Source organism: Gossypium hirsutum, chromosome A10 (genome assembly GCF_007990345.1).
Source record: "Gossypium hirsutum isolate 1008001.06 chromosome A10, Gossypium_hirsutum_v2.1, whole genome shotgun sequence".
NCBI lineage: Eukaryota > Viridiplantae > Streptophyta > Magnoliopsida > Malvales > Malvaceae > Gossypium > Gossypium hirsutum.
This window is the reverse complement of record NC_053433.1, coordinates 44,211,834-44,283,922: the sequence shown is the minus strand read 5'-3', so window position 1 is coordinate 44,283,922 and position 72,089 is coordinate 44,211,834. Positions and strand designations below refer to the sequence as shown.

The window sequence follows — 72,089 nt, the reverse complement described above, 5'->3', positions numbered from 1 at the left end:
GATTATGTAAGCACTAAGTGTGCGAGTTTGATTATATAACACTAAGTGTGCGGACTTACTATATGTTTTTGAAGCACTATTGACACTAAGTGTGCGACCTTATTGAGTTGGTCACGGACAGCGGACGAGTAAGTGTCTTGAGTTCGTGGCTAATAGACGTTATGTTTATATTTGGAATTCTTGCTTGATAAGTTTTGAACCTATGTGATAATTATACTTGAAGTGACGTACATGAGATTCATCGTGGAATAGAGGGAATGTTATTTAGTTGCATGAATGTAACGAGAATGAAAGCATCCATGGAAAATGCCTCAAATACCATGTTGAGTAGCATATGAAAAATTGATGTAGTACTTTGTATGATATTGAGCCGAAAGGTCTAAGGAACCATGGCATAGTTGGTATGGGTGGAGAGAATTAACCCCTTTTCACTTGTTTTCTCATGTGATAATTTATTAATGGATGATTATGTAATGCTTATGACTTACTGAGTTATATACTCACTCGGTGTTTTCTTGTCACCTACTTTAGGTTTCTTGGACTCGTGTTTTTTGCGTGCTTGGGACCGTCATCTAAGTCATCACACCAGCTAGCAAGTTTTGGTACTTTCTTCTTAGTCGGTCTAAGAGAACATTTCGGCATGTATAGGCTATTATGTTGTGTTTGAACTTTGGTATGTAAACTTTCAGCCATGCGAAAATGGCATAAATGTTAATTTGGACTTTGGGTCCTATGATATTTAGTTATAAATCTTAGTAAATGGGTTTTATAATGTGGTCATGACTGATATTGGGCCAATTCGGTTTTGGTTGAATAATAGTTGAGGCCTATTCGATTTTTATGCCATATGCCATGGTTGATTATTTTTGGTGCTAAAATTCATGATATGGCAATAGTGTAGTAGGGAGATGTTTGACAATGATTAGCCTTTGGCATGGCTAGTCATGATCATAATTTGTGATATGTATGATGAATTATTAGTTAGATCAAGGAGAAATCACGAAATAGGCATAGTTGCTTTAGTAACAGATGCTGGTAGCAACAGTGATGTGAGATTGAAAAATCACTAAAAATAGTAGGAATGGAATTAAATAATGAATAAATTATGTAATCGAAGCTAGATGAGTCTATTTTCATATGGAAGAAACGAAATGACCATATGAGCTGTATGTTAGGAGATAATTAAACTCTTGTGAAACAGGGCCAGAGCAATTTCTGGATCCCCTGTTCCAACTTTAGAAATTCACCATAAATTAATCAGAGATAATTAGAAGTCATTCCTTATATGTATAGATTCTATTTTGAGTCTAGTCTCATTAGAAACAAACGGCATAAGTATTGAAGCTCTGTAAAGGGAGATATCTAAGTCGTATAGCACAAAGGTCAGAGTAGTCGAACCCAGGAACAGGGACGACTTTAACTAATAAACTGTACCAATTGGCCTGACCAAAAATTCTACAAAAATTCTACCATATAGATATATGAGTCTAGTTCCGGGGAAAATTTACGGAACTGGATTTTTAGTTTTATAACTCAAGATATGATTTTTAAAGTGACTAGTACGCAGATTGGCAGCTTGTCTGGGAAATTTTTAATAAGTGGTTTGAAGTCTGTTAACACCTCGTGTTCAACTCCGGCGACGGTCTCGGGTTCGGGGTGTTACAATGACAACATGTCTACTTCTTTTGCCGACTATCAATATGACATTTCCTTAACCAATATACATACACATTCTTAAAACTATATAAGCCATATTACACAACTTAAAAACCACTTACATATGCGGCATTAGTAATAGCCAATATGAACTTATATGCTTTGCACATTAATGCAAATTAAAATATCCATACGGCAATAGTCATACATTTTCATATACTTCATTTAAAACGATTCATCATTAAAGACTAAACATACCTATTTTTAATCATTTGATCATACGCATAAGACTAAACATACCTATTTTTAAACCATTCTAAGTACAAACACAAAAAAGTACACTCATTTCTTATGCTAATTAATATGCCTAAAATTACATACTCATTAACCAACAAATAGTCAACATTTGGTCATTCAAAACAACTTCAATATGACTTTTAAAAATATTGTTCACTTATTGCCATTCATGACCGAACTTAAATAGCAAATTCATGGTAAACATGTTTTAAGCATACAACCATATTTTGACTAGGTTTAGCCGTATAATCATGCATTAAACGATATTCCATGAAAACATATTTTCAGTATAATCTAAAACATAACTGAATTGACACTATAATTGACATTATTTACAAACCACAACTCAAAAACATCCATTTTCCATTTAACAAGCTTACTTAAAGCTATTTATAATTTATTCATGTCATTAACCAAATATAGATATATATCCAAAACACAAATCTTATATACCATATAATAAGCATATCAAAATATATTCCTACCATGTTCGAACATAACCAAATATCCTTTAATGCCAATTCTCATAATAACACATTAATCAAACATAACAACCAAATTAACATATACTTTTATCAATGCATAAACCATAGTCGAATCAATCACATATACATCCAAAATCACCAACCATTTCCAAAGCATATAACACACATAAGCTTGACTAAAATTTCATATACTCATATAACATATTAGCCATTTTTGCATGGCTTAATATATACATACTTCAAACTTAACCAAATATAATCTAGTCTATACATGCCATAATTTCAAGTTCAAACTTATAAAATACCAAAAATAGTTGATAGTGTGATGGACTTTGCTGACGATCCCCGAGCTCGTAACTAATCTCCAAAATCTATAAAATAGAGGCAAACATAAACACACACAGTAATCTATCTTAGCTTAGTAAGTCATAAGCAAATAAATAACTCAATGGCATAATCAACTTACTTAAACCAAACCAAATTATACTATCATAATCAGATTATATCTCAAGCTTACAATTTCATGTATAACATATACTTTCACATATAAACCTATTCATGGCTAAATGCACACATATATATATTAACAAAGCATCTTTCAATCTCAAGGCCCAAATGTCATTATATAACCAAGTACGTTTACACTATATACATATACTCGTGAATCAAAATATAACAACACATACATATTCATAGCATATAGCCGAATATACTACACAAATGCACATATGTTTACATTAGCAACTTGTATAATTTGCATCACATATCAAATAGCCAACTCACCTTATTTTCAAATAAGTAATCAATTAACTCATACATGATCGTTTTAGCTCGTTTTACACATTCGATCACAACTTATCATTGCCCGTTGAACCATTCAGAATTGAATAGGTTACTCGGATAATGACATATATCATACAATGCCAACGTCCCAGATGTGGTCTTACATGCTATCTCATATCGATGCCACTGTCCCAAACAGGGTCTTATACAAATCAAATATGATGCCAATGTCCCAGACATGGTCTTACACGTAACCACATATATCGATGCCAACGTCCCAGACGTGGTCTTACACGAGAACACATATTAGAAATCCTATGTCATTACATATGTATCCGAACTATTCCTAAGGTACTCAGTCGAATCGAACTCATAAACATAGTTCCAAAGTATATACACATTCGACTATCATATATACAAGCTCATAAAATTTAAATCAACATTTTACAATCACATATATTCAAAATTTATAGCATTTATTTACTTATAAACTTACCTCGGACAACGGTAATCGGAATGGGACGGCTAATCGACAACTTTGGTTTTCCCCCGATCCAAATCCGATTTCTTTGGTTCTTGATCTAAACATATTCAAATTAAACTCATTCAAACATATTTTCACTCATTTTAGTCCAAAAACACATAAATGGGAAAATTACCATTTTACCCCCGAAATTTCACACTTTTTACAATTTAGTCCAAATTGCACAAAACACAAAACATGCAAAATTTGCACACAGCATGCTTAGGCCAAATGTCCCTTGTGTTCATACAAGTCCATACATTTCATTTATTTCACATTTTAGTCCCTTAATTTATTATTTTTGCAATTTAGTTCTAATTACTCAAAATCATAAAAAATTCCAATACAAAACATGTTAATCCAAAACATATATTTCATATTTCTTCAAGTAACATCACAAAGCTCAGATATTCATCAATGGAATAACTCAAAATATTCATCAAAATGAAAAATTCAAGCATGGGCTTTATATATTACACTGCAACGATCTCAAAAACGTAAAAATTATCAAAAACCGAGCTAGTTACATACCTTGATTGAGCTTAACAAAGGGCCAAACATCAAACTCTTTATTTTTCTTTCTTATTTTGATGTTTTGGTCAACATAAAAAGATGAACACAATAACTTTAATTTTTATGTTTTATGTTATTATATCTTATTAAGTATTTTACATAAATAACCTTTATTATAAAATATAAAACCATTATAAATCATGGTCATTACCGTTTACTCATTTAATTATGGCCTAATAGCATTATAAGTGCTTCATATTATAAAGACAACAACAATTAGGCACTTTCACATTTAACCTTCAAATTTTCATTTTACGCTATTAAGCCCTTTTAATTAAATCGACACTCAAATGGCAACATTAAAACACGAAAATTTTACAGATATAAATTTATCACATAATAAACACAGAAAATAATTTTAAAATATTTTTCTAACTCAAATCCGTGGTCTCAAAACCACCATTCCGAATAGGTTCTAAATCGGGTTGTTCAATAACCCATATCCGTCGCCGGACTAGGTTTAAAGGCATTACCGGACAAATCTAAACATTTAGCATTCATTACACAATCATTATAACACCATAGATCATACATCAATATCAAGTCCCTTATATTAGGTCAACGAGACCTAAACCATGCTTTAAAAAGGGGTCAGGACTGAACCGAGCACATACAATTTTTCTCAGAAACTTAACAAAATTTTCAAAGTTTCACAGGTCACACGCCTGTGTGAACAGGCTGTGAACCTCACATGGCTTTAGACACGCCCGTGTGTCTAAACCATGGCAAAACAAGGCATATATACTGATTTAACCAGATGGCCATAAGACACGCCCGTGTGCCTTGGCCGTGGTCAAAACTAACTTGGGTCACACGGCCAACCACACGCCCGTGTGTCTAGCCCATGTTCCCTTTGAAATGGCCACACACGCCTATGTACTAAGGCTTTGTGCCTCGCACGGCCACCAGACACGCCCATGTGTCTAGGTCATGCTCCAGACTGACTTGAATAGCTAAATCACAATAGGCACATGGTCGAGACACACACCCGTGTGCTCAACCATGTGGGGTGAAATTAGGCTTGGTTTAAGCCACATTTTCCACCTATCTCAATCACACCACAACCACAACTTTTTTGCATCATTTATAGGCAACCAAATCAACAATTTCATACATATTGCATAACATCCAAATACCATCCAATTCACTACTCAATTCCACAACCTAAATATACCAAAATGACACTAGCCTATACATGTCATATACTATATATACAACTCTCAAAATGGTACCAAAATAGATGTTCGATAGTATGAATGAGTCGCTGACGATCCCCGGATCCGGCTAGCTTTATAACACTGTAAAATAGAGAACATTTCACAAAGTAAGCTTTGAAGCTTAGTAAGTTAGTACTAAATATAATAAAAAATTTATATAATACAAAACATCATCCAATAAACACTTAGTAGCTCTCAAATCATCCATCAATTCTATTCCATCACAATTAACATGTTCATACTAATTCATCAAGCTATGTACACACAGTATCTTTTACCACATAGGTTTTGTACATACTTGAACTTCCCCGTATTTATTCACTTTCATTCTCACCTTCTGTTCAAATATATATTTTCTTTCCGAAGTCTTTCCATGCTTTAAGAATTCGCACACTTAGTGCTTTAATGGTTAGCCGAAGCTAGAACAATCCCGCACACTTAGTTGCATCTCAAATAACCGAAGCTATCTTGGTATCGCACACTTAGTGCCTCATATAGCCGAAGCTATTCCATTTTGCACACTTAGTGTCGAACATAGTCGATTTATCATCTTACTCAAACCACAGTTAAATATATATACAATTTATGCATAAGCATTAAAACATACTTGTAACATCATTTATCACGTACGAACTTACCTCGTACTCGGGATTGACGATTTGAATTTTTTAGTCGATAATCCTTGATTTTCCTCGATCTAAATATGAATTCCTTTTTTCTTGATCTATATGTATTCAAAATTAATCCTTTTATTCAAAAAATCATTCAATTCAACCCATATACACAAATTTAGGACATTTTACAAATTAGTCCTCACATTTTCACATTTTGACAATTTAGTCCCTAATTCACAAAACCACAAAATACACAAAATCTCCTTTTACACATGTTAGGCCGAATGTTTATAGAGTTCATATAAGCCCACATATTTCATTTATTTCTCTTTTTAGTCACTCAATTTACAAATTTCACAATTTTGCCCATTTTACTCAAATTCATCAAAAATTCAAAGACAAAACATGTTAACCCAATACATATCTTTCATTTACTAACATCAAACTTCATAAAACTCATAATTTCATCAATGGCTCAACTCAAAATCATCAACAATTTTAGAAATTCAAACATGGGCTAGGTAGAACACTTAACAACGATCACAAAAACGTAAAAATAATCAAAAACCAAACAAAACTCATACCTTAATTGATGCTTGAACTAGCCAAACCCTAACTATCTCTTTTTCCTTGTATTTTTGGGAATATGAGATGATAATGGCTTTATTTCATGTTTTTTTTAATTTAATTAACATTAATAAGCCATTTACATTTTTAACCTTTTTATTTTCATTATAATTCCACTATCTCATGTCCATCTATGTCATTTAATCATAACAATGGTCTATTTGCATCGTAAGGACCTCTCATTTTAAGAGACATAGCAATTAAGCACTTTAACAAATAGAACACATCTTTTACATTTTACGCGATTAAGTCATTTTTCAAAATTTTATACAAAACTTTCACACATGCTTAACCACATACTGAAAACATAGAAAATAATATTTAAATATTTTTTTAACTCGAATTTATGGTCCCAAAACTACTATTCTGATTAGGGTCTAAACCGGGCTGTTATGGATAAAATTGACAAGTGAGAAATATCCTGATTGAACCTTAGGAATAGTTAGGATACGAATTTCATGACATTAGGGTTATTAGAGTTTACGTGTAAGACCATATCTGGGATATGGCATCGGTATGAGATTTCGTGTAAGGCCACAAATGGGCTATTGGCATCGATATGAGATCTCATGTAAGACCATATCTAGGATATGGCATTGGTATATTACTATGTGTGTGAGATATCCCGAGTATCCTTTAGTATTCCAAGTTACAAGTTGGTATATGCTTGATGAGTTTGATATGTGATGAATCCCTCGGTAAGGTTATGTTTGTGCAAGTATGGTGTTAAATTTTTATATAATATCCATGTCATGATTGAATTGTGAAATTTACAATGACATTTATGATAATTTACCTCATGTTAAAATTAAATATATATGTTATAATGTGTTTATGATGCCTATTATTTGCATAGGAACTTACTAAGCTTTTTAAAGCTTACTCCCCTTTTTTTTCCCTTGTTTTATAGTGTCACCAAACCAGCTCGGGGATCGAATCAGAAGTCCATTCACACTATCAAATTATCATTTTGCGTACTTATGATTCCATTATTTTGAGTTATGGCATGTATAGGGACTTGGTTTTTTTTGTGATATGTGTCATTATTAATTTGGCCAAATGTGTTGGCTTGTAATGGTAATTGATTCATTTTGTAAATGGCCATTTGGTATTGGCTAATATTGGTTAAGTATATATACATATGATGATGCCTTTCATGGATGTTGTTTTTGCATGATTTGTGATGATAAGTATGAGATATTGTATGTGATAGAAAATAGCATGTAGTAGATATGTGTATGTATTTGTTGTGGCTAAATTGGTTGTGTGTGTACATGCTTGGATTAGTGAGGTTTGATGTTGTTTAGGTTGGTGTAAGTAAGGGTGGCAACAAGTGTCCATACGGGTAGTGTAATATCCTGAATTAGGGCTTAATCAGAATAGTGGTTTCGTGACCACAAATCTGAGATAGAAATAATTATTTTACAATGATTTTTATGTTTATGATATGATTGCATGATTGTGTGAAAATTTCATGATGAAATTCTATGCCTAAAGTGCTTAAATTGAAAGTAGGGACTAAATCGAATAAGTTGCAAAACTTGCATTCTAGAAGTTTTTAGTATGAAATTGTTTTGGAATATTAATGAGGAGGTCTTAAATAACAATTTGACCAATTTTAAGTTCATGGACAAAATTAGGACATGGAAGGAATTTTTGGAAAGTTTAGTAGTAAGGGTATTTTGGTCATTTAGTTATTAAAATGAATTAAAAACAAAATTAAAAGCCAATTTTTGTCCATCTTCTTCATTAGGCCAAAATTTCAAGGGTTCTCCATAGCTAGGGTTTGTTTCAAGCTTCCAAGCTCCATAGTAAGTGATTCCAAGCCCCGTTTTTAATGTTCTTTACGTTTTTGGAATCCCAGAAGCTCGATTAAGCTTATGCTAGCAATAATTCAACCTAGGGTTTATATTTGGAAAAATACCCATAGGTGAAATTTGTGTATTTTGATGTTTTATGATAGAATATGGGGTTTTAAATTATGTTAGACAACTTGTGCTACTCGGTTTTTAGTGAAAACGAGTAAAAGGGCTTAATCGGCAAAAATACCTAATAGTCACAAGTATATGTTAGAGAGAGAATTTGATGTTGCCATAGAAGGGAAAAGTGATCAGCATGTTATAAAACATAAGAATAAGGAATAAAGTTTAATTCCGAGCCTAGGGGAAAAAGTGTAATTATGCAAAAGTTTAGGGGCAAAAGTGTAATTTTTTTAAAGTTCGTATTAAATGCTATTTTGATGAATGTATGTATTAAATAAGATTAATTTGGTATTATAGATCAAGAAAAACGAGATTCAAGTCGTGATCGAGGAAAAGAAAAGATTGTGGACTAAATTGCAAAATCTTTATATTTTGGTACCAAGGTAAGTTCATGTGTAAATAATGTAGCATAATTGTTATTTTTAAGTTATTAATGTTAATTATATGATATGCTGATTTTTAATAGTAAAATATTATGCTTTGTGGTTAATGTTGAGTAATATGCAAATTATGTTTACTACTTGATAAATATGAATTGCTACCGAGTATCGGTTCCGATATTCCATGGAAGACGGCAACGTGAGATCGAGGAAAAAAGCCTGTTTGAACCTTAGGAATAGATTAGGATACAAGTGACATGTCACTAGGATGGTCGAGCATCCGAACTCGTTTCGTTGAGTTGAGTCCGAGTTCACTTATGGATGCAAATGTCCGAACTCGTTGAGTTGAGTCCGAGTTCGTGAGATGTAACTAGGCATCCAAACTCGTTGAGTTGAGTCCGAGTTCATTTATGGATGCGAACGCTCGAGCTCGTTGAGTTGAGTCCGAGTTCACTTAGGGGCGGGTTACATGATTTCTTGATTACATATGTGGCACTTACGTGCAAATTATCCATGTATCGAGTTATATTCCGATGTGTTCAACGGGTGAAATTTCTAGTTTAATGGAAGAGCACTTAAGATATAAGTGACGTTTTGGGTAAGTGTTGTGAAATGGACACTTTGGACAGGTATGTTCTTAACCCTCGGGTTGAAAATAGATACAACAACGATAAGGTGGTAAGATGATGAATGATGTTTAAAGATGTGATATATGTTTTGGTGGTACCATGCTAAAGTTGTTTGGTATATTTGTATTGTTATGTTACTTGTTATTTACATATGAACTTACTAAGCATTTATGCTTACTCCTTCCTTTTCATTCACTATGGTTTTGAACAAGCCGGCTCAGGAATCGGGACAGGTCGAAAGTTTGATCACACTATCCAAAAGACTTTTATCTTGGTAAATGGCTTGTATAACTACTTAAGTATGGCATGTATAGCAATATACCTATTTTGTGTAAATAATTTTATGATATGGCCATGTTTGGTTGAGAAAAAGTTTGATATTGATAAGACATGGTGATGGCTAATTTAGATCATGTTTGATATCATGGAAGTTTAACAGGTTATCTAGTTCATAAAAATTCATGGAAAGATGAAACTTGCCTTAAAACAGAATATTGCTGCAGCAATGACATGAATTTGAAAAATCACTAAAAATAGTATAAATATAACTAAATGATTAGTAAGTTATGAAATTGAATATTAATGAGTCTATTTTCATATGGATTGAACAAAACAGGAATATAAATTATATTTTATGAGATATTTAAACTTTTGCGAAACAGGGCCAGAGTGATTTCTGGATCCCCTGTTCTGACTTTAAAAATTCATAATAAATTTTACTAAAATAATTAGAAGTTTTTATTTATATTTACAGATTCCTTATTGAGTCTAGTTTTAATAGAAACAAACCTCATAGTCATTGAAATTTTTTATAGAGATATATCTGATTCGTAATACACAGAGGTCAGAGCAGTCGAACCCTGAAACAGGGGATACTTTAATTAATAAACTGTACTAATTAGGCCAATAAAAAATTCTAGAAAAAATTAGTAAATAGATATATGAGTCTAGATTCAGGGAAAATTTACGGATCTTGATTTCGAGCTTTGTAACTCGAGATATGATTTTTCTTGTAACTGTGATGCGAGTAACTAGAAAGCTGTGAATGTAGAAACAAATGATTTGAAGTACTTAAATTGATAAATTATGTTCGGTAACCCCTCAAGCTCGACTCCAGTGATGGTCTCGGGCGTGGGGGCATTACATTTAGTGGTATCAGAGCAGGTTTAGTCGGTTCTCAGACTACGTGTTGTATGTACGGATTTTGCTATACATGCCATATGTATGAATTGTGATAGTGTGACGACTTCTGACCTTTTTAAATGATTTTTATATAGTAAATGGATCCCGATCCAGCTGTGGCAGATGAAGTAGAGAGTAATGCGCCAACTCCAGCTGAAGGGGCAGCGCCGACTGAAAACCCACCTCCTACTATTGGTGAGGGAGGAGGAGAAAGGGATCGGGAAGCCTTTCTCCAAATGATGAGTGCATGGTACACTGAGTTCGTTCGTACGAACCCAAATGTACGACCTCCCCCACCTCCCCCAATTCCTCAACCTATGCCTCCAATGCCTCAAGGAGTGGATATGATAAAATTTCACAGAACCCCCGTTGATAGAATTCGTAAACAAGGGGCTGAAGAATTTAGAGCAAAATATTGATGATGATGCAGAGAAAGCAAAGTTCTGGCTTGAAAATTCTATCCGGGTATTTGATGAATTATCTTGTACACCTGAAGAATGTTTGAAATGTGCTACATCTTTGTTGAGAGATTCAGCCTATAATTGGTGGAAGACTTTGATTTCGGTGGTACCGAAAGAGAGGGTAACCTGGGAATTCTTTCAAGAAGAGTTTCGGAAGAAATATATTAGTGAACGATTTATTGATCAGAAATGTAAAGAGTTTCTTGAGCTGAAGCAAGGTAATATGACAGTCTTAGAATATGAAAGAGAGTTTGTTCGATTGAGTAAGTATGCCAGGGAATATGTTCCTACAGAAGCCAAGATGTGCCGACGATTTGAAGACGGGCTCAACGAAGACATTAAAGTATTTGTCGGGATCCTTGAATTGAAAGAAATGGTAGTCCTAGTTGATCGAGCTTGTAAGGCTGAAGAACTACTTAAAGAGAAGAGGAAGGTAGAGGCTGAGACACGAAATTGGAAGAAAAGGCCAATGAGTAAGGCACCTTCACAGCAACCCGGAAAGTCAAGAAATATGAATCCTCGTTCCCAAGTTTCAGCTGGGCAATCATATGGAAATTTTAAGAAGCAGAATGTGGGTCCTAAATCTCAGAATACTTCTGCAGCCAATGTAGGGAACTCGAGATTTGTTAAACCCGAGTGTCAGCGGTGTGGTAGAAATCATTTTGGTCCGTGCAGAGCAAATAAATGTTTTCAATGTGGTTCTCCGGATCATTTTATTAGAGACTGCCCAGAGAGAGCTGAGAAAGAAAAATTTCAGAGTGTAAAAGCTAGTGGTGCAAACTCAATGGGAAGGTATCCGAGAAAAGCTGGAAGTGAAACAAGCAGTAAGAATGTAGCTAGAGATGCAACAGTTAGATCTGAAGGAAGAGCTCCAGCTAGAACTTATGCTATTAAAGCGCGTGAAGATGCTTCCTCACCCGATGTGATTACCGGTACATTTTCTCTTTATGATATTAATGTTATTGCTTTGATTGATCCTAGTTCTACTCATTCATATGTATGCATTAAACTGGTGTCTAGTATGAATATACCTGTTGAGAACACAGAATTTATGATTAGAGTGTCGAACCCGTTAGGCAAATGCGTGATAGTTGATAAAGTAAGCAAGAAATGCCCTTTAATGATTCGGGGTCATTACTTTTCGGCCGACTTGATGTTGTTGCCGTTTGATGAATTTGATGTTGTTTTGGGTATGGATTGGTTGACATTGCATGATGCTATAATAAATTGCAAAGAAAAGGTTATAGAATTAAAGTGTGAAAGTGGTGAAATTCTACGGGTTGAGCCAGACAAATCAGAGGCATTATCTAGTATGATTTCTTCGATGTCGGCTCAGAGATATTTGAGAAAGGGTTATGAAGCTTATTTGGCGTATGTAATTAATACAAAAGAAGTTGAAAAGAAAGTTGAATCAGTGTTGGTTGTGTGTGAATTTGCGGTTTTCGCACCTATAGGGGTTTTCGCACGGCCGAGCACACGCCCGTGTCCAAAATCCTGGACATTTTGTTTATGATGTCATCGCTTATTTAGGGCAAACGACCAAGGCACACAGCTGTGTGCTAGGCCATGTCCTCCACATGGTTTAAGACACACGGCCATGTCTCTACCCATGTGTTTACTACCATGCATACTGACTTAGGAATTTTAGGTGCAGGGGGCACACGGCCATTCAACATGCCCATGACACACGGTCTAGACACATGCCCGTGTGTCTATTCATGTGGATCATTTAAAGGCTATTTTCCAAGCCAATAGTCATCCACAATCACCCATACATTCAAACATACTTTATAACATGCAGTATGACATATTTAGGCACTCAAATATTCCCCACTATGGCACTCTCACATCTTCATAATGTCATTCTATTTCACGTTCATTTGTTGTACCATTTAAAGGCATTCCACACAAATTTCATGCATTATTAAACTTGTTACCATAACTTCAAATTTAGCATTCATGCATGTAGTCATTTTAAGCTATTAGGTCACCCCTTATCCTTTAGCACCGAATTCGTACTTTTCCATACATTCATCGATCAATAACCTATCACATCATTATCATGCACTCACCAAGCAATAACATATCTTACCATCAAAACATTAGCGCATGCATGCATGGGTAATTAGATTACAACCCAATGATCAAATATGAGCCATATCACATGGCCAATACAAAATGAATCATCATTATCATAGGCATTCACAGTTTGGCCAAATAGCATGACACATATCACAAAATGACCAAGTTCCCTATACATGCCATACTCAAAATAATAATTTCACTATACCCAATAGTCTTTTGATAGTGTGATCGAATACTTCGACAGCTTCCGATCTTTAGCTAGCTTGGTGGAACTACAAAGGGTGGAAAGAGAGGGGAGTAAGCATTAAAGCTTAGTAAGTCCACATACAAATAATATAAAATGGTTGTAAGGAATTAACATGCAAAAACATAGCAACATATACATAAAGACTATTCATCATTCAAACCTTTTTGCTTACTCATCATACGCACATATATACTTGCTCATCATAAATCGATCTTTATTAAGGCGTTACTCATAGGTTTAGCATACATACCTGTACTCATCGTAAAGTATCCATAACCATACCTCTTTCATATTTCCTCCTCGGGACTCGCATTACATTTATTACATTACTCGTTGAACACTCAGAATAATATTGGATACGCGAAAACCTTGCACATAAGTGCCACATTTACAAATGTAGCCAAGGCTACCACATAACATGTAACACATCTATAATGAACTCAGACCTCTCAACGAGCTCAGATATTACATGACTAGCATCCATTATGAACTCGGACCTCTCAACGAGCTCGGATGCTTGCATCCACAATGAACTCGGACCTCTCAACGAGCTTGGACTTCTTAATTCCTAGTGACATGTCACTTGTATCCTAAACTATTCTTAAGGTTCAAACAGGATTTTTCCTCACTTGCATATAGTATCTCCATCGTACTTGCTCGTAACGTCGTGGATAACGACCATAATAACATTCATGCTTTCATAACAATCGACAAACATATAACTCATAATTACAATAGTACATTTGTTACAATATATTAAAGCATTAAAACATACTACAACATCACATTATTTGCATATGTACTTACCTCGGTACAAAATGATGATAATCGAGCCTAATTGTCGTATACTTTATTCTTTCCTCGATCAAGTTCCGATTTCATATTTTTCTTGATCTATAATGCCAAATTTAACTTATTTATTATTCACATTGTTCAAATGGGTCCATAAATCATACTTTTGAAATTTTATATTTTGATCCCTAAACTTTCACATATTTGTGCTTTGGTCCCTAGACTCTTGAAATGAAATGCATGCATTTTCTTGGTTACCCAAGCCTAGTCGAGCCTTTACTAAGCTTATATCAGCCCATATTTTCTCTTATTTCACGTTATTCATATTCTCGTTTACACTTTTACAAACAAGTCCCTTGTTTAGGTGTTTTCACTAAAAATCACCTAGTAAAAGATGTTTATCATGCATCAAACATTCATATTCCTCCATTAATCATCAAAATACATGCATGTTACACATGGTTCAAATTTTATACATTAACCTTAGCTCAAAATATAGCTAGAAATGGGTAGATCATGCTTCAAGGACTTTAAAAATGCAAAGAACATTTAAAACGGGGCTAGGATGCACTTACAATCAAGCTTGAAAATGTTGAACAAACCCTAGCTATGGTGTCTTGCAAATTTGGCAATGAAGGAAGAAGATGGACACCAATTTTGACTTATTTTTCCCTTTTTATTCTTTTAATTACCAAATGACCAAAATGCCCTTAGGGTTTTTCTTTCACATTTTTCCTATGCATGTCCTCAAAAATTATATAAATTGGTCAAATTACTAATTAGGACCCTCTAATTCAATATCTAATGCGATTTCATGCTTAAAGCTTCTAGAATGCAAGTTTTGCACTTTATTCAATTTGGTCCCTAAAATGCAATTAGACATTTTATGCATAAAATTTCTTCATGAAACTTTCACACAAGCATGCATTCATAACATAAATCTAATAAGAATCATAAAATAATTATTTCTATCTCGAATTTGTGGTCTCGAAACCATTTTTTCGACTAGGCCCTAATATGGGAGTTATAATTTTTCTTCTTAAAAGATAGATTTGAACTTGCACTATAAGAACTTTGAGCATTAGCAATGGAAGATGTGAATTTCATATGAGTTGGAGATAAAGTTGTCATGGAATCAACTTATGCATTAACTCTCGCTTCAGCAACGACTTCAACGTTTTGTAACAATTACTTTTTTTGAAATGGAAATAAACTTGGAAAAGAAACAAGAAGACTATGATAAGAAAAAATGGAGGATAAACTAAAAACTAAAAACTAAAAAAAATATATTGAATTTTCACTTTTTATGTTTTATTTCACCTTCACAAGAATTGGGCAATTATTTATCTTTATTTTACGTGAGAAAAAAAATTGAAAATTGAAAAAAATCATTTTTCTAAAATTTTATATCTTTTTCCAATTTTTATTCGATTTTTATAATTATTCCTTTCTTTCTATTTTTATTTACATAAATAAGAATGTGGCATTGATAATGGTTTTTTTTTCTTTTGAGTATTTTGGTTATTGAGTCACATCATAATCCATAGCTAACTAATGATTGATTGGGAAACACACTAACTTGGGAAAACATTAATTTAAATATTATTTTTGATAAAAGAAAAGTTTAAATATTAAGATGGAAACGAGTATAAATTAAATGGAAGTTTTTACAAACCTGAACCTTATTCTAATTTAAGTTGGAATAGATAATAAATAGTATAAAACCAATAAAATAAATAAAAATATTACAACCAACTTAATTTAAAAGAAACTATTTTGTTAAAGAAATTAAAAGAGATTATGAACTATGAATGATTATGGATGGGATAATTCGTTGAAATGGGATTATTAGTTGAAAAAAGATGCGAGGAAGAGAGAGAAAGGAAGGAAGGATGGATAGAGAGAGAGAGCGCAAAAAAGGCTAAAACTAAGAAGAGAAGAAATCTTCACGCAAAAATTTCTCTCCCCCGTCCTTGATTTCTTCTTTTCTAAGTCTATATTTCACTTCAAATAACGTTCTTTCCTATTATTATTCCTGTTTGAAAGAAAAAAAAGTTTGATTCCTTTTCAAGTAGTTCGATCATAGCCATCTAAATTCTGGCCCAAATGGTATTCATTAATATTTTTTTCAAATTTTATTGAAGAATTTGAAAAAAAAAAAGAGGATTTTTTTTCAATTTTACCATGAATCTGGAGATGGGGTCAAGCAAACGCGTGACTTCTTCTCAACGAATGCACAGGTCGATAGAAGGCAAGTTTTTTTTTATTTATATTTTTTCTCCTCAAATTTTGATTTTGGTTATTGTCTTTTTCCTTTCCTTTTCTTTTTCATTGGATTTCTCTTCATATAATTTTATTTAAGAACTTGAATCATGTTGCATTTTTCCTAGATCTCATTTTGTTTATTAATTAGATATATTATGATATAATTATTGTAAAAACCAATCATTTATGTAATTGAGTCTTAAAAATTGGTCGGATGGTTTATCAAACTGAGCTGAATGTATAAGGATGATAAAAACAAATACCTTTTGGGTTTGAAGGTGCAAAAAGACAATTGTTGAATACTCTTTTAACATGAAAGTTCAAATCTTATTCGTCCTACATGACATAATTACTTCTCCATTTTCTGGTAAAGCTAAAAAATGGAACAATGAAATTGTTGGCTTTGTTTTTATAGATGTAATAATCTAAGTACAACTTGATTAGAGTTGGTGCTTGGAAATTGTTCTGCTTGGAATTTTTGTTGTCGTGTAGGTACTTAGAAAACATTTTGTTGTGTCCAGGAAAATGGTGAAAATGTGCACTCATGTGTATACAATTTCTTTAGGGGTTGATTCTCTACCATTGTCTGGTAACTGAGGGTCGACAAAATCAAATAATGAACTATTTTCTTAATGCTTTGGCTTAGCCTTTTAGCTTCTGCACAACTGTGGCATATCTTAGCCTTTCTCTATAAGATTGGTTCAAATTTCTTTTGCCTTTTGTTTGAAAGTATTCATGCTTATATTATTTATCTAAATATTATCTAACCAATTTTATGGCAATTCTGTTTTGGATAATTAAGCACCACTTTGAGTGCATTTAAAACATATTTCTTGTTCCAACCCTTTAATTCCTCCATCTACTCAAGCAATTGAAATAATAACTTATGAGCAGCGCTATCAGCTATTATCAATTAAGGTAATATAATATATTTTCTAAAAATAGGTTGGGTTATTAACGTGGAACCTCTTATTACTTCAGCAAGTAAAATGCTATCCCAAGCTTCTGCTTTTCCCCTCCACATTTTCTTTAGGTAGGAGTCTTCATGATAGAAATAGGTTAATTCTTGTTGAAATTTTTGAAATATTAGAAAAAAGGGGAATGTTTAATTTTTACTACCAAACAGTGCAATATTGTCTTTTATTCAATTTATTTTGCACACGAGATTCTATACTAAAAAAAATAGATAGCTTACATACCTTTGTGCAGGAATGCTCATTCTTTTTATGTTTTTTGGGTCATATAATACCTATTTTATCCTTTGAAAATGAATTAGACGTGGATATAGTACTTGTATGCATGCATACTCAATAATATTAGCTTTATGTGGATTTTTTGAATAAAGAGTGAATCTTGAGTCATGGAATTCTTCAAGAACCATGGCTGATGGACTTGTTAACTTTTGCAGATCTTCGTAAGAGACATAGGCAAGAATTAGAAAATTTGACATTGACAACACGGCCTTTTAAAACATTAAGGCTTTTCATTCTGGCTATCTTTGAATATTTCAAGCAATCAATATTTTATGTTTTTGCAAAGGGCGGTTGGCTTTTGCTTTTAAACACTCTAATAGCAACTCTTGGAATTTTGCTTGTGACCATTGAAGGTCCTCATGAAAAGGTAATATTTTAGGTTATCAATGTATTACATCTGTCTTTCTCATTGTTTTCTTTTGATGCACAACATACATCTGTAAGTATTTGAGGTATTTTATTTGTTTAGAGTTAATTACTTTTTTGCACTATTTTCTCCGTTGAATCATGCAATTAAAAGATGCAATTGGTACTATTAGTTTGTGTGTGGGTTGCGGTGGGGAGGGTAAGAGTGGGTGGGTTGTGCTACTTCATATTGCCTCATGATTAAATTTACATTTGGACCTTTTTACTTTTCACGGTGACTATAATGAGCTTGTGCATATTTAGTTGAAATAATTTTTGCTTCGTCCATACTTTTTTATGATAAGATTAATGGAAACAATAATTAATAGTTGCTGTCTTGATTTACATTTCTTACAGCATGTTGAGGAAGTTTCTCGGTATGTTCGGTTTGGATTATGGTGGATTGTACTTGGAGTTGCATCATCAATTGGTCTTGGTAAGAACATTGATTTCATGAATAACATTTATGGTATCTGAAGTATGCCAGATAAGTAAAGAATGATTAGGATGAATTGGCAATTTTTTGTTGTTGTTATACTATTTTGTGTATGAAAATAGGATCAAGTTACGGGGCAGTGAATCGGAAAATCATCATTTAAGTGGATGGATTTACCCTTGTTGGCATTATGTCCCTTCCTAGAGGAACTTATGGTGGAAAGGATAATTAAAGGCTCTTTAGAGGAAACCTTTAAAGCTCAAGCAAATTTTAGACAAACTTTTTTGCTTGTTTCATTTTCATTTTTGATGGTGTTTATGTAATAGGCATTAAATCATTTTAAAAGGAAAATAAATTACAAAATTATTTATAGGAAAGAAATTGATACCAAAACAATTTTAGATTTATAGACATTAGGTTAGGCCAAATTGTTTCTTTTTAATCCCTAGATCATTGTTGCCAGTTATGCATCTGATTTGGCAGATTATTTATTGTTTGTCTTCTATTGACTTTACAAACAAATGCATCCTTAACATCAGTCCCTTATTGGAGAGAAAGCTGTGGGCAAGCATTTTTGAGTTCTGAAATAATTTTCCATGTAACATCAACAATGGTCATGCCTTGCCATTGCACTAGGATTAACATGTTTGACGTTGAGATGCAATCATAAAACATCTTCATGTTGGGAAATTATTTTTCCATCCAAGAGTGTGGTTAGCCTTAAAATGTAGGTTGGGATCTCTTTTTATCCCTTTAATGAGAGACACATGAAACACATTATGGGTCTTGTTGGTAGGCAGAAGGTCCGATTGATAGGCCACAAGACCTATTAGGGATTCAGATAGTAGTGGGATAGCGGTATATCAATCACTATTTAGCAGTAGTGCCACCACCCTGCACCACTATTGAAGGAAAAACAGTTGTAAAACTGAATCATAAAATAGGAGCCGCAATAATCGGTATAATTGTGAGTATCAACAATATCAGTCTACTATTATTGCTAGTCCCATTTTTGGTTCAAACTATTTAGATATATTGTTTAATTAAAAAAATTACAACAGAAAAAAGAGCACCCAACAACCTTACAAGGCAACCAACTTCATCCCAACTCAATAAACCAAAGAAACGATAAACAATATATATAAAATGAAGTGAAGGGGAGAAGATCAGGGGTTGATTGGAGCGAAGGTTGTAAGATTGCTGAGGAAGATAAGTAATTGCTAACTTTGCCACAAAATTTTAGATGAATAGTTGTATTTCAAAATCGATTCCCTAGAACTAACAGGAATTGCTTTCAAGAGAAAGCTTGGACGATGGAATCTCTTAGAAGATGAAGGAAGACAGAGACAAAAATGAGAGAAAATAGAGATAAGGAAAGTTAATAAATTAATTTAAAAATAGAAAATTATTGTGTTTATATAAAAAATATATATAATATGCACAGTTTTAGGGTGGGAGTCTATTCCCACAATTTTGTGTCTCAAGTTCAAGAGGAAAATGGAAGGGGGAAAAAAAAGAAATAAAAAGAAATAAAAGAAAATGAAAAGGAGTTAAAGCTTTAGTTGTTTTAATGTTATGCATATTTATATCTATAAATACAAAAATAAAAAATATTTATGACGACTGTTTAAATAATATAAAATTTTAAAGTTTCATTTTATATATTTTATATTTAACATTTATGTTAATAAACTTTTCATTAAAAAATCAAGTTGCTTTTAAATTATAACTATAATATGAATAAATGATTTTAACCTATAGATAATATTTTCAAATATCATAAAACACCAAGATAAAAATATTAAATAAGATAATAAAATATAACAAAATACTTTAAAAATCATGGAAACAAAGAGATTTTATTGTTATGTTAATAATTATTAACTTTTACAATAACTTATGTGAAAATGAAAAAAAAAAATTCACAAACGTGATGAGCGCCATGCCCACTGTTAGGCTCACAATGGCGATAAATGTGACACTATTAAAAATGTGATTGTAGCCATAATTTTGATCCCTTTTTGACTCATGAAAATATTTTTTAGATATTTGATTAGGAAAACCAATATGGTCAATCCAAAATATTTTACAAGTCAATGTAAAAAGAGCGTGTTTTAATGTAAATGTTTCAAAATGGGAAAACATTTTTGTAAACTCATAATTGTTGTTTTTTTTTTTGGTAGAAGGAAACATAGGTTAAGCCTAGTTATAAGAAAATATGCTAAATACTAATTGACTCTTCAAGAATATTGGAATGAGTATCTTTTTCTAATAAGGTCTTGATTTCATGCGGTGGCTCCTCAAGAACCACAAAATGCTCAATATCACTACTAGTCATCTTGGCTAGTCGATCTGCCACATTATTATTAGTTCTTCGAATACTTCTGAATTTTACTCTCCACTCTTTGAGACACAAGTCATGAATCAGCTGAACGTCAACAACATTGCTCACCGCTGAGAGACCCGTTTGAAGAATTTCAATACACAAAGCATTATCACTCTCCAGTTCCACTTGCCTAAACCCTTTATTCCAAGCTAGTCTCAAGCCTTCGAAAACAGCTTTGGCTGCAATCTGGAAAATATCTGTGATACTTGAAATCAAACAACCAGTCACCACTTGGTCCTCGAGCCACTCCGCCAATTGCTGCTTTTGAACCGCATCTTGATAAGGATCCATCAACATTAATTTTTGGTTCATCTAATTGGTGGTTTTTGCCAACTGTTTAACGACATAGTAGTGCATGCCCAATGTCCAGTTGCACCTCCAATTTGCACGGATTTAGTCCAAGCGGTAGCGGAAGAAATAATATCTCTGGTTTTCTTGTTTGCCCTGTTAAAAATGGCATTGTTCCTACTTTTCCAAATAAACCAACAAGTAAACCCCAAAAAAACCTCCCATTGGCCACAATTAGAAGCATGGTTACTCTCGTTTAAGTTCCACATGATCCATTTTTCAAGGGGAAAGCTGAAAAAACATTTCCAAAATTCCATAGGAAGAACTACTTTCCAAATTGATTAAGCATAGGAACATTCCCTAACAACATGAAAAACAGATTCCAAAGTAGCACTGCAATGTTCACAACAGGGAAAATGACTCATACCTCTTCTAGTACGTTCCTCATTAGTCAATAGACGGCCTCTAATAAGTAACCACAAAAACATCTTGCCTCATTGAGGTGCTATAGATTTCTATATTATCTTGTCGTTTCTAAAAGATTCAGAACCAGACTCGACAAATAGATGCTTGTAAGTCTCTGCAGTAAAGAACTTCCTTGCTGATGTCCATTTCCAAGAAAGAGAATTCAATCTAGCACTGCTAGTAGGTGCTTTATGGGAAACAATATGTGTTACAACTTCACCGGGTAGAACTAAAGATAACCACCGCATGTTCCAGATTCCATCCGAAAGTGCCACATCACGTACTAGGATGGATTCATTTGGTTCTCCGGATCCAAGGTAGAATTGTCTAAGAGGACCAATTTCTCGCACCCATTCATCGTTCCAAATATTAACAAGATGACCATCCTAGATAATCCAGATTATACCTTCCTTGACCTTGCCCCAAATGTGCATTAAGGATCTCCATAAGTAAGACGGATTACTACGTCGAATATCATCAGGTATCAAACTTATGACATTATATTAGTTCCTTTGAACTTTGGCCCAAAACGCATCTGTATTAGCAATCAGATTAAAGCCAATCTTCATAAGGAACAACTTGTTTTGGACTTGCAAGCTTCTTAACCCCAGACCACCATTGTCTTTGGCTTTACAACAGACATTCCAACTTACTTGTGATGGCTTGCGATTAGAAGTAGACCCCCACAAAAAAGCCTATTGACCATTGTCGGATAAGAGATCTTCCTGCCCATTAGCTTCACTATAGCAGAACAGCCATAAGTTTTGCAATGAATTGGTGAAACTCTATCTGAAAAAATGATAGAAGGAATACCATCGAGCATTTCTTTCTTAGCATCTCCCTCGAGAAGATCTATATCCTCGTCATCTTGAAAACCTCTCCCCTTCAGATGAAGATCCCAAAATTTTATCCCTCCATGATGCCTTCTGTGGTTTATTCGAAGCCACCTTGATTCCCTTATCGTTGACAATCGGGTCAACAGGGTTCAGAGACTCCTCCGGCCTCCTTCTTACCGTTTTTGTGGCCTTTCCGTTAGACCCATCCACTGCTGCCAAACCTCCACCTTCAGAGGTCATGTTTTTAAATTCAGCACAATTGTTGACATTTTAATCCTTTTAAAACCATCTAGTTTTTATTCCTAATCGCTTTACCACAAATAAAGTATGTTTCTTCCTCATATTGTCTTCTTTCTCTCTGTTTATTCTTTTAGTATTTCCTCTCAATATATGTTATGTCGTGGATCAAATCTTTATCCTTCTATCTTTAAACAGTGAAAATATTGTCATGAATTCCATTTTAGATTTGCATGTTATGTTTAATTTGAGTGAAGGTGATATTTTATCAATGAATTCCGAGGGATTTTATGGAAAAGAGCTTTTGGGTCTATTTTGTTAAAAAAACCAAGCGTTAGCTCTAAGGAAAACATTATGAAACAGAGTTACAGAATTACACGATAAAAGCCACATAACATATTCCGAAAATATTACTAGATGATTCTTTGGAAAATATTATGAAATTCTAGTGCGAATCGATAAACTTATTGAGAATTCTAGATTTTTCACAGGTTATAAGTTCTCTTCATGGAATTTTGTGCTTGCAATAACTGATACTGAATTATAGTTTACATCTCTCTTGGCTAGGGCCACGCAGAAAGTCATCTTGCAGTAATATTCAACCTAAGAATTTAGTTGATCCAACTTCCTAGATTATCTCTTTTGAAACAATGAAGACACATTTCAATCGTGTTATTGATAGCTTCCTTCTAGCCATCTATTTGTGGGTGATAGGCAAAAGAGAAATAAGTTGAGTATCACCAAATTTGTACTATTCCTTCCAAAAAAATGCTAGGGAAATGGCGTCTTTATTACAAACAATTTATTAAGGCAAGGCATATAAAAGAAAATTTTCCTCAAAGAAAATGTGAGCAACATTAACAATACAATATGGATGGGCAACATGAATAAAATGCGCAAATTTGGAAAATATGAACACGACATATAGCATACTTAATTTCGATCAGCCATCAATGAAGTCTTTTGAGATGTTCCAAATGAGGTGAGGAACTTGTAGTGGATATAAAAGCAATTGGATGTAAATGCTCTACTTCGTTCATTTTTCAATTGAAGCAAGATGCCTCTAAAGTTTGAATATCTGTCTTTATGCCATTTCAGCAAAAGTCTTGACAAAATCATTGGAGAGTTGTTTGCACCCCTTTGTTTGTGTTGCCATAAAATGTGGACATTATAGTAGTAATAAAAGAAAGTGGGTGAGGATATATATTCCCGTTTTTACATATCAGCCTTCTCTAATGGTCCAATGCGTGTCGAAAGCCTTTTGCTCAATTCTAGTAAGTATTCGAGTTGTTTGTCTCCTCTTAAAATAATGGCATTGAAGTATTTGATACAACATATGGTTCTTCTTCATCTATACGAGATAAGGCATTAGCCACATTGTTGAGTTTTCCTACCTTGTATTCAATTTTGAAATCAAGTCCCATAAACTAGCTAAGTCAATGTTGTTGTGGGGGAAGTAGTCAATTGTTGCTCAATCGAGTATTTGAAACTCGTGATTTGCCTCGTATAAGGTGAGTATCTCTTGAAACTCCACCAGTTAAAATATTATGCCCCAAGTATGCCATTAGTTTAGCTCCAAATGTATATAGTCCTTTTCAAGAATAAGTGATGAGCACGAAAGAGTTCCAAGATTTTCATAATGTGCTAAATGTGTTCCCTCCCAAGACTTTCTATATTCAAAAATGCCATAAAATAAAACGAGAACAAATTCTATAAATAGGGTTGTTGATATGAGGGTAGTCCACATAAGTCCCAATATGATTCGAAATTGTTTCGAGCTTTAAAAGACTCAATTTGAATTGGGGTGCTCTAAAATGAACTCTAGGTTTGGGCAGCAAGCAAGAAGCTTAGAACTTGCAATATTCAACAGAGAAGATGATTAATCGAATGATAATGAACGAATGCAATAAAAACAATTGAATAAAAAAAACGAAAATTAAAGGTGGAAGATGGAATAGATAAACCGATGGAGGTGATTAGAATGACAAGTGTTTGATTGACCCTTCGAGAAAGATTTCTCAACAAACTCAACCAATGGTTGTAACAGACCCTCCTTGAACAAGCTCTTGGCAACCCGAAGTTTGAAGAACTTACTCAAAAATCTTGAATAAGATTAAGTACAAAGAATTTTTTGAATAAAAACAGGAATTGAGTCTTGCAAAATAAAATACTTCAAAGAGTACTTTTATTAATCAAATAATCAAGGTGGTCTGACATAATGAATAATGATAGTGCATTTACATAGGCTACAAATTGAATTAAAAAGAAACTCGTCATTTAATTAAACTTCTAATTGGCTAAACAAGAAGTATTTCTAGTTGAATTGAATTTTCTTGACAACTAAAAAATATAAAACTTTTAAACAACTTAAAATACTTAAAAATATAAAAGGAATAAATAAATACAAAAAATATAAAACTTAATAAATACAATATGGAGGCTTATATATAATCAAAGCTCATTCTTAAAATCAAACCTTATATGATTTAAACACGAATGAGGCTAAAAACTCATAATTCTCGTAATAATCTTGTCCAAAATTTTTTTCTCGTATAATATTCATTAATAGACATAACTTAAGCTCCCAAACTCAAAATTAGGTTATTTAAAGTGTGTTTTGAAGATAGGTATAGTGCTCCCAGTCATCTCAACCCAAAAATATATCACAAGTCAAATAATTTTTTAGACTTGAAAATTGATAATTTTAATTAATAGGATTTAATAAATTTAACCTCATCTGTACATGCAACGTTGTAGCAGTTTCATAGGTGCTTGAAAGGCTAAAAGTGCCTTGGTCAATCCACATAGCTTCACCATGACATTAAAGTGGCCCTAGTGAGTGCCAATGTTTTATTTGTTTATTTTGTTCAATTTGATGGTAACTTGATTTAAGGTCGAATTTCGCGAATAACTGGGCTCAATGTAGTTCACCTGGTAGATTTTCTACTATCAAAATTGGAAAATTATCTTTCATAGCTGGGGCATTCAATTTGTGTGGTGTATGCAGAATCTCTTTGTGCCATCTTGATTTTTATCAATAGGAATAGTGAAGAGAATGGAGATGTACTAGGTTAGATAATCCCTTGACTTTTGATTCATTGTTTTTCAGTTTCATAATTTTGCAAATATGGATATCAATAAAGGTAAACCATTATAAGGCCTGCTTGGAAGCATATGTATCTTGTGGTCACATGCCCAAATTAGGAAGTCCAATGGGAGTCTAAATTCTAGCAACATAGTCTTCTAATCCATGAGTTTTATTTTTGGCTCTCTTTAGGTGAATTGTAAGCTAGCTTCTTTATGGCGACTAATATTTGACCTAAATGTTCAAGCCATTGTAACCTTAAAACTACACCAAACCCATCTACTGAAAAAAAAAAAACTCAATAATAAAAATGTGCTATGCCACTTTGATGTTTACCGAATTACAAACACCTAAGCCATGTATTTCTGCACCATTTCCATTTAATTTCAATATCAGCTATTTTGCTGATGAGAACTAATTTCTTAGCTGGTTATTCACTTAGAAAAATTATAGGTGCTGCCTAGATTAACTAGAATTTTGAGAGGGTAGTTTTATCAACTTGTGCCGATAATTGCATGGTTTATGAATATTGAACTCCAGTGATCGTAAGAAGTGAGATTTATATGGCTTTAGCGGAGTTTGTATTATGTTCATTTGGATGACAATCTTCTACTTCTAACCAAGAACGTCTTTTACATTGATGCCTCGAAGTGTGGGATTTTGGTCCACATTGAAGTATAACCCCTTGGTATTATATATGCTTGATATCGAGGCTGATTTTTCTCTTGCTGATTTTTTTTTTTCTTTTTTGGTGAAATTCTCTTGCTAAACTTTTGGTTTTCAGTGCAAGTATGGATAGTGTGAAGAAGGCCTTTGATGATGTCTAAGTCTTGATTGGCTATGGTTTCTCCTTAGATCGAGCCAAACCCTATTTTCTTCTAAATGCATGGACTAAAATCATGGCTGTGATTAGATTTTGAGGCTCTGAAGTTCCACTTCCACTCTTAATTCATCTGGTAGGCCTGTAGAAAAAATGTCAACCTGCTAATCTGGTCAGATTGAAGTGGATCAAGATACTAGTATGCGCAACCCATGACACTAGTGCTTGGAATTTGCTCAAGTAATCATAAATGGTTGGTTTTGAAAAGGTTTAAGAATTCACCAAATGGTTTCTCCTCAATGGTGGGCCAAACCTCAAACGGCAGAATTCTTTGAACCACACTCAAGGTAGGTTTGGTTGTTCTTGTTCAAACTTGTAGAACCATATTTGGGCCTTTTTTTCATGTTGAACACTGCTACTGGAACCTTATTAATAAGCCCAATGGATCCTTAGTACCATCATAGGTGGGAAAAATCAAGTTTGGTTCACTTGAGAACGAAGGAGGTTGTTTGAACACCAGTAGCTCTGTCTTCACGGGGACAATGGTGCTGACTGCTTCATAACCTTGTGGTCACACCCTGGAGCTATTGCTACTTTGAAGTAGAATTTTTTAGATTTGATTGGATAACTCTTCTAGACAAACTCTTCTAGAGGTTAGGTCAAATCTTGTCTTTTTAATCCCTTGATACTTGTTTCCAGTTCTGCCCTTAATTTTTGCATATCTTGCCTTCTTAATCCCTTGATCCTTGCTGCCAGTTATGCCTTTGATCTTGGCAGATCTTTTGTTGTTTGTCTTCTATTGTAGCCTTTACAATGTGCATCCTAACATATACCCGTTGATCTGTAGGTTGTTTAAACCCTTCCTACTAAACAATGGTTGACATACCAGATGTCAAATGATCATTGTGGAAATAGTCAATTATTTCATCATTGAAACATGTATCTTATCTTTTAGATGTATTTCTTTCTAGTTCTTCTTGTTTTCTAATTTTTAAAGTTGCGTTATATCTCTAATCTAAATTGGGATATAGGAAGAACTTCAATGAGTATTTCAAGAATTGTTGTGCATGGAATACTCTTTTTTTTTTTCAAAATTTTAAGGTGGTGAAAGAGAGGATATCCCTTTGTCTGGTTTCTGCTATGTACACTTTAGTGCTAAAGAAAATTTCTAGAATCTGATCTGATTACACTTTAATACTGTTTTGTTATTTTTTCTTTCTATGTTTTGGGTCACCAAAATGTTCCTTTTAACTTTTCTACTCCACATTTGGTATACCAGGATCTGGTTTGCACACTTTTGTTCTTTATTTGGGTCCTCATATTGCCTTCTTTACAATAAAAGCTATGCAATGTGGACGAACAGACCTGAAAAGTGCTCCTTATGATACGATACAATTGAAGAGCGGTCCTTCATGGCTAGACAAATCTTGCGGAGAGTTTGGGCCCCCATTGTTTTCATCATCACAGGGGTCAAGGGTTCCCATCAGCAGCATATTACCACAGGTGCAAATGGAAGCTACCTTATGGGGTCTTGGGACTGCACTTGGGGAGCTTCCTCCTTACTTCATCTCAAGGGCAGGTAGGAGCATTGTCTTTATATCTTCTGTTGCCATAACAATATTTGCTAGAAGAAATTATGTTTAGTAGGCTGCAAGGGCATATTTCTTGAAGAGCTGGCCCTAATCCTTTTAGCATTGCTCCCATATGTTCCTTGACCCCCTATGTTCCAAGATATTATGAAGCTTATTGTTTTTATTTAACACTTTATGAAACATGGATTTCTCGTTTAAAGTTTCGTTTTGATTCGTAACTTCAAATATTTAAATGTTGTTTCTTGATCAAATTGGCCTAATATTGCAATGTAGTTGCCATTTTTAGCGTTTGTCTCTGCTTTGAAAAGTGATTATGATGTTGAAATTCTTTGATTTTCTGTGTTTAAATAAATGTTTGTTATCTTCTAAGGATTGTTATTTCCAATTAGATTTTCTACTAGTCTGTACTGTTAAATTATCCGTCTTACATTGATCTTATGACGTATACAGCTAGTCTATCAGGCGGTAAATTTAATGCTATGGAAGAATTGGATGCTTCCTCAAGTAAGGATAATGGAGTCATAGCTACCCGCCTGAACCAGATCAAACGTTGGTTGTTATCCCATTCCCAACACATGAACTTCTTCACCATTTTAATGCTTGCCTCGGTTAGTTATAATTCACTTTTTTCATTTCATAGCCCAATTTTTGAACAAAGCAAAATATTGATGCTTCTTTTGACGTTTTGTTTTAAGTGCATCTTAGTTTGTCTTTGTTATCCCTGTGTTTTCTTTTTTTGCATGTGCGTGAAAAAGTGCAAACCTATACCTCTGCGGTCATGCCCACACTTTTGGAATGTTTACTAAGATTTATATATTAAGAACCGTATAAACTATTAAAACCAAATAAATCAAATTATATTGTCAAGACGTAATTAATCGGTCGGTTTTTGAATTTCTATCTCTATTTTTTTTGTCATTTTTCTTTTTAAGATTTATTACTCAAAATATAGAAGAATACTATTTTAATTGATAAATTATAAAATTATAAGATTTGTCAATTATACAAATATTGATTGAATTCTTTTATTGTTTCATTATTTATTTATTTATAAAATAAATATTACACAAATAATATCAAACTTAATTCGTTTATCATTTGAAGAATAATATAAGTAGAGATTATACTAGTTATCTCCAAATTTCTGTTGAAGTACTATATATCGTTCTTAACTAGTGTACCAGAAAATAGAAACTACATAGTTAAAAGCAAAGGATTACACTTGTTTTTGGTGAGCAAAGTAAACCTTAATTTTTTATAATCGTTAAGCTAATTAATCATGTGTTAATAGATAGAAGAAATGGGAGAAAATGTGTATTATATTTTAACTGGGGACATGTTTACATAGTATAAAAGACGAAAGAAATAAAAGAAATCAAATTAGTTCGTATCCTAGAATTAAGCTTTATAGCATGCCAACTATCTTTGCCTAAGAATCTGTAGCACTGCCCCCCAAACTGACGCATAATTGTTTATATACCTAGCTTGGTACATAGGTGATTCTTATTTTGTGTCTTTGTAAATAAATCAACAAGTTGACCCCTTATTTTACATATCCAGTGAAGATTGTGTTGTCTAAAATTTTCTCATGAATGAAGTGAAAATAAACCTCAATAGGTTTGATTGTTTCGTGATAGACATGATTTGAGGCGATGTAAAGAGTAATTTGATTATTGCATCAAAGTTTTACTAGTTTATGAATGTTCCGACGTTTGTTACAAGTACTCAAGAGTTTGGGGTGTCATACTCGTATTGACATAATTGAGAGAGCGCGTTTTGCTGACAAAGAGAGAGCGCTCTTATTGAGATGGAGACAAAGAGAAGAAGAAAGACGAACAATATACAGACAAAGTTAAAAAAAAAAAACTATAAAAGAAAGAAATTAATGCTTTAAGCATTTTTAGCCCTTTCGGGACACGTAAAATAGAAAAAATATAATGAAAGTGTTTTTTTATTTTTATGTATTTATTTGTATATCTATTTTAAGGATGTTAGGGTATATATCATAATATAATATTTTTGAGGAATGTTTAAATAATTTAAATTTGGGAAAATTCAAAATTGGTCTGTTTTCATTAATAGTTGGTATTTAAAGGATTTTCTCTTGACCAATGTTTCAATGTAGGTGTAGGCATAAATTGTCTAGCAAAAGTTATGAGAAATGCAATATCTAGTTGAGTTACAATGAGTTGTTTTAATTTCCTAACTATCCTCTAATATCTCTTATAACCATAAAAAGGATCGTCATCATCTCTAAGACGCACATCAGGTACCATTTGAATACTACACGGTTTTGCTACCAACTTTCCAAATTTTTTTTAAGTAGGTCAAGAACATACTTTATCTAAAATAGAAAAAAAAAATTCCTTTTTGCTACTTGTGACTTCTACACCAAGAAGTACTACCATCCCAAATCTTTTGTGTGAAAATTGGTATGCAAGAAAAAAAATGATAGAAGAAGCTACGACTATATCTTTTGTATTGACATATCATCAACATACACCACAAGAAATAATAATCTCAACTACTAATTGTCCACAGAATAGTGAGTGGTCACATTTACATGTTTTTAGCCAAAACTCTAGAACTACTTCACTGAAATTGGTAAATCAAGCCTAGAGGCTTTGCTTCAATCCATAAAAAAAGACATCTTTTAATGATAGACATTTCTATACTCCTCTTGAGCAACAAACCCATCTAGTTATTTTATATACATTTCTTCTTGGACATTACCTTAAAAAAAGCATTTGTGATATCTAATGATGTAAATACCAATTTCGAGAAGCAATATGTTAAATGAATAGATGAGCATAGCCATAGGGGAGAAAGTAGTTGACTAAGTAACTCCATAAGTATGAGGATATCCTTTTGCAACAAGTCTAGCTTAAGTTTAGCCATCCACCAGATCCCAAGTACCATTCTCATCTAATGCATCTATTCCTTCCTTCACTACATCGCGTTAGCTAGTATGACTTAAGGTATCTTCAACTATTTTAGAAATAGAAATAGAGTCAAAAGACATAATTAAAGAGCAAGGCAAAAGAGAAAAATGGTTGAATGAAACAAAATTGGAAAGAGAGAGGTTCATTGATGTTTACTTTTGCGTAGGGAGATAGGAAGGTCAAGATCATGGTACGGAATAAGACGGATGAATGCGGAAGCAAATTGTAAAATTTGTCAAAGTCGAGATTTGACTTAGGGCTCTAGACGTTTGGAAAGAAACTTGGATTTTGACATAACCTGAAGTGCAATCAAAATTCAAGTTAGATAAAACTATTAAAATAAATAACGAAGATAATCAAAATAGAATAATAAATCTACGATTAGAACAATAAGGAAGAAAATAAAGAAGATAGATAGAAAGATAGAACATGATATTTAGAAGTCCTAATAAGCCTTAAAAACACGAAAAATCCACAACCCCTTTCAAGCGATTCTAATTTCTCCTCCAAGAAAGAAAAATTGGCAAGAAAAAGTTTGAAGATGATCCCACAATATAAAAAGATTATTAAAACTCTTCAAAAAGAGATTCAAGAGAAATTCTTGAAAAGAAAACTTAAAGAGAATTTATTAATTCAAGTTAGATAGAATTGAATGAATGACTTGTGTACAATGCAAAGGTCTATATATAGGCTAGCTAAATAAATCTAAATAAAACTCTTAAATATATTAGAACTCTAATTAATATAAACAAGAAGTTGTTTTAAATTAAACTTTCTTATTGATATAAAACTCCTAAATAAACTTTCTTATTGATATAAAACTCCTAAATAACTTAAACTACTTAATAATTATTAAAAATTTGGATTAATAAAATAATAAGAGCTGATAAATACAATATTAGGCTCATATATAATAAAACTTTAGCCCAAAACCCGAACCTAATACGATTTAAACTCAAATTAAAAGCCTAAAGTTCGTAATTTTCGTCATAATTTCGTCCAAAAATTTTACTTGCACAGTCTTCACTAAAACGATTATAATTTGAGTTTCCAGACTTGAAATTGAGTGATTCAAAGTGCGTTTCAAAGCTAAAAGATAGATATTCGAACTCCATGAAGATATCTCAACCTAGAAATGTTTGGATCCTATCCAAAAAGACGTTGCAAGTCTACTGATTTCCTAATCTTGAAAATTGGCAACTTTGATGAATGAAATTTAATAAATTTCACCCCATCCGTGCATGTGTCAGACCACTTGTCAGATTTTATGATAAAAAGGTCGATATAGGACTTGTATAATAAGCACCCTTTCATCTAGAATAAACTTAAGTAATCGATGTTTATGTCGAATTAAGAGTAATAGGATTAGGAATAAACTAAGTGCCAAAGGATCAGGATTTTGTGTTTGATGAATAGAAGAGTTTAGAGATGTGACGGGATACATGAACCACTCATTATCGTCTTTTTATATCAAAACCACTAATGAAGTTGTTTCTGAAAATAATGTACACATTTTGAGAAGAAAAAAAACATTAGTAGACGCTAAACTATAACACCTATGCCCATTTTGAAGGTGGGAATATCTCAAAAACACACTTTAAATATTTAAGATCCAATTTAATGATATGGGGCTGAATATCCTGCAAAGCAAGTACTCTCGAAAATGCTTGGTTGCACTAGAAATAATGTCTTGGACTAGAAATAAAATATTGTATGGGCTATTGCCATTTAGTATAGAAAAATGCATGAGATTGATTAGAAAGCAAGTCATTGTAATAACGTCACCCTAGAATTGTTAAGGAACCTTTTTTTGAAATAAAAGATCTCTTATTATCTCAAAAATATATATGTTATTTGTTTAGTTGCTTCATTCTAGGATGGTGTGTCAATAGATAAAGATTGATGAAGAATCCCATTCTTGGTCATGAAAGCCTATAAAGGGTTAGAGAAGTATTGTTTAGCATTATCACTTGTAGAATCTAGGTAGACACACCAAACTCTAATTTTATCTTAACATAAAAGGCATAGAAATGAGAAAGTTATCTCCTACTAAATTTTCATGAAAAGTATCCATGTCATGTGAGAATATGATGCAATTTCCCAAGCTTTGTGGGTTCGAAAAACAACTTGATTGAAGAATCATCTTGAAATGGTTCAAAAGGTGGAAATCTTAATCTAAGCACTTGAATTATCTAAGGAATCGTAGCTATATTAAAACTACGACCCGTTTAAACTTGACCTTATACTCGAATATTGGCGTATCGAAGTTGTCACACCTCGGGATGGTAAATGGAGTGATAAGACAAATTTTGAATGCCACAAACTTTGAAGAAAGTTTGATAAGTTCAAACAGTTCAATAAAGAACCAAGAGAGAAATATTCTCACAAAATATGATTTAATTTCAAACAAAAGTTTTCTTTTACATGAATGACTTAGAACGAAATTTATGGGCCTCAAATGACCTTTCAAGTTCCCTTAAGACCTTTCAAATTTGGTCATTTAACTAGCTTAAATCAAACCATTAGATTCGGTTTAACTCTTTGATGGTTAGCCCAAAAAACATGTCTCTTCACTTGTCTTTGAGTAGATGAAAGGCATTTCTTTTCATTAATTTATGGACAGTTTAAAGGTCACTATCTTTATGAAGATTAATGCTCCTTAAGTTGTTGTTTGTAGTCCTGCCTTCATTCTTTGCATGTCCTCCCTTTAGTTGGTGCCATGAATTGGCCTTTAAGTGCACCAAAATCGAACAGTATTTGAAGAGTCACTTGATCAAGAGTGAATGCTTATTAAACACTTGAAATCTAGTCGCATTCTTATTCAACTTAAAACACTTGAATGAAAATAAACACACTTTAACTTATGCGTTAAAATAATAGCCAAATTAAATAACACACATAAATAAATTAATTCAAAGATATTTATTAACTAATATGCTTAAATGTATGGTTTTAAGATGCAAACTAAATGGACAAATGAGTTACTTAACGCATGACTTAATTTAAAGATGCAAACTTTAACTAACATGTGAGTTACGTAATGCATGTCATTATTTATGATGCAAACTTAACTAATCATGAGAGTTGCATAATGCATGTCATTATTTATGATGCATACTTAACTAACATGAGAGTTACAGAATGCATGACTTTATTAAATGTAGAACACATAACGCATGTTATAATTTAAAAGATGTAGAATAATAATGCAAGACAGACACTAATTTAAAGATGCATTTAGAGACAAAAATAAACTTAAACAAAGTTCTTGATTAATTAAAACCGATAAAAAAGAATCATCCAATCTCTTGGATCAAAATTTGACTTGATCTTGGCCTAATCAAAATTTGATTATTTTGGACATGTTCCCCCACGTCCACACAAAGGCCCTTAAAACTCTTTTTGACCCACTTTGTTCGACCTTCCATTGTTGACCCAATTGAAAATCACAAAAGGATCAGTCCTCGTTTTGATCATCACAAGAAGATGTGGCCCTTGGAGATTTAGCCCATCATCAACTTGTTTCACTTTGACTAGATTTAATTCAACCTTGGTGCTCAGAATCACATCATTATCATCCAAAAATTTAATGAAATATTTATATCTAGGTTTAGATACTACTGAACATGGCCCCCAAACATCTGAAAGTATCAACTCAAAAGCAAAACTAGCTTGTTTATCAATTCAAGGTCTAAAAGGTGTTTCGAGAGTGCTAACAAATACTTAACATTCCAAATAAGGTAGATCATAAAATTGTAAACATATCTTTTTAACAATAGTAAATAATGATGTCCTAATTGTAACACCATTACTCGACCCGATCACCGAAATCGAGTATGGGGTGTCACAATTGAATCGAGTTAATGTACATACTTAAAGCTTAGAAAATTAGACTATATTACCTATTTATTTAAAATTTTTACAATAGAGACAATAAATTAGAGTAAATGTTCACTATCTAAACTCTCAATTCTAAGGAAATTTTTAGTTACAAAACATTCATCCCCTAGGTATAGTGACACCAAACTAGTAATCGCTCGTCGATCTACTGCTGTCTGGCTAGGTCCTTCCTTTGTTCCTTTCTCGTTTAATGAGTCCTACATACATAAACCAAATTCTGTAAGTTCAAAGAACTTAGTGAGTCTCTTTACCATATTAAGCGAATTAGCCCAAATTTTTCGGAGTAATAAAAAGAGAACTCTTCTTGGTTTTTCTCTAAATAATCTCTCTATTTGGTTTGGCGACCTTTATTTCTTTTCTTGAACTTATCTTTAAGTGGATTGGTCACTAAGTGATCTTCTCCAGGATGATCCAAATCAACCTTTGCTCAGTCTCAACAGTTCCAATGATACCTCGTCGTATTCGTAGACTCTGTCTTTCCTTTACTTTTTTTTCTTTCATTACTTCTAGTGTGGACTTTTCCCTCCACCATGCCCTTATAAAGTGGTCTTTTAGACTACACTCTTAATGGCCCCTTGTCTATGTCGCCCATTGGTGATATTTCCAAATCTGTTTAATCCATGAAGGTCTCATTTTCTTACCTTAGTCCTAAGGGACTTACTAACATTCCCCTTGTTGGTATAACTACTAAGGTCTCTTGCCACTTTAGAATAAAGATCGGTTTATATCCTCGTAACTCACCTTGTTTGCAATATCTTACTTTTAAGCGTAACATGCCCTTTTGTTATGAACTGTTGGGCCTACAATACTTAGTAAACTATCGTATGAGTGGCCATTTGAGTTCACAATTTCTCTTATATATATATCGGTTCCCTACGAAACTATTCATTTGGCCAGTACTTTCACACTAGTTTCTCCTTAAAGAAAAATAGTCTTGACAGACATATCTGTCACTCGATGTTTTTCTTTTTGGCAATTCACTTAATTGGGATTCTATCTAACCCTTTCATTCATTTTGGACTAGTTGGCATACTTTCCATCATGATGAGTGTACATGGTTTCCTTGAGCACACTTTAGAGATCCTTCATGATAGGCCCTTGTCTACAATCCTTGATTAAGCCCTCTTTCATTCGTTTGGACACTAGGCACCTATTAACGTGTCATTTCTCATAACTGCTTCCTGCTGGGTTACCATCCTATTACCTTACCGACTTTTGTGATTATTGTTCGGACAATTTGTTTTCCCCTTTCTACTTCCATTGCTTTGTCTTGCGGATTCCTCAAACCCGCTCTCCATTAATTACATTTTCTTTCTAACCCTTCCTTTATATGTGACATCCTGTAGATAACATCCTAACGATCCACCCCGGGGTTAATGTCCTAGCGGACTCTATTGGTTGTCGTATCTGAACTAGGGTCTTACTCCCCTTACATCCCGTGTTTACTGCCCCGGTAGACTACCCCATGTTTGTTGTCCTGATAGACTATCCCCTGATCACTGTCCGAATGGACTATCCTGTTTACTATTTCGGTAAACTATCCCATGTTTTCTATCTTGGAAGATTATATATATGATGTAATAGCTGAGCTATGGTCTTACGCAACATATGCTCATATTTATTATCTTGGTGGACTTTATTGGTTGCCATAGTTGAGCTATAGTCTTACACCTTAAACCTTTTGGAGGTGTTGCCCCAAAGGACCTTACAGTCGTCGCGATGTCACCCCATAAAGTCTGTTGACTGTCGTCGTGGTGTTGCTCTGTGAAACTTTAAAGCCATCAATATTGTCTTATCTTATATCCACCATGATGCTCGAACACCAAAGTGCCCCCTATAAGGACTATTGTCGTGGTGTTGCTCTGTGGAACCTTAAAGCCATCAATATTGTCTTATCTTATATCCACTATGATGCTCGAACACCAAAGTGCCCCTTGCAAGGCCCAAAGATTTGCACTCACAGTTTGCTTCCAGCAATCCTAGATAGCGGAGCCTTAATCAAATTCCAAATTTCCTCTTCCTCCACCCATTCTTCCATTTCGCCATTCCTATACATTGATGCTTGAACACCGTACTATTCCTTCCGCAAAGCTCGAAGCTTCGCACATCATGGGTACACTCAGCAACACTATATGACGGTATCTAATAGAAATATCCTTTTTCCCAAACCTAACTTTGTCTAACCCGTCTATCATTTTCCCACAGTGCCCCACTAATTTTTATCTCATATCATGACATAAATAAGCAATTCTTATTTATTGCATCGACTCAAAATCTTGCTAATTAATCTTTACGATCCTTCTTCATCTATCAATTTATATCTTTATCCATAGAATAAAGTATCTAGGCATATATATTTCTTCATATTTTGACTTCTATGAAGTTTTTTTTTGTTACAACTGATAAAAAATGATTTTTGGACGATGCAATATATAGAATGCCTATTTTTTTTAGTATTTTATTAACTAGCGTATTTGCTCTCTCTCTTTTTTTTTTATTTCTATAGATTCTTCCTTGTAGATTTCCTCTTTGGTAAGGAAGTTGGTACTTCCATTTTTTTTTACGTTGGTTCCACTCTTGAATTTGCTTATGTTGCAATTTTCAATACTGTCCAAGAATGGTGCCACTAATAATACCTTTCGTGGGTTTATGAAACTGTTCAGTTGGCTCCATTTTCACCTCGGCTTTAAGACATAAATCCATGACCAAGTGTGGGAAATATATACCAAATTTACCTTCAAAAACACACTTACGCATGTATTTGTGAATCCATTTCCCTGAGAAAATTCTCTTTCTCTACAAAATAGAGTAAAGCAATACAACTCGAAAGACATTGATAGTGTTAGTGTTTAGTACTGGGCCTCCCCGAGTACAAATTAGTTGCATTCATATTTTCTCATTTGAAAACATTATTGACTAGTAAAAAGAGAAATGAAAATCAAAATATGACAGTTGTTTCCATTCTCTCCTATTTTTTATTAGAAAATTCATTATGGTATCTATTTCAAACATCATCATGTTCAAAATATGGAACACCATAACATTTACAAATAGAAGTAGGAGATATGCCAACTTTCTTATTCTGAGAAAAAACTCTATTACTTTTCGTATATTTCAAATTAGAATAAAATTCTAATATAATGGGAATGTAGCGAGTTTCTTCAAAATGAGGAAAAAATCGTACTGCTTGTAGTATTGGACTAATTCCCAAATGTCATTACAAAAAGAGGAGGCCGAATCAAATCCAAGTTCAAGTATGAACATTCTACCTTGAAGTTACAAGAAAATTTTTTCTGGCCTCTCTATTATTAAAATTTTCCTTGTTATACCTCGGAGACAAAGGGTTTCTAGATGGGGTTTAGTCCTTTTTGTTCCTTTTGGATTCATATCACCAATTTCCTTTAAGGTTTAAGCAAGAAAAAATTCTCGTTGTCTAAAAAAATGTTCTACTAAACTAACCTTAACAATTATCAATTTCAAACCAATCATTGAACAATATTCAACTATTTAAATATACATGCAAACACCAACTCTAATATAAAACATTATGGGCATTCAACAAATTATAAGAAAAGTGTAAAATAACCCAAAGCAATCATGCAACACACAGCTTTTGCAAAAATATATTAAAATACTCTAAAGTGAAGAGATTGAAACCCTTAACCTCGATAGTTGTTGAAAGTGAAGACGAACATTGGACACCACTTTTTTGCTTCTTACTTCCAACTTGAAATGGAATACAAAAACTAGTGAAAGAAAGAAGAAATAAAGTGCAAAAAATTTCTAGGTTAGTGCATATTTAAAAAGAATTGAGTTTTTGAAACCTTAGAACGAGCGAAAAGGGAAAGCTTTTTGGTAGTTTAGAAGATAACAAACTGAAGTAAAATGAAGTAAATAGGGTAAAAAAAGGTTGTTCCAGTGTCAAACACGAATCAAGTCGCCACTTTAAAATGGGTACTCCTGGTGTCGCGACAATAAGTGCAATTTGTCAATAGTGTTACGACTTTACTAGAACGATAAGTGCAATCTGTCCATAGTGTTATGACTTTATTAGCATGATGCCGCGATACTGACCCTATTTTTTTCCTCAAGCTTCAAATGCAAGACTGTCATAGATGTCGCAGCAACGAACATGTAAAATCATCACGGCTTTATTGCCTTTGGTACCGCAATATTTCTAGGTGAATGTTGCCACATTGAAAATAATACGAATAAAACTTATTTAGTTTTCAACAATCAAACTCAAAATCGTTGCTCACATGAAAATTGTTGAAAACCTAATATTAAAAATATGAATTGAAAAATCTAACAAAATTACCAAAATAACAAAACTAACTTATTGAACAAATTAATAAAAAATCATGCATAAGAGTTTAAAAGAAAAGTTTTCTCAGGCGATGAGTCTTGCCATCGAAGAAGAACATCCAAGGAGTGCTCGAGACTTTGACTCGATGGTTGTTCATGATTGGTAAGATACATATCACTCTGTTGATCAAGTAATTTGCATACATTTTATCTTCAATCGACAAGACATCTACGTCATTAGACACCTCGTACCAAAACGCCAACTCCATATCACCTTATGAGGAATGATCGATTCAGGAATCACAAACTCAAATTCTTTCGAATAGTGCATTACATGAACCTTATCTCCTTCATCTGGTTGAAAACTCATATACTCACATATATCCTCAGTTATCACTTGAGTTTGATCTTGTTCAAAAATCATTAGAAAATGCATCGACAACTCCACATTTTCACTTAACATCAATTTAAGCTCAATGATTTCTTCATCTAAGATTATATCTATTCTTATCTCTACCTCTACGTCAATAGAGTTGGAGACTTTATCCATGTTATCCAACCTTGCAAGGCACTCCAATTTCTAACTATTGTTGAAAATCAACCTTTGAGTTTTCATGACCAACAATAATACAGGTGACCACCTCTTCAAGCTTAAAAGCATTTGATTCAACGAATTCTTCCACCTAAACTTTCACATTTGTTTAACATTGAAGAGTTTCTATCATTAATGACAATTGATTTTTCATAGTCTTTATCATGTCATGACATGAAGGCATGCTATCCTCAAGCACACCAACGTGAGTGATAAGATATGCGTCTTATATATACTCTTCACCATACAATTCCCTATCTAGATTTGATTACTAAGAATATGAATCATATGTTGACACACTATCTAACCACCCTCGATGGTAACTATTGATTTCAGACGTGTAACCATAAAAATCGTAAGAAGACTCATATCCTTATCTCCCATAATTGTCATCATAGTCTAAGCTAGACATAGAAACCCTACTCTAGTCAGATGTGAATTGATCTTCTGGCCAGTTATAACTATTGTTTTCCTTGATTGAAAACATTAACAATAAAGAAATATTAAATATTTTCATTAACACAAAATAAAGCATTGTATCTATAAACCTAACTTTCACTAATTATCTTCCTAGAAAAGAAGGCAAAACCTAAAATAATTTAACTCATCACACATACATCCTTTTAGCAATGGCGCCAACAACTTGACTGTGCCACGGTGTACATACGCTAAATAGAGAATTAACACAAAATTTAAGGATTTAAAAGTGACTTTTACTGCAAGTGTGACAAGTCAATTATAATATTTATAAGTGTTACAATGGAATATTTTGAGTATTCCAAAAATCAAACCCAAGAGAGATTGGGCGATAAGATAAATGACAACGCTCAAGCATGCAATTAAGAAGTCTAGATAGCTAATAACTAAGTGCTATATTATGAAAATTCATACTTCAATGTTAATTAAGCTAAACTATACCTAAGAGGACTAAATTGAAAAACAGTAAAAAGTATAAAAATATCATTTCTATATGATAGAGTGGTCGTTTGATACCAATGCTTTTAATTAATTCTTGGAGCAAGGGTTTAAATTTCTCAAACTCCTAATTGGTTCAATTTAAACTCTTGGTCACCGTTTTACTTAATTAGACAATTTAATCTAGTTTATCTCTCAACCTCACTAAACTAAATTGGGACAATCAAATTAGTTTGCAATAGGATTTCCTCTCGTTCTTAACTATCTAACTGTTCACATAAAGTTATCAATTTAAGATTTTTAAGCCTATTCAATTTAGTCTAATTTTTTCAATTTAGTCCTTGACCCTAAAATTAATCATGCAACATTTCAATTAACCAACAACTATAAAATTTAGTTTCTACTCATAATCAAAATACAAAGTCTAGCCAATTTCATGCTTAAATGATTCATTAATTAACCATAAAAAGACAAGGGTTTAAAAATGCTTAAAGACTCTTGAAGATGTTTTTGATGAAAATGATGACAACAAGAATGTTGACAAGTCCACATCACAAGTTAATATTTTTGCACTTTTGATAACTAGCAATATGTAAATGTATCAAATATTTTAAAGAAAAACCCAAAATAACAATGAAGGCTCATGTATCTTTTTAAGAAAACAAAAAGTGTAGCAAAAATGAAGAATAAAATAGTAGAAATAACTACTAAGCTAAGAAAGGAAAAACCTGAAAAGCGAAAAATGGTGAGGGAATAAAAGATGTTCACAGAAATATGATAAAGATCCCCTCTATTAGTTGTGACATAAAGATGTCTTAAATACATGAGGTTCCTTAACCCTAACATTAACAAAAATACCTTTAAAGAAAATGATATGAATTTAGCTGAGTTTGAACACAAAATTACCCATGAAGTTTTTTTTTTCACCTGTCAAACTTCAGTGTTGCAACACCCAGGTTTTGGTGTTGTGACATCAATGGAAGCAGACACGAGCTTGGCTTAAGGCACTTGGTGTTGCGACCCAGCCTTATTGGTGTCACAAACTCGATGACAGTAGGCATTAGGTTCCTTCACTTCAACAATTGGTTTGGAGTTTCGACCTTGAGGGCTTGTAATTGAGGCTTGGTGTCATAACACCACAGGTTACTCCAAGTTGGGTTTTTATTGAAGTTCACTTCCTTGAGGTGATAGAGGGTCAATGTCATGACACACATGTATCGTGACCCCCATAATAGTTGAGGTCCTCCTTGATGTTTGACCTTAGTTATCTCCCTAAACAAGTTCAAATCCACCTTTAGACTCCTAATAACATAGTTTTGTCAATTTGGATTTCAAAAGAGATCAAATGTAAGAAAAACTATCATTAACACTAAAATCTAATAATCAATAAAAAAATATAAAAAAGACTAGTAAACTACTTGACAACAAGCTCATTAAGTGCTTGAGAGAGCTTAATTTGACATATCAAATTAAAGCAGATCAATAGCAATCATTTCTTTAAATTTAACAAAATTCGTAGGAGATATAGGTTTCTTATCAGGTTCATTACAACCAAATTCGGATCTCCCAACATCAGAGATCTCATCACTTTGGATTTCATATTTTTTGATAATGGCTTTGGCATCATTTAAATCTTGCTCATTTGCTTTCAAAGTTGCATTAGTTTTAGCAATTGTTTCATCATTTTTCTTGATAGTCTCATCAAATATCTCGTTAATCTTTCTAAAATCAATAATTTGCACCATCTTTCTCTTTGACAATTGTATTGGGTCTTTCTTTTTTCCCATTTGAGAATTACAACTTCTCTCAAAGTATCATTCAATTTACACAACACTTCCATTTTCTTCAACATATACTTAAAAGCATCCTCTAGGCTATTAAAATCAACATCATTATCATTGTATGAATTTGAAGCTTTAATCACCGAAGATGGATGTGAGATAAAATGACTTTTCTTCTTGGACATCATTACTTTAAATCGAACACAGAATCACCTGCAACCTTTTATAAGCCTTTTATAAGCTGACACAAAAGCTTTGAAGCAACATTTTGATAAGTTTAAAACTCTTAATAAAAGGATAAATTTATCTCTTGAAATATCTTCGATAATTATTACATAATTTCCTTCATATCTAAGTAAATCGGTTAGCTTGGTCTCAAAGTAAAAAGGAAAAGGATGCCTTTAAGATGAGATTGCCATTCGTTACTCGTCCTTCTCTCCAAATTCAATCAACATCATTGAGGGTGGATTAAAACATGACTTGAGGATCATTTGCTAACTGACTAACACATTATGAAGATCAAAATAAAAAAATTCCAACAATACATTGCACTTAGGCGGTCTTGTAAGCCCAGACTACTATTCAAAGGTCTGTCTAGTCAGTTGTTCAAATAAGGAATAGTACATGATGACAAAACATGCAGTTTAAGAAGCAATTTGAATATTAGAAAAACTAAGCTCCCAACAAGATTGCTCACCCACACTAGATTGACAAAAAAGATTTTACTCTTTTTTTCCTTTTTTTTAATAAAGATAGGCTCTATATGCAAGTTAACATATAGAAGAAATGAGAAAATGTGTGTTATATTCAACTTTATGGTGTGCCTTTATATACATGCTTACACAGTCTAAAAGAGAAAAGAAATAAAAGAAATCAAATCTTGTTCTAGAATTAAGCTTTAATATCTTGTACACTAGCTTTGTCTAAGAATCGGAAACAATATGTAAGTACAATTTTTTGAGAACGGTCAAATACTAAGAATACATGACGTAAACTTAAAAAGAATAATAAAAATGCTTACGAAATGGAGTATATGAAAACTTAAGCAATAATCTCAAGTCTATAAATAGCAGCTCTTGTAACGGAGAAATTTTGTATTTTAAAAGACACTATATAATCTGTCCCAAGATATAAAATTTTGTTGGTAAAATAAATTTCATGTGAAATTTCAACAAGCTAATTACGAAGTGTTGCATTATGTTGAAGTGTTGCATTTGAATGGCATTGCTTAATATCTTGTACACTTGAGCAATAATTAAGCCTTAATATCTTGTACACTTTATCTATATTTTGTTGTACGGTGCTGTTTGTTTATTTTATAAATTTTGTATCTTAAAAGATACTATATAATCTGTCTCAAGATATAAAATTTTGTTGATAAAAAACAAGCTAATTACGAAGTGTTGCATTACGTTGAGAGAGCCTAATCGAGAAACTTCAATGGCATTTGAACACCAAGTCTCATTAGTTATTTCCATTTAAGACCATATGAGTTCACAGTTTATAAATGCTATTTATGCCATTGTTGATTGATTTTATCATGTAAACCTGCTGATGGACTGAACCATGTTTCAGGTCCCAAATCCTTTATTTGACCTTGCTGGCATCATGTGTGGACAATTTGGGATTCCGTTTTGGAAGTTCTTTCTTGCAACTTTGATTGGGAAGGCAATTATTAAAACTCACATACAGGTTTGTGATGTTTTCTTTGTGTTTACCATACAAGCAGAGCCTCGGTTCCCTTTCACTGTTTTATTTCTACTGAATCAAGTTGTTTCTACCCGTGAAGTTGAAGGTCTTATTATAAATTCATTGTTTTAATTTTGCTTACGGTGTTAACGAGAATGTCACCACTCTGAAAAGATTCAGGTGGAAATGACACCTATCTGAAAAAAACAAACTTCTGTGTGTTAATTGTATCAATAAAGTTAAATTATCCTAATTTTTTGCAAGCATCTTATTAGTATCTATTTGGTTCCTTCTCTGCAGACGGTTTTTATTATCTCTGTCTGTAATAATCAACTTCTGGACTGGATAGAGAATGAACTGATCTGGGTTCTCAGTAGCCTCATTCCTGGATTTGATTCTTACTTGCCCACACTCACAGAAAAACTTCATGCCGTAAAGGAAAAGTACTTAGCTGCCCCACATCCTGTCCCTTCAAATGTCAAGGTACCCCTTGAATCAGTAAAAAATATATATCCATTTTAGTCTTCTAAAACGACTCTGTAAAATAGATTTCAAATCTCTTCTGCAGGAGAAGTGCGATTTTTCATTTGCTTCGATCTGGAACACTATTGTGTGGCTTATGCTTATGAACTTCTTTGTGAAGATTGTCAATGCGACTGCTCAGGACCATCTGAAAAAGCAGCAAGATAAGCAGCTTGCGAAGAAGGTATCTGCTTCGAGACATTAAGCTTGCGAATTTATGAAGCGGGTATACTGGCATTCGGTCATCGTTTTACTTTATTATTCGTTTAGGGGTAGTAATAGTTCACTATATGTTACCGCTCTTTCATAATTTACCATTAAAGCAATTCCCCAACAAACCATTGCACTATGTAGTCCCCTTATAGAGCTTTGTATAAAGGAAATAGGTACACAGACAAATAGAAGCTACAGGTTTTTATAATTCCTGTGTAATGCTGGCAGTAATATTTGTTTTTCTCCCATTGTTAAGAGCTATTTGACACTTGGAAATTTATTCTTTCGCAATGTAAGACTTCAAATTTTGGCTTTCCTTCCATCTTCTACTCTTAATTAGCCTGTGGACAATGAAAGATTTGCTTCAGTTCAAGCACTAATGGATTTTTTAATATATTTTCTTAAATCATTACGTTACTGCATTAGAAATCTAATCAGCGTCTGAAACCACAAATTTAGATGATAAATATATATTTAAAAATACTGAAACCATAAATTTAAATGATAAATATATATTTAAAAATAAAATAAAATAAATAAAGAAATAGATGATTTGAAACTAATTAATCATAATAACACTAAAATATGTACGATATTAAAATAAAAAAAATAGATTAAATTACTAGTAAAACAAAATTTTGACATCTAAATAGCTCGCATAAGCAATACTAAATGTACTACAATTATTTATCATGATTTTGTCAGTAATTATGAGTCAAAGGTTTTATTAATAGTATAGATATATAACTGGTAGAGATAATAAATCGTGCATATTAAAAAAAATGAAAAATAATAAAATAAAGTTTTGGTTAAGCGATAAATTTAAGGTTTTGTTAATTCACTTGGTACAAGTTTGAATCTCACTATATACATATTTTCTTGATTATATGCATATTTTCTTGATTTTTGTTAAAATGGAACCACTGCAATACCCTCAAATATTATGACTTATCTTAATTATAAAAGTACATTTTCATAATTTTCTAATTTTATTAGTATCGATTAACCTGTGACATTAATTCACTTGTGACATTAACTCAATGAAGGTTTTATTAATAGTATAGATAATAATAATATTTTTTTTCAATTATAAAAAAATATGAAAATCACGATGAATCAAAATGATTCAAACCGTTTCATTTTGGTTTTACATATAATAATTCATTTTAGCATATTTGCGTAATCAAAATATGTTTTTGTTTGATAAATATATATATTTAATATATATTACATTTACTCTTCCTTTATTAAGAACTTGAAATATTATAAATATATTGTATTATTAATAAAATTATAAATTACATATATGAATGTGTATATATTAAATATGAAGAGACGAGGGATACTTGCTTTCCAAACAAGAAATTGTGGCTAAATATTGCTTGGAACCGTGGCCACAATTTCAACCACGAAATCAAAAGTGTGAAAATGTAAAGATGAACACCGAGAGTGTTTACACAATTCGAGTCTATGTCTGTGGGGTCTTGCTCGGAGCAATGATCCACTATCTTTCTCACAGTACAACCAATGGTTTAAGTCCTAACATTGTTCTAAGACTCACCAATTTAGCAATCTCACTGTTGTACAAAGGCTAGATCACTCCCACTAAGCTTTCCCCTTGACAACTTAGCTTTCCAACTCAAGAGACTTTCTTGATGGGTTACAGAAACAATGCACACATAAAATGTTCCTAACTTGAACATATATGTACTCTCTTAATCTCTTAGTTACTTTTCAACCTAGATAAAACTTAAGCTTATATACTACTTTAAGTTTAGCTTACATAAGAGTTATAATCTAATCACTTTTCTATAAAGTAAAGCTAAAAGGACATAATAGAATAATAATTCCATAAGATTCTCAGTGTAATCCAAAGTCTTCAATCATAGAAAGTGACTTAACTTGTTCCGCAATTAACCAATCATCAAGTCTTCAATTTCAACTCAATTGGTCTTCATGTTTTTTAACTTTAACTCGTCCAAATATGTAACGCCTAATACTCAATCTGGTTACTTGCCTGAGCTATAAGGTATTACAATCGTAAAATATCAACATTATCCACTATACCGACATAATTGATCAAACAATTCATAATATAATATAATTAAAATCATTCAATGATAATCAATCATAATTGAGCCTTAATCGAGTATACAAAAATATTAAATCAACCCAGGAACTTATCTAGACTAATTTGAAACTTTTACAAAAATTAAAGTAAAAAGTGTAAATAGGGGACACATGGCCGTGTGACAAGGTGATCACCCATAATTTAGTGTATCATATTAAACTAGTTTTCGTATTTGAGGAGCTTGAATACAAACAATTTAGTTAGGTTTTAGTTAAGTTTTTATTACTTTATTTAAATTCAATAAAATGTGTATTTTGAGTCTTTTATTAACCTTAGGGGCCAAATGAAGACTAAGGGTGTAATAACCCGGTTTAGACCATAGTTAGAATAGTGGTTTCGGGACCAAAAATCCAAGTCAGAAAAATATTTTAATATTATTTTCCGTGCTTATTATATGTGAATTAGTATGTGTAAAAGCTTCGTATAAAAATTTGATCGTTTGTGTGCTTAATTTGATAAAAGGACATAATCGAGTAAAATGTAAAAGTGGCTTGCTATTTGTTTAAAGTGCCTATTTGATATGGCTTATTAATTATGAGGTCCTTATGTTGATAATTGACCATTGAAAGAATGAATGGACATTTATGGCCTTATATGTTAATGTTTTGTTAATATTTTCATTCAGGGCAAAATTGGTAATTGTTAATTAATGGTTAATTAAATAAAACCAAAGCCAAAAATTAGGCCATTTTATGTTCATCTTGCTGAAAATACAAAAGAAAAAGAAGAACAAAAAACACAACTAGGGTTCGGCACTTGTGATTGTTGATTTAGGTATGATTTTTGTTAAGTTTTTGATAATTTCTACGTTTTTGTGATTGTTACTCTGTATTCTATCAAGCCCATGTCTCAATTTCTGATTTTTTTTGATAATTTTGAGTTATTCCATTGATAAAATTATGATTTTTATGAAGTTTGATGATAGTAAATGGAAGCTTGATGTTGGGTTAACATGTTTTGTCTTTGAATTTTTGATAAATTTGAGTAATTTGGGCTAAATTGTAAAAATAAGATTTTGAGGGACTAAAATGTGAAATAAATGAAATATGTGGACTTGTATGAACTATATAAAAATTCAGCTAAGCATGTGTATATGGAAATTTTTTATATTTTGTGATTTTTGTGATTAGGGACTAAAGTGTTAAAATGTGAAAATGTGAGGGTTAATTTGTAAAATGCCTTAAATGTGTGTTTATGGATTGATTTGAATGATTTGTTGAATAAAGAGTTAAATTTAAATTTATTTAGATGAAGAACAAAAGAAAATGGAATTAGATCAGGGGCAATCAAAAGTCGTCTAGTGGTCGATTTCGTTCGTTCAAATCCGTACGAGGTAAGTCAATATACAAATAAATGTGTTTGAATTGACTTATTATTGTTTATATGCTCTTGAACAATGATGAATGATTATATGAGTTGAGTATGAGATATCTGAGAATGTATCGACAAAGTTTCGATGTTCGAAAAGTCCCGTACGAACCATAGGAATAGTTAGGATACATATGTCATGACATAGGATCCGATATGTGTTTTCTTGTAAGACCACTTCTGGGACGTTGGCGTCGATTTATGACTTACGTGTGAGACCATGTCTGGGACATCGGCATCGTATTTGATTTTGTGTAAGACCTTTTCTAGGATAGTGGCATCAATATTTGATTACATGTAAGACCACGTCTGGGACGTTGGCATTGTATGAGCTTTCCGAGCTATCCGAGTATCCTTATTGATTCTGAACGGTTCAACAGGCATTTCGAGAAAATGAATGACTATGTGAACATGCATATGATTCAAGTATGTTTGAATTGTATATTAAGATTGAGAATGAAAGGTAAGCATATGTATATATGTGAACATATGAAATATGTTTGTATTATGTGGAAATGTGATGTATTTATGAATAAATGGTTATGAGCATTTAAGCTAAATGAGAAATATGAACTTGATATTTATTTATGTCATGATTCATACAACTAATTTGTTTTAGTTGTGAATTGTGATAAGTTTATTTGTATATGGCTTACTAAGCTTTTGAGAGCTTACTTGTGTGTGTTTTCAATTATTTTATTTTAGATATTGAAGCTACTGGGAGCTTGGGGATCATCGAGGATCATCACCACACTATCGAACTCTATTTTGGTACCCTTTGAAAGTGTATATATTGAAGTATGGCATGTATAAGCTAGAAGTTTGTGAATATGTTTTGTATAATGTATATCTAGCCATGTGATTTGGTTTGGTTTTGGTTGTGTATATGAATGAGTTTTTGGTATGAAATGTGATGCAATATGATGAATATGATGTGTTTATGAATGGCCAAGAGATTTGGTAAGTTTGGTAAGTTTTTGGTATGTGCTAATTGTGGAATTGGTAAGAATGTGGCATGAGATTGAATGGTATGTTTTTGGCTTAAGGAATGACATGTTTTGGTATGTGTTACAAGCATGGAAATTTTTTTAATGAAATGGCATGAATGTTGAATGTTTTGGTTCTGAATTGGTTAAAAATTTGGTATAAAATGATGTGGATTTGATGCTTGTAGGGAGGACCTAAAATGGGTGACAAATTGGCCTTGTAAATGGCCTATTTTTGCCCACACGGGCAGAGACACGAGCATGTGCCTCAGCCATGTTGCTCAAGGGCCATTTCTAAATGAGCCTGGGTAGACCACACGGTCGCATACACACAGGCGTGTGCCAGGCCGTGTGGCCAAGTCAGTTTCGACCTCGAGCTTGACACACGGGCGTGTGGTCGGCCGTGTGGCTAAGTCAGTAGCCTCCTTAATTTTCACATGGCCAGGCACACGAGCGTGTTTGGTGGTCGTGTGGACATGTAACACCCCGAACCCGAGACCGACACCGGAGTCGGACACGAGATGTTAACAAACTTTGAAAAATTTTTCCAGACACTGCCCAGTCTGAGTACTAGTCGCTTCAAAAATCATATCTTGAGTTTCACAACTCGAAAATCAGTTTTGTGATTTTTCCCTGAAACTAGACTCATGTCCCCACTTATTTATTTTTTTCTAGAATTTTTGGTCGGGCCAATTAGTACAGTTTATTAGTCAAAGTCTCCCATGTTACAGGGGTCGACTACACTGACCTTTTCCCATTACGACTTGGATATCTCTCTGCACAGAGCTTCAATACTGATGCCGTTTGTTTCTATGGAAACTAGACTAAGAGAAGAATCCATACATATATGGTATGACCCCTAATTATCTCTGGTCAATTTATAGTGAATTTCCAAAGTCGGAACAGGGAATCCAGAAACTGTTCTGGCCCTGTTCCACAAGAACCCGAATATCTCTTACTGTACTGTTCATATGATTGTTTCGTTACTTTCATATGAAAGTAAATTCATCAAGGTTCGATTACATAATTTATTCACTATTTAATTCCACTCCTACGAATTCTTGTGATTTTTCCAATCCACACCACTGCTGCTGTCAGCCTCTGTTTTCAAAGTAAACCTTACCTATTTTCGGGGTTTCATGGACCAACTAGGGCCTTGTCATACATATGCCCACATATGATCATACTTAGCCATTCCAATGGCTGATCATTTGCTCAACACTTCCATTCCAACTATAGTTACATCATGAAACCATCTATACATTCATAAACACGAATGGTCTAATGCCATACTCCACTTCTACAAGCCATTTTCGCATGGCTGTACACTTATACATTTCATAAAGTACTCGAAAAACAACAATGGGTAGTCCTATACATGCCATATCAAAATTCAACCAAAATAGTACCCAAAAGAGCCTTTGATAGTGTGGGCGACTTCGACTTCAAGATCCCGAGTCCGATAGCTGGAGAACCAAAAATCTATAAAATAGAGGAGCAGTGTAACGAGTAAGCAATTTATGCTTAGTAAGTTTTGAGCAAGGAATTCCAGCATAAACAAAGAATAACACACATTTAGCTAAACGGAATATTTCATAATACGCAATTTACCGATATCAAACTTGCTTCACAACATTAACAACCCTTATGTACATACACAATAGACTAACTTAGCCGAAGGCCGGTAGCTCGTTTATCAACTGAGCGAACATTTATTTGTAAGGGCTCGATTAAATTCAACGCATACGTAACATATCCCCATATTGGGATGTTTTTCGAGTATTCGCTGGAATTTTACAGCAAGCTCATTCATTACCAAATCACGTACCTTCGGGATTTAACCGGATATAGCTCCTCGTTCAAATGCCTTCGGGACATAGCCCGGTTTTAGTAACTCACTCAATGCCTTCGGGACATAACCCGGATTTAATAACTCGCACGAATGCCTTCGGGACTTAACCCGGATTTAGTATCTCGCACAAAGGCCTTCGGGGCTTAACCCGGAATTTGTATCTCGCACAAATGCCTTCGGATCTTAGTCCGGATATATTCACTTAGCACAAAGCCTTCGGGACTTAGCCCGGACAGCATTCAATTAATCATGCACATCTAACAATAATTCATGGCACATTCATATTTCATTTTCATTTGCGAAACTCAAACACAAGGCACATATCATCCTTGCACATTCGGCTCAATAGCCACACATAGAGCATGATTTAATCACATCGTAATTTAAGCTCTCTTACTCAAGAACTTACCTCGGGTGTTGTCGAACGATTCCGCTAGCTATTCAACCACTTTTTCCTTCCCTTTATCGGATTTATTTCCCCTTTGCTCTTGAGCTTAATTAAACAAATAAATTGATTTCATCATTTAGGCATCAAAAAGATGAACACAAGGCACTTAGCCCATATTTATACATTAGACATTAAAGTCTCATACATGCAAAAATCATGCATCAACACAACATATTAGCTAATTTCTTTCCCCTTGGCCGAATATGCATGTCTATTTTTGGGGTCGATTTCAACACTTAATACACACATATACACACTAGTAAAGCATCCTCCCCCTTTTCATCAATTTAACACATGCATTGCTCATTAACATGCAAAGTTACATTCGGCCTTAGTACACATCTTGCTAGCCGATTCTTCTCCATTTAGCAACCAATGCACATATGTGCTCACACAAAAATGCTAAAAAGGAGGTTCAAGAATCATCAAGCCATCATCACATGCATCATTAACAAGCTTCATATTTTGCATGCAATGGCATTAACACAACCTCCACCTAGGCCGAATCTCTTCACCTTTCTTCTTCTTTCCTCCTTAAAATTTTTGGCCAAGGATGAACCAAAGGATGAGAAAATTTTTTCTTTGTTTTTCTTTCTAATTTAGGCTAAATGAAGGTGAGAAAAGGATGAACAAAGATCTTCTCCTCTCTTTTCTTTAGCTCACGGCAATGGGGGGAAAGAATCAACTACACACTTTTTTTTTGTGTATTCATCATACTCCTTTTCATTATTTAATTTCCATGCCTATTATTTTATTTTTTTCCACCCATGATGCACCAACAAAACATGTCTATGACATGTCTTGGCCATCAAACTTGGTCTACCATGCTTGTCATGGCCGGCCACTACTAGTAGGGGGGGAATTTGACATGCAAGTCCCCCCTTTGTCCACATGCACTAATAGGTCCTCACACATTGACCTATCACATTTTAGAATTTTCTCACATAAGTCCTATTGACTAAATTCACATGAAATCAACCAAATTGAAGCTTGAAATTTTCACACATTCATAATTACATATTCTAGACAATAAGTATCACATTCAAACATTTCGGTGACTCGGTTTAGCGGTCCCGAAACCACTTCCCGACTAGGGTCAACTTTGGGCTGTCACAGGACAAGTCAGTATGTATGCCCTATTTTGGCACAGCCTAGACACACGGGCATGTCTAATGCCGTGTGAGCAACACGACCTGTTCACATGGGCGTGTGACCTGTATAACTTTGAAAAATTGTTTAAGTTTCAAAAAATTTTGTTTGTGTTCGGTTTAGTCCTGACCCTTTTCTAAAGCATGTTAAGGTCTCGATGACCTATATATAAGGGACTCTATGATAATGTTTGATTATGATTGTGGATGATGTTTGTGAATTATTTGTAAAATATTTTGATTTCTTCGGTAACGCCTTTAACCCTAGCCCGGCGACAGATACGGGTTAGGGGTGTTACATTTGGTTAGTATCAGAGCTACGGTTTAGTCCATTCTAGGACTAACATAGCGTATGTGAGTCTAGCTATACATGCTATATTTATGAACTGCGATAGTGTGATGAATCCTGACAATGAAAATGTGTTTTTATACAGCAAATGGATCCCGAATGAGCCGTAGCTGATGATATCGAAAGTAATACGCCTGCTCCCATGTAAGGGACAACGCCATCCGACTCTAGACCGGCCATGAGGGAGAGGCTAAACAAGCCTTCTATCAAATGATGAATGATTGGTTCACCTAATGTATCCTAAATAATCTGGCTATGCCACAACCTTCACCCTCGGTCAATCCTCCGCAAGTCCCTGTTATGCCACAAGCTAATTCGATTCAGTGGAATAAGCCTCCGGACGACAAAATTAGAAAATATGGGGCCGAAGAGTTCCATGCTACTACTAACGATGATGCCGAGATAGCTGAATTCTGGTTAGAGAATACGATACGAGTGTTTGATGAATTATCATTGACTCTAGAAGAATGCTTAAAATGTGCCGTTTCACTTTTGAGAGATACGGTGTATCATTAGTAGAAGACACTAATATCTGTGGTTTTGAGGGAATGAATTACCTGGGATTTCTTTCAAGCTGAATTTCGAAAGAAATACATCAGTTAGAGATTCATCAATCAAAAACGCAAAGAGTTTCTTGAACTGAAAGAAGGCTGTATGTTTGTTACAGAATACGAGCTAGAATTTGTAAGATTGAGCCAGTATGCATGAGAATGTGTCTCGATTGAAGCAATAATGTGTAAAAGATTTGAAGATTGTTTGAATGAAGATATTTTCTTGTTAGTCAGAATTCTGGAAATAAAAGAATTTGTTGTGCTTGTTGAATGAGCCTGTAAAGCTGAAGAACTTGGGAAAAGAAAAGAAAAGCTGACTCTGAAGCTAGAAATGAAAGGAAGAGATTCGCAAGTAAACCATTTCAGTTAGCATCGAAGAAGTTTCGAGATGATTATAGCCGTTCAAAGGCTAATGTGGGACATCCGAGTAGAGATCATATGAGAACGCATTCGAGTGTCAGAACTCCAGCTACTTCTGTTGCAAGTGTTGGAAATGTCCGATCCGATCGACTTGAGTGTAAACATTGTGGTAAAAAGACATCCCAACAATTGTAGACTGTATGATTGGGCTTGTTTCAAATGTGGATCTTTAGATCACTTTATCTAAGATTGTCCTGAGTCTGTTGAACAAGAGATAGTACAAAATCCGAGACTGAGTAACACCTCAACTCGAGGTAGACCACCGAAAAATACAGGAAATGTGAGTGGCAGCCAGAGGGGAACTAAAGATATGACTGGTAGATCTGAGGCTTGCGCACCTGCCAAAGCCTACGCCATTCGAGCTCGTATGGAAGCTTTATCTCCAAATGTTATAACTGGTACTGTTACTCTTTACGATACTTCTGTGATTGCATTGATAGATTCAGGATCAACATATTCGTATATATGCATGAATTTACTATCCAGTTAGACTTTGCCAGTAGAGTCTATTGAATTTGTGATTAGAGTATCGAACCCCCTAGGTAAAAGTGTTTGGGTTGACAAAGTCTGCAAGAATTGTTCGTTAATGTTTTGAGACACTTTTTTTTCGGTCGATCTGATGTTATTACCTTTTGATGAGTTTGATATAATTTTGGGTATGGATTGGTTTGCATGATGCTATTGTGAATTGCAAACGGAAAACTATTGATTTGAGATGTAAGCATGATGAAATAGTCCAAATTGAATCTAGTGTTTGAATGGGTTACCAGCTGTGATTTTGTCAATGAAAGTTCTAAGTATTGTAAGAAAGGGTTGTGAAGCCTACTTTGCCTATGTGATTGATTCAAAAGTATCAGAAAAGAAAGTGGAATCAGTACCTATTGTGTGTGAATTCCCTGATGTGTTTCCTGAAGAACTTCCGGGATTACCTCTGATTCGAGAGGTTGAATTTGACATTGAGTTAGTACCGGAAACTACTCTGATTTTGATAGCTTTGTTTAGAATGGCTTCGACTGAGTTAAAAAATTAAAGTCTCAGTTGCAAGAGTTGACTGATAGAGGATTTACAAGACTGGGTTTCTCGCCTTGGGGTGCACCAGTTCTGTTTGTAAAAAAGAAAGACGGTACAATGAGAATGTGCATTGATTATCGTCAGTTGAACAAAGTGGCTACCAAGAACAAATATCCTCTACCTCGAATTGATGATTTGTTTGATCAGTTGAAAGGAGCTACTGTGTTTTCAAAGATAGATTTGAGATTGGGCTACTATCAGTTGCGAGTAAAATATTCAGACCTTCCGAAAACTGCTTTTCGAACAAGGTACAGACACTATGAGTTTTTAGTTATACGTTTCAGATTGACTAATGCACCTGCTATCTTTCTGGACTTGATGAATCAGATATTTAGACTATACCTAGATCGATTTGTTGTTGTGTTCATTGATGACATATTGATATATTCACATGATGAAACCGAACATGCCGAGCATTTGAGAATAGTGCTACAAACTTTGAGAGATAAGCAATTGTATACGAAGTTTAGCAAATGTGAATTTTGGTTATGAGAAGTCGGTTTCTTGGGCCATATAATATCAGCATCAGGTATCCGAGTTGATCCGAGCAAAATTTTAGCTATTCTGCATTGGAAGCCTATGAAAAATGTTTCTGAAGTCTGCAGTTTTCTAGGACTTGCTGGTTATTACTGAAGATTCGTAAAAGGCTTTTCTATGATTGTAACTCCATTGACGAAATTGCTTCAGAAAGATGTAAAATTTGAATAATCTGAAAAGTATCAAAAAAGCTTTGATCAGTTGAAAACCCTATTGCCTGAAGCTTCGGTGTTAGTTCAACAAGAACCGGGTAAAGAATTTGTAATCTACAGTGATGCTTTGTTGAACGGTTTGGGTTGTGTTTTGATGTAGGAAGGCAAAGTCATAGCTTATGCCTCAAGATAGTTAAAGCCACATGAAAAGAATTATCCGACGCATGACCTTGAATTAGCTGCGATTGTGTTCGCTTTAAAGATTTGGCACCACTATATTCTGATCATAAGAGTTTGAAATATCTGATGACTCTGAAAGATTTGAATCTACGACAAAGAAGATGACTAGAATTGTTAAAAGACTACGAGCTTGTTATCGATTATTATCCGGGAAAAGTAATTGTTGTTGCTGATGCTTTAAGTCAGAAATCATTGTTTGCATTATGTGCCATGAATGCTCATTTAGCTTTGTCTGATGATGATTCAGTTTTAGCATAATTCAAAACGAGACCTTTGTTTTTAGAATAGATTAGTGATTCTCAAAAGGTTGATAATGAGATAATAGCAAAACGAGCTCAGTGTGATTTGAATTCTGATTCTAAATTTTGAGTTAATAATGACGATTGTTTGAGATTTTGAGATCGGATTTGTGTTCCGAGAAATCCAGAGTTGATTCAGATGATATTGAACGAAGCTCACAACAGTGGTTTATCTGTACATCTGGGTAGTACGAAAATGGATAATAATTTGAAACAGCATTACTGGTGGTCTAGAATGAAAAATGATATCTCTGAATTTGTTTCGAAATGTTTGATCTGTTAGCAAGTTAAAGTTGAACATCAAGTGCCATCTGGTTTGTTACAGCCAATTATGATTGCTGAATGGAAATAGGATAGAGTGACTGTAACAGTCCGATTTAGGCCTTAGTCAAAACAGTGGTTTTGGGACCACATATCCTAGTCAGAAAAATAGTTAAATATTATTTTTTGTGCTTATGATGTGTGAATTAGCATATGTGAAAGTTTCGTCTAAAAATTCGATTGTTTGTGTGCTCAATTTGATAAAAAGGACCTAATCACGTAAAAGAAAAAAAATTGCTTGCTACTTGTTAAAAGTGCTTATTTGATTTGGATTTATAAATGAGAGGTCCTTATTATGTTATTTGACCATTAAAAGCATGAGTGGACATATATGGCCTTATTATAATGGTTTATTTATGTTTTAATGAAAGGGCATAATGGTAAACTAATTATAAAATGAATTATAATTAAAATAAGGTATGAAAATAAGCCATTATTCATGTTCTTCAACCGAAAATCACAAGAAAATAAAAGAAAAAGACTACCTAGGGTTTGACAATTGAAGGACTTGATTGAGGTAGGTATTTTGTTTGGTTTTTGATAATTTTTACATTTTTGTAATCGTTGCTTTGTAGACTATCAAGCCCATGTCTAAATTTTTGACTTTGTTAATGATTTTGAAATGTACCATGAATGAATTCATGAGCTTTGTAACACTCCAAACCCTTCCCAGACGTTATGACCGAATCCAGCGTGTCACATTAAAGCGTTACTAGAAAAGTCATGTTTTATCTAAAGTCTTTCTTAGTGTTTAAAGAATATCCTCGTTATAGATTAAAGTGAATGGAAGATGTGCACCAGGTAGGATGCCAGAAAAGAGGAGGTGAGTCAATTAGACTGCTTAAGTACCCAGCTTTCCACAGATCCAATCCTAGACATGCACACAAGCATTGCCACAGTTTAACTGAGTGATTGTTCATGGCAAACCAATTCGTTTAAAACCATTTGAAAAGGTTATTAATTTTGAAAACGTTTTCGTTGTGGAAGCTTTGCTTTGTTATCGCGATATTTTGAAATCAAGTAACCCTTTTAAAACGCCCTCTAAAGCTATTCAATTTCAAACAATTAAAACAATATCATATCTAAGCTAACAAAACATACTAAAAACAATTAAAAAAAATTAAAGCGGCCTTGTTACAACTTAAAAACCCAAAACAATTAAAGTAAGTAAGTGCTGATGAAAACTCATGAAGAAAAGCGAATTTGCAGAACATGTGGCCACTCCAAATCTGTCACGGCTCCAAGTCCACTATGGTTGGGGATTTCCAATATGGATGAAATTAAGGGGTGAGTTTGGAAAACTCAGTGTGTAAAATAACCCAACCATAGTCCAAATTAGATCAAACCGTAGAAACAGATTAAGTCGGGCCTTAGCCCTATACAGAATTTAGAATGAAGCCCATAGGCCCATAACAGATACAGAACAGATATATCATGTATGCAGAAAACCCAACCCATATCCATCCGTATACACCCCCGTACCAACCTTACACCAGAGAACTTGACCCACCCATCCGCTACATGCCACAGAGTTTGCAGCATGGCTGCCAGAACAGATATTGTGACATAGTCACCAGATACAGATATTGCGGCGGAGCCACCAGAAAAGATATTTGTGGCGTAGCCATAAGAAATAGATATTTGTGGCATAGCCACCAGAACGCTTCCTCCATCAATATAACCCATATCCCATGCAACAGATATACATGCCATGGCATACAACATACAGAATCAGAATATCATGCATTTCAGTCAAAATTAACCCTAGGGGTATAACAGTCACTTTGCACCTAGGGGTATAATGGTAATTTTCATACTTAGGGGTATTCTAGTAAATTTACTATTTTAGGGTTTTCATGCACATTACAGCCATTAACATATTAGCAGAAACACTTACCGAGCGTTTTTACCGAATTGGGCCCGTTGGCCTATTAACCCTATATTTCGGCCCATTAAACCCAAATATACCGAAGTGCACGAAATTGCGCACTCTGCAATCTTACCGCTTGAGATTACCAAGATTAACAAACAACTATCCCACGAGCGCTCGCACGCTCGCAAGTCCACAAAATGCTGGCTCTTTGGCATTTCAGCTTTTTGGCTTTTGTCGATCTAGTCTGTAAGTGGGTGTCGTTTACACACCTATTTTACGATGAAACGTTGAAGAGTTCCACACACGAGCAGCCTACAATCGGTTACTATAACATTAGATTAAAAATCGATAACAACTTAACACATCAAACCCTTACCATATTCGGCCATAGTCCATATCTTTAACCTTTACCTTTATCGATCTCCAACTGCTAGATCTAGATGCTCCAACAGTGTCAACCCTCTATGCTCCTTGATTGCTTGTCCTTAAATCCACACTAAATACATATGAAACCAAAAGAAGAGGCTATTAAAGCCTTTAGTCTAAAACGACAGTCTCCCTAAGTGATTAAGGACTTGTCGGCTTTTCATAATAAACCCGAAATAACGAATGGACAGAAAGATTTGAGCACTTACCGAGGATCTACTTGCAGAAACATTCCGAAGTACCTTCCTATTCCAGATTTGTTGTAGATCAAATCCCCAAAATACAGGGAGAGAACAGATCTAATGATTCGGCTTCTAGAACCTATTCTGAGGTATGCTTAATTCAATTTAAGAAGAAAATAGAAGAATAACGAAGAAAAAGAATAGAGGATTCGGCTAAGGAGTAAAGTCAGATATCACGTAGTGTGGTTCGGCTTTTCGAAGGGTAATCGATTAGCAATGGTTTGAGAGAGATCAGTGGAAGAAAAAGAAAAGGGAAAGAATTTTAAGAATAGCAATAGAAGATTTAGACTTCGGCGAAGAAAAGAAAGATGGATCAAAAGGAATGAAAGTTGATAAAATAAAATAAAAAAAATGATAAGAGAATTTGAGCTGAAAAAAATAAACAAACAATTCATCCTAGCCAAAATTTGAGAGCTATTTCGGTATCTAATTGCCCAAAGCCGAATGAGTTCTATTTCGACACCACCGTCCTTCCCATATTCAAATTCCTTGTTTTGCTCCTTAATTTTAGCCCTTAGCACAATTTGAATTTCATTCAAACTCCTTCCCACCGTTTAGCAACCTTATCCACCCCTTGCACCGCTTCAGCACGCTACTAAGAGAGTCCTGATCAGACTCTAACTCTTTCCCCACGCGAGCAGCAAAATTAGTCCTTCGCGCGCATAGCAGCTCAAACTCCAGACCTCCTCCTGTCCCTGCGCTCCACATCCTGCTGCTGGCCACTACACCAATCTTTCATTTATACCATGATATGTTCACAATTAATCTTAATCTATTCTTGCTAAAGCCTTGGTTACTTGCGAAATAAAAAGGAAATTTCGCCCGCTATACATCTCGAACCTGCAACCTTCTAAACACAAACATACGCTGCTTGCCACTGCACCGAAGTTCCTTTCATGACATAATCTTCTCACAATTAATTTTAAGGCTTAACTTCTGCAGTCACGGCTACTTAAAAATAAATCAAAATTTCGCCTTCCCCTGGAATCGAACCCACATCCTCTCGGCATGCCTAGCACGCTGCTGCCACTAGGCCACAGGCGCTCCTTGTGGCATACTCCGTTCGCGAATTGTTTTAAAGCCTACTTTAGTGCAACCCGTTTACTTAAAAAAAAAATGTCCCGCGCCCCCCGTGCCTCGAACTGGGGTCCCCTTCAGCTTTCTAACGTCCCTTGCCACTGGGCTGAGTTCCTTATTGTGACATGAGTTAGCCCCAACAACTCTTAAGGCCTGCCTATGACAGCCCTTGACTTAGAAAGATGTTTTCACACGCTGGGAATCGAACCCCAGCCTTCCTTCCTGCTGCCTAGCGTGCCTAACCACTGGGCCAGGCGTTCCTTTATGCCCAGCTTCTTCCCAACTTATTTTTAAGGCCTTATGCCCAGATTTCCTTAAGAGGCAAAATTTAAGAATGTTGCTAAAGCTATGGGTCGAGCCCCAGACTTTTCCCATACCATAAACCCTTCGTAATTTATTTTCTTACTAACTAAACATACTAAATATTAATAATAAAAATTAAATCATCCCATTTATTTGAGCCGTCTTCTACCCGAACTCGGACTCCAAACCCAATATTTCTAGGCCCAATTTTTGGGGCATTACAAGCTTTATGTTGTTATATGATGAAAATGAAAGTTTGATGTTGGGTTTATATGTTTTGTCTTTGGATTTTTGATGGTTTTGAGTAAAATGGGCTAAATTGTGAAATTTGTAAATGAGGGACTAAAATGTGAAATAAATGAAATGTATGGACTTGTATGGGAGCTATAAAAATTTGGCTAAGCTTGTGTATAAGCAAATTAAGTGTATTTTGTGATTTTGTGAATTAGGGACTAAAGTGTCAAAATGTAAAAATGTGAGGGCTAGTTTACAAAATGCCCTAATTGTGTGTATATGGATTGTTTTAAATGAATGTGTGATTGAATAAGTTAAATTTGAATTGATTTAGATCAAGAACTAAAGAATATAGAATTAGATCGGGGAAAGTCGAAAGTCATCGAGTAACCGATTCCATCTATCCGAATCCCTACAAGGTAAGTCGATATACAAATAAGCTTGTTTAAATTGAATTATTATTATTCATTTGATATTGAAATGTGATGAATGAATGTCTGGGCTAAATATATGCTATTCGAGAAAGTATCGACAAAGTTCCAACTTCTGAAAAGCCCCGTATGAACCTTAAAAATAGTTAGGATACATATGTCATGACATAGGATTTTTGATATCTATTTTGCGTGTAAGACCACGTCTATGATGTTGGCATTGACTTCTGTTTTGCATGTTGGGCCATGTTTGGGACTTTGCATCATATCTAATTTCGTCTAAGACCCTGTCTGGGACAGTGGCATCGATGTTTGATTACATGTAAGACCACGTCTGGGATGTTGGCATTGTATAAGTTCTCTGACCTATGCGCGTATCCTTATGTTTCCGAATGGTTCAAACGGGCATTCCGAGAAAATGAATAACTTTTTGAAATCATATCAGATTCAGGTATGCTTACTTTGTATATCCTATTTGAGAATGAAAGGTAAGTATTTGAATATGAGATTTGAGATAGCATTGGTATACAAAGTATAAATGATTTGATGATACTTATTTTCTTTGAATGATATGTTTATTTGTATATGTCTTACTAAGCTTTTGAAAGCTTACTTTGTGTGTGTTTGCATTGTTTTATAAATATCGAAGCTATTGTGACCTCAGGGATTGTTGAGGATCTTCACCACACTATCAAACCTTATTTTGGTACTTTGAAAATGTATATATTAAAGTATGGCATGTATAGGCTAGAAGTTGTGCGATTATGTTTTGTAATATATATATTTAGCCATGTGATATGACTAGTTTGTGTTTGAACTTGTAGTTTGATAATAGTATATGATATGTGTTGCTAATGTGAAATTGTGGTATGTTTTAGTTGGCCAAAAGAATTGGTCAATGTTGAGAAGTTTTGGTAAGTTTTGAGCATTTGATTGAATGATGTACTGATCAAATGTTTAGGTATGATTTTAGTTTAAGTTTTGGTATGAATTGATCGATGAATTGAGTTTTAAAATGATTGGTAATGTTATAGCATGAATTACATATGGTTTGGTATAGTTATTGGCTAAAGTGGTTGTGCATATATGCTTGGTTTGGTGCTTGTAGGTTGACCCAAATTGGGGTGGCAAATTGGCTATTCAAATGACCTATTTTTGTCCACACAGGCAGAGACACAGGAATGTATCTCAGCCGTGTGTGACACACGATAATGTTACACGACCGTGTGTCCCTTAGGGTACCCTACGAATTAAAGTCTGTATACCTTCTAGTTTTGACACGACCTAAACACACGGGCGTGTCTACTGGCTATGTGAGGGACACGAGCCGGCACACGGGCGTGTGGCTGCCGGTGTGGCCAAGTCAGTAGCCTCCCTAATTTTCACATGGCCTGGCACACGGGCGTGTCTTGTGGCCCTTGTGGACAAGGCAGTATGTATGCCCTGTTTCACCACAACTTAGACACACGGGCATGTCTAATGCCGTGTGAGGCACACAACCTATTCACACAGGCGTGTGACCTTTTAAAAGTTGAAAATTTCTAAGTTTATGAAACTTTTATATGTTATTAGATTGGTCTCAAATGCATGAGTTAGGCTTTGTATGCTCGATTTAAGTTCTTATTGAATGTGAATGAATGATATTTACTATAATGATATGATTATTTGATAATGATTGTTTTGAATGTTATTATAAGTCCAGTAATGCCACTCAACCTATTCCGATGACGGTTACAAGTTAGGGGTGTTACATTTTATTGGTATCAGAGCTATGGTTTAGTCGGTTCTAGGACTACCATAGCGTATGTGAGTCTAGTTATACATGCCATATTTATGGACTGCGATAGTGTGATGAATCTTGACATTAAAATGTGCTTTTATATAGAAAATGGATCCCGATTGAGCCGTAGCAGACGATGTCGAAAGCAATATGCCTACTCCCGCGCAGGGGATGGCGCCATTCAATTTTAGACCTGTTACTAGTAGCCGTGATGGTGAGGCTAAACAAGCCTTCAATTAGATGATGAATGATTGGTTCACCCAATATATTAGAACCAATCCAGTTGTACAACAACCTCCATTCCTGGTTAATTCGCCATAAGCCCCTGTAATGCCATCAGTGAACCTGGTTCAGATATGTAAGCCTCTGGTAGATAAGATTAGAAAGTATGGGCTGAAGAGTTCCGAGCTACAACGAACAATGATGCTGAAAAAGCTGAGTTCTGGTTAGAGAACACGATAAGAGTGTGTGATGAATTGTCTTTGAGTCTCGAGGAATGTATGAAATGTGTTGTTTTGCTTCTAAGAGATACAACGTACCATCGGTAGTTTCGAGTGAACGAGTCACCTGGGACTTTTTTCAAGTTGAATTTCGAAAGAAATACATCAGTCAGAGATTCATCGATTAAAAACGTAAAGAGTTTCTCGAGCTTAAACAAGGCTATATGTCTGTCACAGAATAATAGTGGAAATTTTTAAGGCTGAGTCAGTATGCTCGTGAATGTGTATCTTCTAAGAAAATAATGTACAAAAGATTCGAGGATGGCTTAAATGAAGATATTTGTTTGTTAGTTGGGATTCTTGAAATTAAAGAATTTGTTGTGCTTGTTGAACGAGCATGTAAAGCTGAAGATCTCAGGAAAAAGTAAAGAAAACCTGATTTTGAAGCTAGAGAGGTATGAAAGAGATCATCGGGCAAGTCATTTTAGTCCACATCAAGGAAATTTGGAGATGATAATAGCGGTTCAAAGGCTAATGTTGGGCATTCGAATAGAGATCGTGCTAGATCGTAGTCGAACTTCAAAGCTCCAGCTACATCCGTTGCCTATGTCGAAAATGCTAAATCTGATCTCCCTGAGTGCAAGCATTATGGTAAAAGACATCCCGCTAATTGTAGACTGTACGATCGGGTTTGTTTCAGATGTGGATTGTTAGACCATTTTATCCGTGATTGCCCTGAATCTGTCGAGCAAGAAAGTGTGCAAAATTCGAGACCGAGTGGCAACGCTTCTCGTGGTAGACCTCCTAGAAATACGGGAAATGTAAGTGGCTGTCAGAGAGGGAGAAAAGATATAGCTGTTAGATCCGAGGGTCGTGCACTTGCTAGAACCTATGCTATCTAAGCTCATAAGGAAGCTTCATGTAAGACCCTGTCTGGGACATTGGCATCGTATCTAATTTTATGTAAGACCCTATCTGGGATAGTGGCATCGATGCTTGATTACATATAAGACCAAGTCTGGGACGTTGGCATTGTATATGCTTTCTGATCTATCCGCGTATCCTTATGTTTCCGAACAATTTAAATAGTCATTCCGAGAAAATGAATGAATAAGTGAATATATATTTAATTCAAGTACGTTTGAATTGTGTGCTATATTTGAAAATGAAAGGTAAGTATATGTGCAAATGATGATCTATGATCCAAGTATATGAATATGAGGTTTATGTTGGTATTTGGCTCCAAAGTATAAGTAAATTGATGATGTTTATATGGTTTAAATGATAAGTTTAATTGTATATGGCTTACTAAGCTTTTGAAAGCTTACTTTGTGTGTGTTTGCATTATTTTATAGATATCGAAGCTATTGTGAGCTTGGGGATCATTGAAGATCGTCACCACACTATCGAACCTTATTTTGGTACTTTGAAAATGTATATATTAAAGTATGGCATGTATAGGCTAGAAGAGTTTAGATTATGTTTTGTGATTGTATATATATCTAGCCATGTGATATGGCTTGGTATGGATGTGATTATGATATGATTTTGGTATATGAATTATGAGGCAATATTATATTTTTGGTGTGTTTATGTATGAATATAAGAAATGGTAAGATTGGCAAACTTTTGGCATGTGTTAGCTATGGTGATTCATAAGTTTTGATCATAAAATTGAAACATATGTTGGTATGATTTTATTTTAGATTTGTTATGATTTGGTTGATGTATTGAGATGGAAATTTGGTTGGCAATGTTATGTCATGAATGGATTATGTTTTGGTTGTGAATTGGTCATAAAATGTTGTGCGAATATGTTTAGTTTGGTGCTTGTAGGTTTGACCCAATTGGGGTGGCAAGTTGGCTATTCAAATGGCCTATTTTTGTCCACACAGGCAGAGAAATGGGCGCGTGTCTCACCATGTGCTACACATGGCTATGTTGTATGGTTGAGTGTCCCCTGGGGTACCTTATAATTGTAAGTCAGGCTCGAGCACGGCCAAGGAACATGAGCCTGTGGCTAGCTATGTGGCCCAAGTCAAATTCGACCACGGCCAAGGCACACGGGTGTGTCTTGCGGCTGTGTGAGCAAGTCAGTAGGTATGCCCTATTTTGACATGACCTAGACACACGAGCGTGTCTAATACCGTGTAAGGCACATGGCATGTTCACACGGGTGTGTGGCCTGTACTTCTTTGAAAAATGTTTAAGTTTTGGAAAAATTCTGTATGTGTTCGGTTTAGTCCCGAACCCTTTTTAAAGCATGTTTAAGGTCTCGATGACTTATATAAGGCACTCTATATTGATGTTGATCTCTGATGCTTTGATGATTATGAAATGAAAGTTTAATGTTCTGATTTGTCTGGTAATGCCTTTAACCCTAGTCCGGTGACAGATACGGGTTAGGGGTGTTACACTGACCTTCAGTTTGTGAATCAAATGCAGCACTAAAGTTCAAAGTTGTACCCAGAGCTTCTTGGAATTTCTTCAAAAATCGTGATGTAAACCTTGTATCTCTATCTGAAATAATGGAAATTGGCACTGTAACACCCCGAACCCGAGACCGTCGCCGGAGTCGAACACGAGGTGTTAACAGACTTCAAACCACTTATTTGACATTTCCCAGACAAGCTGCCAATCTGCGTACTAGTCGCTTTAAAAATCATATCTTGAGTTCTGAAACTTGAAATCCAGTTCCATAATTTTTCCCTAGAACTACACTCATATACCTATACGGTAGAATTTTTGTAGAATTTTTGGTCAGGTCAATTAGTACAGTTTATTAGTCAAAGTCTCCCATGTTACAGGGATCGACTACACTGACCTTTGCGCATTACGACTTGGATATCTCCCTGCACAGAGCTTCAATACCGATGCCGTTTGTTTCTATAGAAACTAGACTCAAAGAAAAATCTGTACATATATGGCATGACTCCTAATTATCTCTGGTTAATTTATAATGAATTTCCAAAGTCGGAACAGGGAATCCAGAAACCGTTCTGGCCCTGTCTCACGAGAACCTGAATATCTCTTAACATACTGTTCATATGATCATTTCGTTACTTCTATATGAAAATAGACTCATCAAGCTTCGATTACATAATTTATTCATTAATTAATTCCACTCCTACTATTTTTAGTGATTTTTCAATCTCACGTCACTGCTGCTGCCAGCATCTGTTACGAAAGCAACTATGCCTATTTCGTGATTTCTCCTTGATCTAACTAGTAATTCATCATACATATCACCAATTATGATCATGACTAGCCATGCCAAAGGCTAATAATTGTCAAACATCTGCCTACTACACTATTGCCATATCATGAATTTTAACACCAAAAATAATCAACCATGACATATGGCATAAAAAGGTCGAATTATCAAGATTTACGACCTAACGTTATGAAACCAAACCCAACCGAACATTTATGCCATTTTCGCATGGCTAAAAGTTTACATACCAAAGTTCAAACACAACATAATAGCCTATACATGCCGAAATGTTCTCCTAAGCCGACTAAGAAGAAAGTACCAAAACTTGCTAGCCGGTGTGATGACTCCAATGACGGCCCGATCACGTAAAAAGAGACGAGTCCAAGAAACCTAAAATAGGTGACAAGGAAACACCAAGTGAGTATATAACTCAGTAAGTCATAAGCAATGCACTACCATCCATTAATAACATTATCACAAGAGGAAGCAAAATGGAACGAGGCTAGTTACTCCATCCATACCGAACCATACCATAGTTCCTCAAACCTATCGGTTCAATCTCATACCAAGTCATGCATTCACATTCCATATACTAATCAATAGGATATTCGAGGCATTTTCATACATCATTTTATTTTCGTTACAATCATACAACTAAACGACCTTTCACCTATTCCACGATAAATCTTATGTACGTGACTTCAATTATAATTGTCACATAGGTTCAAACTTACCAAGCTCAACTTCAAATATAAACATAACGCCTATTAGTCACGAACTCAAGGTACTTACCCGATCCGCTGTCCGTGATCGACTCAATAATGTCACACACTTAGTGTTCATAATGATTCAAAAGTATATATTAAGTCCGCACACTCAGTGCTATATAATCAACTCGCACACTTAGTGCTATATAATCAAACTCGCACACTTAGTGCTACATAATCAAGCTCGCACACTTAGTGCTACATAATCAAGCTCGCACACTTAGTGCTACATAATCAAACTCGCACACTTAGTGCTGTACAATTTAAACCCGCACACTTAGCGCCAATCTCATGATCATAAATGTTTATACCCGCACTCTTAGTGCCGAGATCAATAACTCAATACATCTCACCTCTTTTCTCTTCATCCAACACTTTCATCACCACATACATACATGTATATATATATTTATCATTCCATTCAGCATCATTACATAGACGTTATGATCATTTAAATTAATACAAACTATATGCTTAATCACTTACTTTTTGTTGGGTAGGACGGTTCCAACTCGGCTACTCGATGATCTTTTCTTTGCCTTTGCTTGATTCTCCTCCTTTAACTCCTTGAGCTTAATCAATAAATCAACTAGTTTAACCATCTTGCTAAACATTCATAATTCAATTACACATGCATATGTATGTTTGTATATTCGGCAACCATCCTCACTAATTACCCATTTAGTCGATTATACACATAATTAAAGGTAACATCACGAATGGGTATACTTATGTATATATACATATATATGTATATATATACTTCGGAATGGGCATCACAATTAGATTTAACCCCACCTTCATACTCAATTAGATGGTCGAATGCATGTATATATGCACAATGTCAACTATAACATCATTTAAACACCTAATTTCATCTCATGAACACTCGACCCATTTTTACCCCATATGGCCGAATGTGTAAGATTACATTCAACACCACCGATGTACTTAGTTAGGTGGCCAAATATACCAAGTTAGACTTGACATTATACGTCACAAGAACTCTAATTTAATTTGTCAATTGCTTGGCCAAGAACTCACAAGTGCCTTATCTACAACCTATTCGGCCTTACTACTTAAACTTAGCCTTTCATACACTTATCTCTATTGTTTTAGAAGGCCGAATCCTTATGTGTTCCAACATCTAGCTTACTCAATTCAACACATCAAAACGACATTTAGGCCGATTTTGCTAGCACACAAGCCTTTGACCGAATGTCCTTGACCTCTAGTCACCTAAATTTTTATTCTTTAAAACTCATCCAACTCATACTTTTCATTGACAACCTCCTTAACTTCAATTTATTCACATCTTTAATCATGCTACATTCGACCATTATTTAACAATAATTCATGTATCCTTTTTATTAAACACTCAAAATCAACCATCTTCATACCTCATCACCAAAGACATCAAAATACCAACCAAGAATGTAACATTCATGGCCGAATATCATCTCCATCAATTAACAAAATTTGAACCATGGCTAGGTAGATTTCAAACTTACAACTTAAAATATACATGAATCTCAAAGAATAATATCAACATACCTCAATCTAGTTACATGCATGGCCAAACTTCTTAGAAACTTTTCCCCTAGGCACCGAATATTCAAGAGCTTCTTAATCAACTTGAAGATGACCAAATGCCTTAACTTCACTTTCTTCTTTTTCTTTCTTTAGGTACGGCAATTGTGATAAGGAAAAGGATGAACACTCATTCTTCCTCCCTTATTTTATTCATCCTTTTTTTTCTTTTTAATTCCCTTCTTTTATTTATTCTAATTTACTTACCAATATTAAATAATAAACAACATAAACTTGGAGGAATGGAACCATGCTTGCCCGACCACTTATCAAGAATTGGGCACTTTGACATGCAAACCCAAACTTTCCTATTTTAATACTATTTGGTCCTTACTTATTTACCTATCATAATTTTCTAAGTCTCTCAACTAGATCCTTTCAAGCAAAATTCACATTCCTAATACAAAATTAAAACATCAAATTTTTATACAAGTACTATCACACATATAAGATATGCAAATAAAATTTTAACTAAATTTTATGACTCGGTTTTGTGGTCCCGAAACCACTTCCCGACTAGGGTCAATTTTGGGCTGTCACAACTCTCCCCCACTTAAGAAATTTTCGTCCCCGAAAATCTTACCGGTAAATAGGTTTGGGTATCGTTCTTTCATCGAGCTCTCGGTTTCCCAAGTAGCTTCCTCGATCCCGTGTTTGAGCCATAACACCTTTACTAATGGAACCCTTTTGTTTCGCAACCCCTTCACTTCACGAGCTAGGATACGCATCGGCTCTTCTTCATAACTCATATCGGTTTGAATTTCAACCTCCGACGGACTAATTATGTGCGAAGGATCAAATCTATAGCGTCGAAGCATCGAAACATGAAAGACGTCGTGAATCTTTTCAAGTTCAGGGGGTAAAATCAATCGATACGCAACTGGACCGACTCGTTCGGATATTTCGTATGGCCCAATGAATCTCGGACTCAACTTGCCCTTTCGGCCAAATCTGAGTACCTTTTTCCAAGGCGAAACTTTAAGAAACACTTTATCTCCCACCTGATATTCAATGTCTTTTCGTTTCAAATCCGCATACGATTTCTGACGATCCGTGGCTGCCTTTTCACTTTCACAGATTACCCTTACTTTCTGTTCGGCATCTTTAATCAAATCGACTCCGAAAATTTTACTTTCACCGAGCTCGGTCCAAAACAATGGTGTACGGCATTTACGACTGTACAAAGCCTCGTAAGGTGCCATCTTAATACTTGATTGAAAACTATTGTTGTAAGCGAATTCAATCAAAGGTAAATACCGTTCCCATGAACCACTAAACTCGAGGATGCAACATCTCAACATATCCTCAAGTATCTGAATTATCCGCTCGGATTGACCATCGGTTTGTGGATGAAAAGCGGTGCTAAAATGCAGCTTGGTACCCAAAGCTTCTTGCAATTTCTTCCAAAATCGCGAGGTGAATCTCGGATCTCTATCCGACACGATAGAAATAGGTACTCCATGTAATCTCACAATCTGAGAAACATACAATTCGGCTAGTTTATCCAATGAAAAATCCGTACGCACGGGGATAAAGTGAGCCGACTTAGTCAGTCTATCAACAACAACCCAAATCGCATCCTTCTTACTTGCTGACAATGGCAGTCCGGACACAAAGTCCATTGTGACTCGATCCCATTTCCACTCGGGTATCATGATCGGCTGAAGTAATCCTGAAGGCACTTGATGTTCCGCTTTCACTTGTTGACATATTAAACATCTCGAAACAAAGTCGGAGATGTCCCGTTTCATACCATGCCACCAAAACTGACGTTTCAAATCGTTGTACATTTTCGTACTCCCCGGGTGAATTGACATTCGGCTACAATGAGCTTCGTTCAGAATCATCGAAATGAGTTCTGAATTTCTTGGAACACACAACCGACTTCTGAACCTCAAACAATCGTCATCATCAATTTGAAATTCGGATTCCATATTCGGAATACATTCAGCCCGTTTTGCAACCAATTCATCGTCGACTTTCTGAGCTTCACGAATTTGATGAATCAATGATGGTTTGGCCTTTAATTCAGCTACTAACACATTGTCGGGTAGAGCGGACAAGTGCACATTCATCGCTCGTAAAGAAAACAGCGATTTCTGGCTTAAGGCGTCCGCAACCATATTAGCCTTTCTCGGGTGGTAATCAATGACAAGCTCGTAATCTTTCAACAACTCAAGCCAACGTCTTTGTCGCAGATTTAAGTCTCTTTGAGTCATCAAATATTTGAGACTTTTGTGATCCGAAAATACATGGCACTTTTCGCCAAACAGATAATGTCGCCATATTTTCAAAGCAAATACGATGGCGGCTAGCTTGAGATCATGGGTTGGATAATTTCTCTCGTGTGGCTTCAATTGTCTCGACGCATAGGCCACA

The 72,089-nt window shown here is 34.4% G+C and overlaps 1 protein-coding gene and 1 long non-coding RNA gene across 2 annotated transcripts; one reads left to right on the top strand and one right to left on the bottom strand.

The window, feature by feature from the left end:
• The first annotated feature begins 16,365 nt into the window (after positions 1–16,365).
• On the top strand, positions 16,366–45,776 carry LOC107959978 (vacuole membrane protein KMS1). The gene is made up of 8 exons (XM_041078856.1): positions 16,366–16,784; positions 18,207–18,418; positions 18,814–18,892; positions 28,289–28,588; positions 29,052–29,209; positions 44,612–44,728; positions 45,026–45,208; positions 45,294–45,776. The coding sequence occupies exons 1-8, from the start codon at positions 16,718–16,720 to the stop codon at positions 45,450–45,452; spliced, it is 1,275 nt and encodes a 424-aa protein (XP_040934790.1). The 5' UTR covers positions 16,366–16,717; the 3' UTR covers positions 45,453–45,776.
• Positions 45,777–58,423: 12,647 nt separating this feature from the next.
• Positions 58,424–60,457, bottom strand: LOC121208304 (uncharacterized). Its single transcript, XR_005903254.1, has 3 exons — positions 59,842–60,457; positions 59,618–59,702; positions 58,424–59,518 (listed from the first exon to the last, which is right to left on the bottom strand). It is a non-coding gene; the product is annotated as an uncharacterized lncRNA (long non-coding RNA).
• Positions 60,458–72,089: the final 11,632 nt, after the last annotated feature.

What these genes read in the sequence shown, in the direction of transcription:
- LOC107959978 (XM_041078856.1), top strand. Translation starts at nt 16,718, where the DNA reads ATGAATCTGGAGATGGGGTCAAGCAAACGCGTGACTTCTTCTCAACGA. An exon ending in TTACTTCATCTCAAGGGCAG is followed by an intron (nt 28,589 to 29,051) that starts GTAGGAGCATTG and finishes TGACGTATACAG; the next exon opens with CTAGTCTATCAGGCGGTAAA. An exon ending in CTGTCCCTTCAAATGTCAAG is followed by an intron (nt 45,209 to 45,293) that starts GTACCCCTTGAA and finishes TCTCTTCTGCAG; the next exon opens with GAGAAGTGCGATTTTTCATT.